Source organism: Diadema antillarum, unplaced genomic scaffold, assembly GCF_040938485.1.
Source record: "Diadema antillarum isolate AM-2024a unplaced genomic scaffold, OU_Dant_1.0 seq00000233_RagTag, whole genome shotgun sequence".
In the NCBI taxonomy this organism is placed as follows: Eukaryota; Metazoa; Echinodermata; class Echinoidea; order Diadematoida; family Diadematidae; genus Diadema; species Diadema antillarum.
In genome coordinates, this window is record NW_027271282.1 from 1,075,244 (window position 1) to 1,142,759 (window position 67,516).

At 39.4% G+C, this 67,516-nt stretch overlaps 2 protein-coding genes and 1 pseudogene across 4 annotated transcripts in view; 2 read left to right on the plus strand and 1 right to left on the minus strand.

The window, feature by feature from the left end:
• Nucleotides 1-17,721, plus strand: part of LOC139729301 (dnaJ homolog subfamily B member 6-B-like) — a 23,022-nt gene extending 5,301 nt beyond the window's left edge. The window contains exons 3-10 of one of the 3 annotated variants that reach the window (XM_071640229.1): nt 281-390; nt 2,491-2,550; nt 3,124-3,258; nt 5,284-5,362; nt 6,235-6,318; nt 10,076-10,150; nt 11,491-11,604; nt 13,254-17,721. In XM_071640229.1, coding sequence (XP_071496330.1) covers nt 281-390; nt 2,491-2,550; nt 3,124-3,258; nt 5,284-5,362; nt 6,235-6,318; nt 10,076-10,150; nt 11,491-11,604; nt 13,254-13,350 — 754 coding nt within the window. In that variant the 3' untranslated portion in view covers nt 13,351-17,721. The remainder of the gene's footprint in view (nt 1-280; nt 391-2,490; nt 2,551-3,123; nt 3,259-5,283; nt 5,363-6,234; nt 6,319-10,075; nt 10,151-11,490; nt 11,605-13,253) is intronic. The other 2 variants (XM_071640230.1, XM_071640231.1) reach the window with 2 other exon arrangements.
• A 3,103-nt stretch (nt 17,722-20,824) lies between these two features.
• On the minus strand, nt 20,825-57,401 carry LOC139729271 (sterol regulatory element-binding protein cleavage-activating protein-like). The gene is made up of 24 exons (XM_071640199.1): nt 57,266-57,401; nt 52,357-52,684; nt 51,741-51,894; nt 49,276-49,433; nt 47,238-47,431; nt 46,636-46,750; nt 44,654-44,756; nt 43,220-43,298; nt 42,768-42,894; nt 42,172-42,284; nt 41,637-41,731; nt 40,944-41,042; nt 40,047-40,253; nt 39,130-39,575; nt 38,306-38,461; nt 32,780-32,978; nt 31,888-32,003; nt 30,840-31,416; nt 30,258-30,423; nt 28,989-29,137; nt 27,510-27,590; nt 26,692-26,904; nt 22,404-22,466; nt 20,825-21,629 (listed from the first exon to the last, which is right to left on the minus strand). The coding sequence occupies exons 2-24, from the start codon at nt 52,491-52,493 to the stop codon at nt 21,450-21,452; spliced, it is 3,927 nt and encodes a 1,308-aa protein (XP_071496300.1). The 5' UTR covers nt 52,494-52,684; nt 57,266-57,401; the 3' UTR covers nt 20,825-21,449.
• On the plus strand, nt 56,184-56,908 carry LOC139729270 (uncharacterized; annotated as a pseudogene).
• Nucleotides 57,402-67,516: the final 10,115 nt, after the last annotated feature.

Here is a 67,516-nt window from a genome sequence, read left to right on the forward strand (position 1 = left end):
AACATGTATTCAGAATATTTTGGTGATCAATGTACAAAGCAAAAAAGATATTGTGCAAACAAGCAGAGAGAAGTATTATAGAGATATAGGAAATAGACTAGTACAATGTGCGGGTAGGGTAGGTAAAAGGGTAGATTGAAAGGAGAGGAGGGACGGAGAGGGGAGAGAAATATTTCTCTACTGATAGATTTCGCCATTTGATTGAAACATGTTTAGAGTGAAAATCGTGCGTGATGCTCAGAGACAGACTGCTAAAAGGTCATATCTTATTCCCCCTCAGATATCGGAGGCTTGCCCTGAAATGGCATCCGGACAAGAACCCCAACAACAAGTTTGAGGCAGAGAAGAAGTTTAAGGAGATTGCTGAGGCGTATGAGATTCTCTCAGATGGTGAGTCATCCAGTCCTGAGTGCCTTGTTTGGCAAGTTATAACCCTTTCAGTGCTGTGTTTGTCAATCACTTCAGTGGGATCTATTCACTGATTAGTACAACCAATTTTACTTGTTTGAAGATTATGTAATGCCTATCTGTATTGAATCTTAGCAGCCTGTTGTAAGACTGAGCTGTGCATTATTACACCCGAGTGCAAATATCTATTGCATACAGTACAAAGGTAAAGTTTTATGTGCAAGTTTTGGTTTTAATAGTGTATGGACACTTGTTGGTGTGTAATCTGCACATACGATGAATACATCTTGGTATTTACACAATGGTCAAGATACTTCCTCCTTCCTACTTAGTTCTATGGATTCTTGATTTTGTTTCTCTAGACACATGTAATTCAAAGTACAGCAAGGAATGATGTAACAATATGTCATCATCATTGTCACTGAGACTGTTTTTTTTTTTCTCCACCATCACTACAGATATGAAATCTTCCTACAACTGACTGTTGAACTCCTGCTCTGTATGAACAGCAAAAAAAAAAAAAATTGAAAAATGAAAAATTAAACATTAAACAAAACATTATTTGGAAGGTTTTTGTTCTGGCATCCGTATTCCACTTCGTGTAGTCTCATTCATATTGTATCATCTATATCCTTGTCATATCAGCAACAGCCTGTTCTATTCAAAAACAAAGAAACACCCAGACCCCTACAGTACCTTCAGACTAATCAACCTTGCATTCCTAGTACATATTTCTTGTACTGACCTGCAATGTTAATCCACCTGATCAAGAATTTTTTACACCAGCTTGCAAACTGCTATGGACCCTCAAATTTGTTAGTTTTTCTGTAATACTCCCGTTCCACAGAGATTTTTTCTCATCATTCACTAGTCGGAAGCAAAGTTTTCTCATCGTTCACTAGTCGGAAGCAAAGTTTTTTGCTTCTAGCCACCAACCGAAGTGTATCGGATGGCAGTCTCATGAATCCGACTAGTGTTGGTCGACTATCATGTCAGTGTTGGACATGTCGCGCATGATCCAAAGGGGCAAGATTGTCCAAGGAGGATCACATGCAACATGTCTGACACTGACCTGATGGTCGACCAACACAAGTTGGATTCATGAGACTGTGATCCGATACATTTCGGTTGGTGGCTGGAATCAACAAACTTCGCTTCTGATAGAGTGACCGATGAGACAAAATCTCTGTGGAAATGGGGATATATAACCTTTACAGTAGACTAAAACTGTCTAATGATTTCGGTGTTGACTGTGCCTATCTTTAGGTGTTACCGTACTTCATTGTAACATCATTTTAAGATATATTGAGATACCGGTAGCCATTAAACTTATTTGTGGTGGGTCATACTTGACCACATCTAAGTTCCGCCCAAGATTAGAAACTCTGAGGTTATTTCTTGTCTTAAACAGCTTTACTTTACATAATAGTACATACTGTATAACCTGACATGAGTGACATCTAGAGCCACATGATTCTTGTGCAACTTGCACACTAGCTGCTAATGGCACAATCTATATTTCATGTTTGCCACAAATTTGTTGATCTGAGCCCATCGGACCATTTTGTCCCCATACATACATACGTTGAAAATTTCTGATGAGATCTAAATGAGCCACGGTAGGAGTGATACATTCAGTATTTGATTAGTGATTAAACACACCACACACAATTGGTGTAGCATGCACTAAAATGCCCTAATCAGGAATTTCCCGTAACCTTATTCAATTGTACAGAACAGCCCCACATTCATAGAGCTCGTATTCTTCTCACATCTACCCACTAGACATGTGTGTCTGTAATGGTACAATACATACTACACAAAGTGGGCATTTTGAGATTGCATTAGAACAAACCTTTATTGTATCAAAGTGATGCAGTAAATAAAGTACACATAAATTGGACTTCTTTTCTCACCTCTTTTTCCTTTGTCAGTAGTTTACATAGTCATACAATCGAGTAGGTTGTTTTATTGTTGACTGTCTGAAATGCCCAATATTATGCTCAGCAAGAAAACTATTGGAACTTTAATTAATTTTGGCATCTTTTGTTGACATAATGACTTGTTTTTCTTCTTCATTAGAGAAAAAAAGAGAAGTGTATGACAGATATGGACTAGATGGTTTACAAAGACATTCAGCAGGTAGGTACTTAGTTTTACACCAGTACTGTGTTTTTTATCTACCAACTACATCCCTGGCTTCTCTTTCTTTTTACTAAGATTTGGTACGGTCAGACTGGCAAAAGATTGAGAAATTTAAAATCACGATCTTTGTGGTGTAGTAAAGGGCATACCTGTAGAGTGGTACCACATGGAGGTTGTAGCAAGGTCAAACAGATCTTGAGATGCCCTTGTCTTCTAGAGTAATTCACAAAATTTACAAGCTATGCTTTTCTTGTGGATTTCCCTTTTCCATATACAGTTGGAAAAAAAAATATATCGTTTTAATTGCTTACTTGTTCATTTATTGAAATATAACTAGACAAAATTACTTTGATTGTCTTTTGATATGTATTCTTGAAATTTATGTGATTTAAAATTCTTGCAATACTCATGTAAACGTTATGTGTATTACCTTCTATTACTTTATATGGAAATAAAATGATTTGAATTGAATTGAAGCTGAGTAAAGGCCCGTGGTAATGCTGATGTTTAAGTTCTTGTTTCTGTCATTTTCTGTTTGTCCATACATTGTGTATGCTTACTCTCTACTAGGTGGCGGTCATGGTGGCTTCAATGACTTTGGAGACTTCGGGAGGATGGGAGGGTTCCACTTTGAGTTCCGGAGTCCAGATGATATTTTCAGAGAATTCTTTGGAACCAGCGATCCATTTAGTGCCTTTTTTGGAGGTGAGAGACTCATTTTGCCATCATCACCATTATCATCAAGTGCAATCAACTTTACCTGTATTCATTGTCATTTGCCATTCAGTGTTGAAAGCTTTCTCTGACTTTGAAAAAATATTTTTGCTTCAAGTATCATCTATGCTGACAGATAAAATCTGAATAGAATGATAAAGATTTCAAGATACTTCTATCAAACAGGGACACACAGCATGCTCACAAATGATTTCTAGAATGCCCAAGAGTCTGAGGATTAACACTTGGTATTCTTTGCAATCACTTCATATGTTCAGCAACAGAGACTCCAACCCAAAGCACCTTCTGATCTGGAGATTCTCCCGCCTGAAACCCCTAGCAAACGGGAGACTCCAAGTTGATGTGTGCGAAGCGCGAAGTTCCTAGGGTTCTAGATGCTCTCTGATACTATAAGGCTAATTTTTTTTCAACATACATTTTTTTGACTAGCCAGGCGGACTACTTAGAATCAATTTTGACACTGAAGCAATATTTTGGCTAGCCAGACGGACTAGTTACTTCAGAATTTTATGATTTTTAGCTAGTCCGACGTGATTTTGGGTGGCCAATGGCCAGCGGACCATTGCCAATTTCGAACCCTGCAATAGCAATAAGTAAGAAATCCTTTCCAACGGGAGACACAGAGCCAGGGTGGGAGAAATTAAATCTCAAGCGAGAGAACGGGAGATTTTGCAAAAATGGGTTTTCGGCGGGAGATCTCCTGTCGAAAATGGGAGAGTTGGAGTCTCTGCAGCAATGGAGTCTCAGGCGCTATACTTCCAATTCATTTTACACAAAGTGGACTGAGAATGTCCACAAGCCGATAGACTTATATCACTTAACATGGATAGCCCTGTACCCGTAGACTGATTCTCTTTATCAAGTTCCTGCAAGCCGAGGTTTGCAAGTTATTAGTAAGAATAGGAATTAATGAAATATCATTGATCATAAGTATGGAAATTGTAGGAAGTTGTTTACAAATTTGCTTGTCTGATAAGTGTTCATGAGGATCACGACAAACAATCCCAGATTATTGGAAGGTTGGCCTTGTGGAAACCTGTCTACAGAATGGTTTGTCTCAGAGCATTACATTCTCAGTTAGATAGATAGAGAATACTTTCCTGTATAATCCTGATCGTGAAGGTCAAAGGTTGTGAGGCATGTACATGTAGCAATACCTCACTGTGTATACAAAACATCCACAAGCCACAAGCCATTTACATGTGGTGTAGATATTTTGGGGGGAATATTCCTTTTACATGCGTTATCTAGCACTATTCATGTTTGCTGAAAAAAGAAACCATTTCAAACCAATTCAATATTATCAAAGGGCCCTCAATGTTACAGTGCTTGGTGCCAGGTACTTAAACACTACTGTGGTTAACTCTTTACGTGCCATGGTGTAAACCCCCTGTGTGCCATGTTATTCTACAACAGCAACGTAGTCCTGCTTTGGGAAAACATTCTCTTTTTCAAATCTATATAACTTCTGTAGATTTTTGCTACCTGCGACATGTAATGAGCTAAGTTGTAGAGAAAATCCTAGCTTTGCTTCGATGTATTTAAATCGTATAACAAATCTATGATTATTTTTCTTTCAAAAGACCAGTAGCTACATTATTGTAGAGGCATGATGTTTGCACACAAAACATTGACAGAAGCTAGGAATTTCACTTGCAAATCCAGTGAGGAACGCCGGCTGATATTCAATCACCACATAAAGTGCAAGCATCGTGTGACAAGAATTGAACCGCGAGAAATGCTTTCATAATACTGTGGCATTTGGTGATTTATTGATCGGTTTGAGCAGGTTTGTGCATTTGAGCAAAATATGCGAAGTTGGCATACCATTGACTGCGTCAATCGTGCAAATGTGGCACATAAAGAGTTAAATAAAACTATGAATGAATGGAGGTATACATGTGTCAAATGATAAAAGTAAATGAGAGTAATGATGTCTCAATTTAATCAACTAATAACAGAGTTTTTGTCTACAAATATGTTCTTTCATTACAGAATCTCGGAGGAGGACCCCAGAAAGTCATGATTCCTTGTTCCAAGATTCTTTTTTCAACTCTGGCTTTCCTTCTTTTGGGTAAGAAATGCTGTCCAGTCAGATCTGCATTCACTGCTTCGTATGACAAGATTACATGATATCTTTTTCAGAATTTTTATCTGTACAATATCAGGGCACCATCTCAATGAAAGTTGTCAGCCCTGACAAGTTGTCAGTCTCTGACAATTACCATAGCAACAGATTTTTGATATATAAAAAAAAAATGAACCCAGTAAAAGCAGCCATCATGGATATGGATTATATATGGATACTAGATTTAGCAAAGATGAAATGAATAGCTTAGACTATCAGAATGTAATTATACTTGTCTGTACATAATTGTAAGCAAGTTGTCAAGGCATGACTTTATGGTCCAGAAGTCATATAAACAGCCATTAATTCATGTCTTTTTTATTTTGAATTAAAAAAACAACACTTTGGAACATTTATTTATTTATTTTTATGGTTTCCATGACCACCAAGGATACTAGGGTTTCAAATCAGTAGTGTGTGTCTTACATTTCAAGGACTCATACAGATTAATTGTTTTCATTTTTCTCATGTTTATTAGCAAATTTTACATTTTTGTTCCATGTAAGATTGTAGTGCTCAGTAATTTTCACTGGCCATTAATCAACACAGGATTTGAGGGATGTGTGACAGAGTTTTACTTGTTTGTTGTTTGGTTGTTGTTGTTTTTTGAGTGCAAGAAACCAGTCAGATTGATATCATACTATGAAAACATCTATTAAACGCTGTCTTGACATCCATTAAGGTGGGAATATGATTTCTCTTTTGATTTTTATATGTCATAAGTCAGAGATTTCTGTAATCCACAGAACGTATTGCCATCAATGGCTAATGTTGAGTCCTTCCTATTGTATCCATACACCTCGAAACCTCCTCCCCAGCCTGCCCCATGCCCCCAGCAGGCTACGCTCAGGGTTCCTCTTTGATCCCTATGGTGATCTCTGGAGTATCTTCCCTCGGTCGGGGTAAGGGTTGCTGGATGTGAGGTTGGCGTGTATAGTCCCCTTGCTTGCTAAGCTAACCCATTCCTTGTAGTTTTCATTATTTCATGAGTTGCTGTGTTCGTCTGTCAGAGGGGCAGGATGTCTGTTTATTTATTTTTTAAAAGTGTAAAATGCATCCAGTACTGTGGTGTGATGGCCTGCTGACTGCATCCATTCTTTCATACTTATTGGCTGGACATGATAAATCTAGTCACATGGATACTTCTTATCATACATGTAGTCTTATCATAATGATACAAAACCTTGCTGTAGCATCTGGCTCTTTTCTTGTAGTAAAGCACATAGTTGTTGGACTATGTTTGGACTACTTCAAAAAGGATCACCCAATTCACACTGTAGGACTCTCCCCCTTGATATATGCATGACTTTATTGTAAACTTCTTTAAATATTGAATCTGAAAATTAATTTCAATGTTGTGGATTGTTTGTGTAAATGGTATGAAATGTCATTTGAGTGTTTGCATGGTCTCATAGTTGTTCTCTTTTGTAAATCAGAAAAAAAAATGGAATATGTCCATGACTTGTTTGAGTGATGACAGACTTGCCTGCACTCCCAGCTTGGTTGATTAATGTTAATATACCTTCTGAAGTAAAATTTTGTTGGATCTTGATTTGTTTGTTGTTTATCTAAATGCAAATGAGCACATTGAGCAGCTATCGATCAGCTAATAAAAAAATTTTGAAAAAAAATTCTGCAGGTCCCATAATACACATCAAGGTACATTTATGTTTGAAACTAAATTGTTTCCCATTTGATCTTGGAAGGCAGCTGAAAAGAAATGAATTTGGAGGGTACTATAGTTTGTTATGGATCTGAATTTTGGTAACAACTATGGCTGAATCTTCCAGAGTTTTATTAGTCGTTGTTTGTATTTCATACCATGACAGAGAAACCTGTGCTTGTACTAGACTTTTGGAGATGATGACACAAAAACAATGACTGTGCTCACATAAAATGTATGCAACTTTGTTTGTTTCCATATGCCATTTGGGTAGTCCTTTCATAATACATGTAGCTGTTTATTTATAGAGGTGCTTTTCAGACATTGTATCAGACAAACCATATTATTATGAAATACCTGGTTTAGACTTAAACTCATAAGAGTTTAATGGAAGCAATTAAGAGTTTAATGGAAGAGTTTAATGGAAGCAAGGGAAATTCATGAGAGTTTTAATGGAAGCAATTAATTTGATGATATGCCACGTAACACACAGTGTATCTATACACAATGAGGTTTGACCCAGCAAACAGACCAGCAGCAAGATGGCAACCTTTCATTCATCATCGTGTAATGAGAGACTGGTGCAACATACCATCTCTGACATTCAACTCCCATCCAAGTGTTGCAGTGTATAGCTAAATCCTGTGCATAGTCTATACTGCATGGTTGCCCACTTAGTTTCACATTATCCCTACTGGGCTGTACATAGACTCAACCTGTAGCTGCACAAATACTAAGGCACTGAAGTGGTGCACTTGAAGTTGCCATGCAAGCTAAATCTAAAGTATGTGTGTGTGTCAAGTGCGATAGAAGATGACACTATGTACAATGCATGAACTGCCAATTCTCTCTGATTCTATAGGATTTATCGTGAAAAGTTGAATATCTTTCCACATCGTGACAGACGAATATAAGTATGCCTCCCTGATTTCAGAAGTCATTGTACAAATTGAGGTGCATGTAACACACAAGTATCTCCCTTAAAGCTTTCTGGAATCTCCATGATTTTGATGTAGGAATTTTAGGCAGCCCTGTAATGCTGCTTTATAAACACATCATAGAGCGTACTGCCTAAACTCAGTTTTTCAGACCCCATTGTCAGTGGTGTTTATAATGTTGCACTTCATGGTGATGCAAAGCTTATATTACATGGCATTAACCCATTGAAATGGGCTGATTTTGCTACAACACGCATTTCCCATAGACCCCTGTCCGAATATACTCGAGATCCGTCCTCAACGGGTTAAATGATTTGAATACACTGTACAATACCCAGTATCTCCAAGGCAGTGCATGCTAAAATGTTACTACCCAGTACCAGTAGTGAATGACATTTCAAGGGTTTATGAGGTGTCATGCTAGTCTGGTTTTGATATTGAAGTCTCCTACAAATATGTATGACTAACTCAGAGAACTATTGTAGTTATTGTGGATTCATCGTCGCCATCATCCTGAATCATGAGTCTACGCTGCCCTCGTATGATCCTATATTTGTACCCCCACCCCCCTCCATCAGTACACGTCATTCATCTCTATACATTTATGTCAGTCCTGTGTGTGTCAAATGACTGTGAGTAACCTGAACATGCAGGGCATCAGCAGTTCATTGTTTCTTTGTCTGGTATTGAGTTGCAGTTTGTCACAACAGCCAGTGCATGTCATGCAAGTGCCTGTTGTGTGTATTACTTTTGGGGTTGTTTTATTTCTATATTACTGAGAAAAGTGGGCATGTACAGGTATGAACAAGTTGTGCCTCCAACCCTCACTATGAGATTATGACAATTTTCCACAAGCAGCTGTCAGACTGTTTTAATGTTACACTGAATCATCACTATGTACAACTTTCGCGCATGTGAAGTTTTTACTTGTTTACTATACTGTGTGAGTCATAGCAATCCAGGGTCTATGACCTTTGAACCCTAAAGGAAATAGTAATTATTGAGGAGGCTACCCTTGATAGAATAAAACCTACATAGGTCTTTATGTACCGTATGTACTGGTACATAAATAAATATTTGTCAATTTTTTGTCAGTTTGTCACTTGGATAGACAGTAATAAGCTTGTAAACTCTGGGATGTCTTCTTGAAACGTTTGTTTCAATGAAATTGAAATAATAGAATCAGTATGACCTGATGATACCCTTTAAAGCTGCTGGAACCATATGAGGTGACAATTTAGTTAGTTTCCTTTTCCTCTCATGATTGTATTGAAATCAGATATAATTTGTCGCAGTTAATGAGAGATGCACTATTCATGACTATGAGGCTCCATGGAACAAGCTTGAACAAGCTTGAAATGTCTGTATTTACAATTGTACTGTACACCAACATGTTGCCTTCCCTCATACTGTCATGATCTACAATTATGTGTATGTACTGGACATCCTTTTTGCTGGAACTAAAAAGGGTTGCCTTAAGTGTAATGTGCATGCTTATAAGTTGGTGGAATCCACTTTTACATATATTGGAAAGGACAGTACAGTGCACAATTTCTTTGTGAATCATGCTCATAAATGAAACATTATACCATTAGTCCTGCAGGGTACATGGTGCTGTGCATGCTTAGAACCTGGTACTATTGTACAGACCATTGTCAGCTGCTGGAGTGATGCAATCATTTAACCCTTTTGATACAGAAATCTCAACATTAAATGATGCCTGTTCATGCACTTGTGCTGACATTTGTCTTGTAGTCTTGTAGTCAGGCAGTATATGATCAAATGTGATGCTGCTACCAGAACTGACTGATCCTAGTGGGTTGATACTTTGATAGTCAGTATTTATGCCATGAATATGAAGGATGTCATGCATGTTGTTTGTACATTGTAGCAGTGCTTCAGTAGAGATACATTGTATTGTTGAAGTAACTAAAGCCTCAATGTGTAGATGTCCTAGCTGGTTTGCAAACCCTCACGTCACATAATTACTATGTATTTCTTGTTCTTCCCCGCATGATGCCTACTGTGCATGATGTACCGTATGTTTGCCCTACACAGACATAGTATGTTCCCCCCGGGTCATGGCTCTGGGTTTAGCTCGTTTCAAAGTGGGTTCGGAGACTTTGACAGCGGGTGAGTTCTGACATTATTGGTAGCTGGCAGTTAGCATGCAATGTACGTGTCATAGACTGAATCTTTCACCTTGTCACACTATAGAATGTCTTGTGCTTGTCAAGTGCCAGGGTTGTCTGTGTTGTACACTTCTCTCATACAAACTCATTTCTATCAGATAGTAAATACACTGTATTTACACTTGTAGAGAGGAAATAGAGTTTGTTGAAGGGAAAGTAACAAGAATTATCTGATAGAGTAGGTTATATATGCATGTGATGTGTTTCTCCAAATTCATAGGAAACTATTAAACAACCATGGTAGGTTTGAGAGGCCAGACAAGATTTTCAGAAATTGATTTGTTGAAGTTCGCACAGCAAATACACTGTACTTTGCCTGATGAAATTGATGATTGATAACCTAATGAAAGAAATTGTTTTGATGGCAATCTTGGAAACTGGTATGTGCAATTTCTGTATATATAGAGCAAATATATGTACTTTTTTAACCCTAATCAGGCTGGGGGGGGGGGGGGGTGGAATCCGCCCCCCCCCTCGACGTTTCGCGCAATATCTTCGCAACGCGATATTTCATGACTTTTTTCTTTCAAGTATCGCGCAACTTTTGAGACCCAAATTGTTGCGCCCGCGCGTACCGTTTTGACGCGACACCCGTTCGAAAAAAATTTGTCAACCCCAAAATTGCTCCAAAACGTGATTTTGTGTACAAATCCAATGCAAATTAATTCATTTTAGCATAATAATGCTTCGAAAAATGTCTGTGACAAATTTTAGCCAAAAAACAAACAAAAACAAAAGGTCAAAAAACAAAGAAATACATAAGAAATTCAAAAAAACAATAAAATACATAAGAAATTAATCTCGATACAGATTTTTTCATCCTGTCTCATGATGATACATTTTTGATGTGCAGAGGTTGGCAGCCTAGTAATGACCAAGATGTTCTGTTTTAGTAATAGTGGGCTGCCTTCCGTATCAGGGCTGTTATTGATGGTATTGTGATAAAGATTTATTCAGCCTTGATATTACCTGTGTGTCAAACTAAGCACAGATATTCCAAATGTGCTCTTCTAACTATGATACTGTGTAATGAAAGGCTTACAGTAATTTCACCTTGTGAGTTTCTTAAGTTTCTTTATTTTTTTTTTTTTTGAAAGTGTCTGTTTACATCACAATGCTAGCTACAGACAAATATGATGAATGCCCTGGCTGTAGGTGTAGAATTAATGGAAACAGATTATGGTCAAACACAATTAAGAGCAGTGTGAATGTACAACTTGTACTAACTGAATCATGAACATGAAGTCTGACATTTCCATGCATGATTTGATTTTGATCAAGGTTCACATCATTTTCAACATCATCATCGTTTGGTTCACCACGATCTGGAAGTGCAGCAAGGCGAACCACATCAACAACAAGGTTCATCAATGGCAAGAAGATCAAGACAACAAAGTAAGATTCACACTTGTGCCAAAACAGTATTCCTAAATCATTTCATCTGTTCAACTGCATCACATTTTAAAGGAGACCTCCAGATGATTTTCAGACTTTTACATTTGAACAACTATAAATTAGATATACCGAGTACAGAGTTTCAGAAGTTATAGTGATTTGGGTAAGGAATAAGAATGTTTTCAAAACTTAAAACAAATTGCAATGAACAAGGATGAGGACATGGCAGCCTCACGATAAGAATGCACAAGTTGGGGCTTAAGGAAGCAAAACAAAAGAGGGTATGCATGGATTTCAGACAGGTGAACATGTTAAGCAAGCGGTATTGTAATGGAATTACACTGCTAGATTTCTGAAATATGTGAGGCTCCTACTGTATGTCATCAACACTGTTCAGTGTAATTTGTTTAAGATTTTCAGAGTATTGGTTTCTCTGCTCTAGGACCCCGTTTACAGTGCGGGGCTGGGCCGAGCCGTGGCCGAGCCCAGCCTCAATTGCGGGGCCGGGCCCCGCAATTTTGTCCGTTTACACTGCCGGGCTTGGCCGCGCTTTTGATTCAAACCTTTCAATATTTTGTCGTAGAGGCGCTCTGCTTGTAAACAAACGCAATTTGGTATTGTCTGATTTTCAGACCCTTTGCCAAATGAATTCCATGGCAACTTCGGGCAAAGGCCTTTGCGGAAGGAAAAAATCCTTTGCAGGACAAAACCACCTTAAATATACTAGTTTTTGACGTTGAGGGGGTTGATATCCTGAACAGTGAAATAGTACAGGCAGAGGGTTTGGAAGCCAGACTAAAATTGGCCGCGCATTTGGCCCAGTTTGCGTTTACACTGAGAAAAGGCCGGGCTCGGCCGCGGCTGACGAGACCACCTCCAGAGCGTGGCCAAATGCGCGGCCAATTTTGGCCTCACATTTGGCCTTTTTCGCGTTTACACTGAAATGAAGATGGGCTCGGCCGAGCCTCGCACTGTAAACGGGGTCCTCGACTACAATAACTTCCACAAATCTATTTATGGAGATGTTGATTTATGTACTACACGATGTGAAATTATGAAAATCGTCTCGAATGCCCTTTTAAGCTTTGTGCCCATAGCCATGAAGAGGAGAGATTATAGATATACACTGTATTTCACTCTAACTTTGTGCATTTTTCCTTTCACACATTAACCATGTAACATTATGTTGACTTCTTTGGCCATTAATCCTTAAATTGGTCTTCATGGGATATCATAGTGATAATTGACACTGATACTGGAAAGTAGGAGGGAAGTAACCAGATAACATTTAGACTTTTATCTTGCATGAAAACATGAAAAGAAAAACTGGGATCAGTCATGGAGGTGCTGTCAGAGCAAAGGATATTTTGTAGACAAATTTATAAACTTTTATTTTTCAAGATTTCTTTTAGAATTTAAATTTACTGCATATATATAGATGCTTAAAGAAGTGAGTGATTTAAAGACAGAGACAACTGGAAACGTGGAATTGTTGTCTGAGATATTCAGTCTGTATGAATCCATTGTATGTCCATACACAGCACTGACTAAGTACAGCTTTCATTCAAAACAATGAAGTCTGTATAAATCTAGTGTACAGTGATATGTGAAGGTATAGCAGTGACCAATATCTTTTTGTGACTTTGCAGAATCCTTGAGAATGGGCAGGAGACAGAGATTGTGGAGGAGAATGGAAAGATTACATCGAAGCTTGTAAACGGCCAGCAGCAAATGCTAATGTACTGAGAGGACTGAGATGGGTTTATTTACCAGTCTATGTCGAGGTTATTAGTTATTTATTATGTATATGCTACTGTTGTCATGATTGTTCTTGTGGTAAAGAATGATGGGGAAACTTTCTCTTAATCATTTACTCAATCCTATGCCAGTCAAGTGATATGAGGAAAATATAAACATACACTGTATTTTTTTAAATCATTTCTTTGAGCATGGACTGAAATTCAAAGAACTTTATACCCTTGGTATAAATTTATCACACTCAAGTCTGCAAGATTATGGCTTGAAATCATTTTCATCCAAGTTGGGAGAAAATGTATTTATTACTGTATCATTAATTGTCAGTAAATTATCATGAGATATCTCCACATGGCCACCTCAAAATAGCCTCCTGGTTAAGCAGTTGTGAACACACAAGCACTGAAGTTATCTTCATGTGTTGTACACACAAAGACCAAAAATTTAGTATTCTTAATGTGTACATGTATGAAGAGAATGACTTCTGTCACTTCTGTCTGTATACAAACATTATGTCCTTGGTATATATTGGGAAGAGTCTTTGGGTAAAGTATTTCATGTTTGAAATGCTGAATTTGAGCAATATCATGTCCAGTGGCCTATTTTGAGAGGCCCATGTGGTGATTTTGTTCAAACATTCTGTAACTGATGGGCTCGAGTACATATCATGTAGTGTTCCAAGGTCCTTGTCTGCTATGCTCCCCACGTAAAGTTTCACACATGCATATATGTTATAACTTAATACATATTCTCGTATTGTCAACATGCATCGACCACAGTCGAGAGAACTGTCCAAATGAAGTGTTGCAAAATTAAGACTCTATTTCCTTTAAGCTTGGAGTGCACCATGACACTTCCTAGTTTCAACTCATTTATATCCAGAGCCAATTTTGTAGCAACTTTATCTTGTTTCTGTTCTGTTTCATGATAATGTGCACTTGATAACAAGAACATGTGATCAAGCATTATTTACATATTCTACCCCTAAATGAAAAGAAATTTTTACCATCCCTCACAAGTAATCAGCATTTGCTCTTTCACTGAATTGGACCTCCTCTGTGTCATTGTGCATGCACATACTGTGTATGATGAGATGAAATCCTGTACATGGATTGTAGCACAGACCAGTATAGTATAATCCATGCACAGTGTTTGTGTTTGTTCATTCAGTGTGCAACACCAAGACTGCGGCTGAAACATTTCAGATTTTATGTCACAATGGATACTTTCCTTTGCTGAGCGCGGAAATTGCCATTAAACAGTGATGTATACATGGTATGTCGCCGTGCGCTAGATTCCATTGTGGCACTACTTGAGCTTGCATGTCTGTGGTTTGCACTTGTCTACAGCTGCACAGTAGTGGCATGTCTTCTAGTGTTCTCTAAGTGGTCTCTGAGCAAGTTCTGTTGTTCCTTTGCAAGATTTGGAGTTGGATAATAACAATCCTTTTCACAATTATCTTCCCTGCATTTTGGCTACCACGGTACTTATGTCCTGTTGTATAAGTGACTAATTGATACAAAACACTGGATCTCTTTCTACTCAGATATTTTCGAAAGAAGAAAAAAAGATAAATGAGCCTTCCAACGTAGTTATCACAGGGTTTCCCACATGTTAAATCAACCTCCCCAATAGTTTCACTTTGCTTAACAAGACATATAACAGCACTGTTGATTAAGACCTGGATAGTCCACTTCCATTCTGCAGTGTGTTAAACACAGTGTGGACTGCAATATTCTGTTTCCTTTGTCTCAGAAATTGTTCATATTTCATTCACTGTTTTCAATGCTGATGATTGAAATGAGGGAGACTTTCCCCAACATGTTCGTCTTCTGATGAGTGAAGTAAACTTTGTATATAGAATTTGAGCAATGAAAAATTGCTGTATAGTTTGTGAGTGGTGTTGTGAATAGAGAGAAACTATATTTATGGTAGTTAATAACATCTGTGTGCCATTCAGTGTAATTTAATTCATGTATTAAATGTTCATTGATGATGAGAGCAAGAAAATGTGTGTTGTTGCTTAAGGGATGGCTAAAGATAAGTTTGTAAAGATGGATTTTCGTAATGCTTTGTTTGTCAAAAAGGCATGACAAAATGAAATTTTTTTTTTTTGCTATATAATGTTGTCATCATGAATTATTTGACTTTGTTTCTATTTTGATGATAGCGAAAGCTGTAGTAGAATCTTAAGGATTTCATGCAAGGAAATGGTGTATTGTCAAAAATAAAAGGGATTGGTTTATGGTATTGACATGTAGTCAACCTAATCTACGTTGAATGCATACATGTACTATGCAGAGAGAGGATGATATCCTTATAGGTTATTTCAGTTACAGGTCTGTAACACAGTGACTCACAGGACAGTCTTGTATGGCAATTTGACTTTAACATCAGTATTTTAGTGATATGATAGTTATCTAAGTATGCCAAGTTTGCACTAATGGAAACAAAATGTATGTTCTTAATCTACCATGCTCATTTGCAACTTAGGCATTTTATTTTCTCTTTTACTGTCTTTCTGTACTCTCCTGCATTTAAGTGTGTGTATTTGATATGATTTAAATCAAGAGTAAATATGCATGGAAATGTAATTAATGCAATCTTTTCTAATTAAATGAATTTTGGAATAATGTATAAAATGACAAGTTCAAACAAACAACTTCAAACAAACAACTTTAAAAGAAAAAAAAACGCGAGGGAAAAATGTGAAAAAGGTGTCGCAATATAAGGTTAGGAGTTCTGGAATATAGTACATGTACATGTAGATCATGACACATTGTGCGCAGATAAAATGTAGCTTATGTTGTAGAATTTAATCTTATTCCTGACTTGCTTTACTTTAGTTGGATAGAAATTGTTAGACTTGAGTTTTGTGGAACTCATTCAAGGCCTTTTCTCCTTTCCAAGTGCCTACATGTTTTCCTGTTCTTTTTACTAATTTCTACCATCTTTAGAGCCATGTTTCAAAGACAGCATAAACTTCATTCACTATGCCATATATATACTCTGTATCATGTACATTACATCTTGAATCAATATACATTATCAAGAGCACCAAAAACAGCTTCTGCCCCTAAAAGAATTCTTTCATATTTTGTTTCTAAAACTTAAAGTTTTACTCCTATGATACATGCAAAAAGAACTTTGATACCAGTATGTAATAGCAAAGGCAATTGCATGTGTAAAAGCCTTGCCTTCAAAGTCACCACTTTTGAAGATATTGTTTGCTACTGCAGAGAGGTAAACTTCTACGTATAAGCAGTTATTTTCGCGAGGGTTTAATTTTTTGCGAATTACAGTTGGACCTCAAATTTAACAACATGTGAAAATGTCCTTACGCCCTAAGGTAACAGTGTGCTAAAATGAAGGCCTCTCTGTCAATTTGCGAAAATGTCTCGTGAAAATGTCCGTGCCCTCATTCGTGAAAATATCTGTACGCGAAAATAACAACCTATACAGTACATAGTTCTCGCAATAGTTTATCATCAGTTACTGTACCAACCAAATATCTTGCATTCAAAGCTCATACAGAAACCTTTGCCAACAGCACTTACTTTCAACGTGATTTAATGCAATTGGTTTGTCAAATTTTTATTAATCTTGTGCATCTGTTCTAATCTAATATCAAGCTTTTTTACTGGTATTCTCAGCCCCCTTATCAGTTTTTCATTGGGTTCATGTATACTGTATGTACACTGTACTGTACTGTACACATCATACATAGCATGTAGTCCCACCTTGATCAGATCTGATGTTAGCATTGTCCCAAATACATTGAATTTAATGTTGGATAAAATCATAAACAATCTTACCACTGCTTACTGCTTGTCAGGAGAGTACAATGGGTAAGATGTATTGAAAAAGAAGAAGAAAAAAAAAATACAGAGAGAAACCATGAATGGCATTGCATGACACTGCTGTTGCAAGATTGATTTAGAATATCTGAGAAATAATGTAAAGGACAGAGCAAATATTCATGTGCATTCTTTAATGGTAGGGAATTTCCTCTGTGTAAATATTCTCTTGTTAGTACAAGTACATATGTAAATTGTAAATGTATTTTGTCTTGTGGCGTTTCACAAGTTAAATCGGCTACGAACAATTTTTGATTGATAATTTACTGTCCCTTGGTTGAAGTGTCAAAGTGTGAAAGCATCACATACAGTGTATGCTGAGGCTGTGTTTACAGTGAGTTCAAAAACTTCAAGCTTCAGAGGTAACGTTTATGAGGAAAGCTTTAAACACTGTAGAGTGGATTAATGTCATACTCACCTGTGGTGAACTTTAATATGGGTCTCTCGTCTTCATAGGTCTACTTACAACTGTAGGTAGGAAGAGAGATTTGAAATAAACGACTATCTGGCCAAACACTTGTCCTTCATGTATTGCAGAATTCAGTTATCATATCTGTGTGGTATCAAACCATGCACTGCACTACTCAGTGTGAAAAGATAATCTTTCCAGACTGAATAGTGTAGTAAAGGGAAGTGTACTGGTATTACCTGTTGTGTGTGAATGCTGTACAAACTGAACAGTCACATGTCTTTTCACAAATCTTCAGGGTAGCTTCACATCTAAAATGACCACGTGTATGCAGACAGAAAAATAGGGTTGGTGGTAGAAAAACACAATGCTCCTTTATTTACACTGTCATTTGATGATCACTTTTTCCATGTACAAACTTGTAGTAGAATCATTAATCAATAATAAGTCATTTCAATAATACTGTAATAAATCAATAATAATGCAAGTTGCATGATATTTGGCAAAATATAACCGATGAACTAAAATCATGTCGCAGCACATCTGCATAGAACACTGTTATAACTGTTGGCATATCTGTTGCTTTGTCACAAGAGAGAGCAGGCCTCTTGACAGTGGGTGATATATCATATGACAGGAGTGGAGAATACTGCATGATACATTCAGAGCTTCATTCAGAGCTTCACAGGTGTAGATTCTTGTGATTAGTTTTTCTGAGACACCGGTTGACTGTTGTGTGAACGAAGACAGTGAGACTCATTGCACATTGGCCTGCATTAGATATGGAATGTACTCTACATTATTCTGACATGGATCCTATAAATGTGCATTATACACAGAAACACAAACATCAAAATGCCCACACAAGATATTACAGTTTCAAGCACCATTAGTGGTTTTCTTAATGTCTGGTGGATCTTATGTCTTTGTTTATATCAATAATCAACTTTTGTCAATATATCAATGCACTGATCAAAAAAGAAAAAAAGAGGAGAAAAAGAAGGTGTTTTGTACATCTTGATCTGTGTATGCATGGAAGTGGTCCCTCCCATATCCTTGGTGTATGTAGGGAAATTGCATCTTTAGCCATTCAAATGCCAACCCACTAGACATCACTGGATCAGTCTACAGCACTGATAATACATTACTTTGTCACTTGCCAAGAATTACAGACCAGAGAAGGTACACTCATGGCATATTCAGCACATGTCAAGGTGAGCTCACAGTACATTGTGTTTCCATACATGTATGTATGCATGGAAACACATCAGTAACAGCTACTGTGCTAGCAGCAAGGGTACAGTCATCTGAATAGGTTTACACAATTGCAGGATTGAATAGACAGTGAACTGGATGTTACGTTTGCTGGATGTAACACAGCAGAAGGTAGGGGAATAGTGCCTCATATCTAATCAGATTGTTGTACAAATTCCTTTGCCCTAATGCACAGGAAATGTTAGCAACTAGAATCTTGTAACTGAGTTTTAACTGTAGTAATTGCACACGGAACTAAGAGAAAAGTGGGACAAACACAGTCACCTTGTTAAATTGTTTCTTTGTTACAACTCCGATCAGTACACTTTTTACCACAAAAGTCCATCAACAAACTAGTATCGAGGGATTGACTAGCCTCACTAGAATGGTCAGCAGTAATTTCCTTGCATTTAGTGCACTGGATTTGACAGAACTATGCTCTACTCTGGCACATGCACAACTTGAGTTCAAAACTTCATATGCTGTGTACACGAAGATATCAAATGCAAATCCACATTCAATGCAATAAATGGTGAGTAAAAATGCAATGCAATATCCTGTTACGCCCTACCACAATATCAATTTGACACCGTTTCAGTTGTCCAAGTTTACATATTATTCACTCATTCATGTAATTTGTAATGACAGAAATTACAGAGAAATCCATACACCGAAGCCTGAATGATTTTTGCTCAACCACTTTTGGCAAATCATGCGACACATGCAAAGAAAGAAACTGAAAAACTTTGAGCACAGAGAAAGAAATATACCACAGTGTAATAGCCTGCCACAAACTCCTCACATATCCCAATCATAACCCACACCATTAAAGTATAAAACTCATATAAAAACAAACAATTACCTCGCAGTATTCAAATGTCAGCATAAATTCCCTTCATGTTATGGGAGCAAAATATACAGGAAATGCATACATTGTAGTTTCACATTTACATGAATAGAAAAATGATAGAAAAACAGTGTAACAAAAGTATTGCACAGAAGTGAATACACAAGTCTGCTTGTGAACACTGAAAGTGTGAAAACACAGAATTGTGGTAATTCTGTTGAAAGAGCAAACACAATGGGTTCACAAAGCAAAATAATTTAATATCAAAATGCATGCCATCAGATGCATAGTCAACAATTATATTAATGTCACAGTATGTATCTAATCCCAACAGATACTGGGGAAAATAATGATGCTGCACAGTGATTATTACAATAGCAAGTATAACTTCAGGAGGGAAATTATTTTCACTGAAAAAAAAAAATCATTTAACTAGCTCAGTACCTACAAAAGATTTAATAAAAAAGAATGACCATGTATTATGTGAACATTTTTTTAAGAGGTTAGAATATCTCAGATCTATGGTGCCAGGCAAGGTCTTATGTCCTTCACTCCACATCTTACACATCAGTCTCTGGACACTAAAAATGAATTATTTGGACACTTAGAATAAATCATTTATCTAGGCAATCAACTTTGACACCTGAATTTGAAGTACATGAAGAGAGAGATCAGCAAAGGGACATGTCTAAAGCACACACTAGGACATGACATATCTGAAGCATTCTAGAACATGGCATATGGTAGGTATCTCCTGACCTGATCTGACCTGACCTGACCTGACCTGACCTGAAGTACTGTTCATGCCAACTTCATAACTTCACTCAGGAAACACATCATGACATTGTCTCGATATGCACTACACAATTCTAGTACAGCACAAAGCAAACCATTCCAATTGACTGCTGAATGTTCAACTGGAGTATGTACACCGAAATCAAAATTTTCTCAGGGTGTGCTTACCACCACAACTTTCACAAAACATTGCTCTTCTCCTTAATTGAAAGAGATCAAATGATGAACAGTTTGCATTGAAATACTGATAATGAATAATCTCTTTTAATACGGGTAATATTGTTAAAATCCTCTCCACCCAAAAAACAAAACAAAACAAAACAAAAAAAACGTAAAAGTTCATAAGTGCAGAGTCAAATACGATTACAGTATTTAGAAAAGCCATGAAGCATTTTGTCCTTGGTTGTTAGACATTTCGTAAACAGCATTTAGTCTTCATGAGTGTTTGGAAATGACTGGCAAAAAGAATACCCACTAATCAAAAACTTCCACACACCATTGTCCCATATCATGAGAGGTTATTCTAATGTCCATTTTGCAATCATTACAATTTCCTTTATTGCAATTTAACATCTGTAAGAAACAGGTCCCATACCAGACTATGGTAACAAACAACAAGACATAAACACACACACACACACACACACATACACTCAAAGACATAACAAGAAAAATAGCAAGGGTTGGTAAATCAGAAAAATCAGATACTGCATATGGACCCATTTCAAGATGATAATAATTTACCTGGGTACATATGTTTTCATTTTGAAATAAACATTCAGCATCTTTGCATATTTTGGTTCAATGTTGTCTCCCCCATTAACTCCTGCCAGAAATCTGCTATACACCATGTCCCTCTAGAGCTCTCACCTCCCTCAAGTCATCTTCCTCAACCTTTGATGTACCTCAAGGTTTCCTCAAGGTTTCCTCATTCATTTTTCTCCAGGCTCGGTGGGAATTGGATGAGTCTTAGTTCACTTCCAAAGTCACATACAATGGTTGGTGAGCTCTCCACAGAAAGAATGTTTTTCACTGATACATGCTTGTCTCCAAGGTTTAATTCTCTGATTGGTTCTCCACTCACAATGTCCCACACAATCAGGTAACCCTAGAATCAAGAGAATCACAATTGGTCCGTTATTCTCAGATGACTGGATGCAGGTAAGACATGAAGGCAAGCTATACTAATATTGCAGCCAGGTAAAGGAGTGAAATAGATCTCTCAGTATCCTCGGTACTGAAAGAAACATATTCTACTGCACTGCACTGGAGCCAATTTGTAGCTTTTTGCACTGTTGACAAGTAAGGTCACTAAACAAGGCATACATGGACATTTTCATATATGTTGTCAAAGAGTGATGACTAAAAATAACATGACTGTTGTAACAACTATAAATCACTTCTATCCATCTATAGGAATAAAATATTGTATTGGTAAACCATGGCTAAAAAATGCAACATAAACAACAACAAAAACAACCTGCACTTCAATACAAGTTAAAAGCCTGCATTTGAAAATATTATTATCTTTACATGATCTTACCAATGATAAAGTAAATTCAAAAGCAGTCAGAAAGTATGTTTACCCTCATATCTACCCCTTCCTTTATTGTTCTTTTGCAAAGAACTGTATGGACATAACTGCTCCCATAAATTCTGATATATTCAGACATGATTGCTGTTAACAGCCATGATTAAACGAGAGAGAGCGCCATCTCTCAAATATGCCATCAATCCAGCTGCAAGTCTGTGGCTTGGTAAGACACAGAACAAGTGATTTGATACTGATACTGAATATAACTGGATTCAATTCGATCTGTAAACTGCAGAGAAATCAGACAGGCTTTGACCAGTCTATCAAAGAGAATGGACCAAAACTCACCTGAGCACCAGTGATCATCAGTTTGTCATTCAGAGTGGCCACACTCGTGCTACATCCCTGGTCCTACACAAACACGGCACAAACAGAGACATGTGAATACTACACATATACTTCATTTTGATTGGTCCATGCAGACGATGAATTCTCTTTATATTTTCTTTATATTATTTTCCATACATGCATCATCAGCGATGTCTGCACCAGAACTTAGTTACATAACTCTTAAACAGACTGTCTGATTTCCCTCACACTTTTCAATTTAGATGTTCTGCTAATGTTGCTGCATTTCCTCAATTCACAAGTACTGTAAAAGTGGATATTTTTCGCGCAACAAATTTTTCGTGCTTGGCCGGGTAAGAAAAGTTTTGCATGTTTTTTATTCCCCGTGTAGGTATTATGGTACGGGCCTATGATGTAATACCTAACAATTACTCACCGAGTGGCTAACGGGACGACAGGGCTGAAGTAAGGTACCACCAGCAGGAATGGTAGCCGACCGTATGACAGTAGTGTATGGACTGTAGAAAACACCAGGGCACCAGTAGAGGTGAACAGTGTCCTTGAAATGGGTATTGCACTTCCCGAAATGATATTAAATGATATGGACTAACTCCGAATGCACTTTGGGTGTCCGAAGACGACAGTGTCCCATATAAATATGTACAAATGATCCAGCGACAGCGTGGAGTAGCCTCCGGGTGCCGCGGCTAGCACAAGCGAGGGTAGAATCCACCGCTGGAGCGCTGGGTCGAAGAACTGCGAGGTCCCTGATAGAGTCTGCACACCACCGACAGCACGCTAGCAGGACCGATGCAGCGATGTAACGACGCGAATCGCGTTGAATGCAGCTACGTAGAAAATCCCCAGGTTGGAGTGTAGAGCATGAAGAAAGGGCGAGTCGCGATATAAAAAGGAGCGAATGTCGCGAGGTATGAAATCCAAGAAAGTGTAATATTCCGTATGAAATGTAATAATCCGTAAGAAATGACAGTCCACGGCGCGAGGTATCGTGCGCGAGAAGACGTGGGAAGTACAGTATGCGGACGTGAGTGACTTCAACGATTAGGACGTGCTCTCAGGATGAAAGCTAATCGTGAAGTGAGGAAGCGTGGAAAATGAAACAGCGTGATCGGAGAAAACGTGTCACGGACAGGAGCTTTGAGAGTGGTAATTGGCTGATGAAGGTGTACAGCTCGCCACTAATTGGTAGCTTGTTTCCGTGACAGCAAAACAAGAGGTGTGTTTATGAAAATCCGACTACTGTTGGAATGTGAAATACGCGTACCTCGGCTCGGTAACAAAGGCGAAGAATGTAGTGCGCACCTGTCGTGTGCCGGCGCACAAAGAAAGTTCGCGTGGATGTTGACAAAATGCTGCTGTCAGACAGCATAATTGACGGCAGCCAGACAGTAAAAAAAATACAGAAATATTGGAAACCGCTACATTTAGCCCCCTTCCAGATCGCTAGTGGAGGAGTCAATGGAGTGAAGACTAAAGATGAGCGATCGATTGTGAGAAATGTGAAGGAAGTAGGGGTTGAAAATTTCACGTGTCGAAGTATCTGTATTGTGCGTAATGGGCTGGCCAGTGTACGTGCTTACCGCCAGTGCGTGCCGTTCGTGTTGGCAGCTCGTGCTGCGGTTGTGCACGTGTTGGCGGCTGGAGTGGTGTAGGCTGCCACAGTGTCGTCTGCTGCGGTGGTGTGGTGAGCGGGACGCTCGGTATATCCGCCGGAGTCCTGGCAGGGGCAGGCATGGGCTGCTGCCGCGGTGTGGTGAGCTGGACGCTCGGTGTGCTCGCCGGGCTCCTGGCAGGGACAGGCGTAGGCTGCTGCCGCGGTGTGGTGAGCGGTGTGCTCGTGGCTGTCTCGCTCCTGGCGTTGATCTCCAGAGTGAGATGCTTGGGATCACGCGTGGAGTTGTGTGGACGAGCGGGAGCGTGGGATGTGGTGTTCCGTTTGCGTCGGGGATTGCGACGCGGGCCAAAGTCTAGTGTGAACGAGCGCTCTCCGAGAATGGTGACGGGGGGCTTCATCGCCTGTGAGTGCGGTGCAGGCGGGGGCTTCGTCTTGTTGGGGGGTGAAGGAGGGAGGGCGCTGACTTCGGCTCCGGTGACGGTCGAGGAGTGTGTGCCGTGTTCGACAGCCCGGTGTTGTCGATCCGAAGTGGGAGATCGGCGACCAGTTGTGTCGCTGCCGGAGGGGCTCGTCGCCGCTGATCTCTGGCTGGGGCTGCGTCGTTTTCCTGGTGCGGTGGGAGTGGTCGGGGTTTTTCGCCTCGAGCAGGGTGAGCAGCACTGCCGGGCGTCGTCGCCAAACTTCCAGTGGAAGTAGCACTCACTGCCAGCGTGTCGGATTTGGGAAGGGGTTCGCTTCCGCGGCGCACTGCGCGGCCCGCCTCCATGGCCGCGGTTGCCGCCTCTGGACCGCTGACGAGGACGAGGACGGTATTTCCGTTGCGAACGTCGTGACGTTCGCTGCGACCGTCGTTCGTCCATGCGTGCTACCAGTATGAACAGCTGCTCTGTTAGCAGCAGAACCTGCGCCGTGAGGTTCGCTATTACGTCCGCCGGGGGGCTGGTGGTAGCCATTGTATCCGTTGTAGTGAAGGGTGAGAATGTAGAATGGGACGTGAAGTTGGCCCTATACGATCACGTCGGGGTCACCAATGTAGGTATCGTCAGCGCCAGAAGACGTGATCGTATAGGGCCAACTTCACGTCCCATTCTACATTCTACATTCTGACACCATCAGAAGGTTGCGTGTTCGAATCACGTCGGGGTCACCAATGTAGGTATTATGGTACGGGCCTATGATGTAATACCTAACAATTACTCACCGAGTGGCTAACGGGACGACAGGGCTGAAGTAAGGTACCACCAGCAGGAATGGTAGCCGACCGTATGACAGTAGTGTATGGACTGTAGAAAACACCAGGGCACCAGTAGAGGTGAACAGTGTCCTTGAAATGGGTATTGCACTTCCCGAAATGATATTAAATGATATGGACTAACTCCGAATGCACTTTGGGTGTCCGAAGACGACAGTGTCCCATATAAATATGTACAAATGATCCAGCGACAGCGTGGAGTAGCCTCCGGGTGCCGCGGCTAGCACAAGCGAGGGTAGAATCCACCGCTGGAGCGCTGGGTCGAAGAACTGCGAGGTCCCTGATAGAGTCTGCACACCACCGACAGCACGCTAGCAGGACCGATGCAGCGATGTAACGACGCGAATCGCGTTGAATGCAGCTACGTAGAAAATCCCCAGGTTGGAGTGTAGAGCATGAAGAAAGGGCGAGTCGCGATATAAAAAGGAGCGAATGTCGCGAGGTATGAAATCCAAGAAAGTGTAATATTCCGTATGAAATGTAATAATCCGTAAGAAATGACAGTCCACGGCGCGAGGTATCGTGCGCGAGAAGACGTGGGAAGTACAGTATGCGGACGTGAGTGACTTCAACGATTAGGACGTGCTCTCAGGATGAAAGCTAATCGTGAAGTGAGGAAGCGTGGAAAATGAAACAGCGTGATCGGAGAAAACGTGTCACGGACAGGAGCTTTGAGAGTGGTAATTGGCTGATGAAGGTGTACAGCTCGCCACTAATTGGTAGCTTGTTTCCGTGACAGCAAAACAAGAGGTGTGTTTATGAAAATCCGACTACTGTTGGAATGTGAAATACGCGTACCTCGGCTCGGTAACAAAGGCGAAGAATGTAGTGCGCACCTGTCGTGTGCCGGCGCACAAAGAAAGTTCGCGTGGATGTTGACAAAATGCTGCTGTCAGACAGCATAATAGACGGCAGCCAGACAGTAAAAAAAATACAGAAATATTGGAAACCGCTACACCCGGAATTAAGACATCATGTACAGGCACATATGGCAAGCAAAAATATTCGTGTGCTTTTATTTTCGCGCTAGTTTCTGGTTCCGCAAAATGCGCAAAAATTTCCACTCTACAGTAGTGTATATTGGATTTAATTCTCTTTTAATGAGTACAGTAGCATGCGGACAAGAATTATCTTTGATTTAATTCAAACTTAAACCCTCCTACTGAAGGGTAGTCAACATTCAAGTTATGAATGAAGAGCAAAAGATCAATGCCACTGAACCTTCAACAAAACATCCACAGGGATATGACCATTGCACTGACGGAGAGTTGTCTCTCAGTGTAATAAAGTGCATCATTTGTGACTAGTAATAGTCGGCAAACAGTATCAACCAGGCACATTGTGCCATACGCTTGAATGAATGAATGACTTTGAATGAACGCATATTTTGGAAGGCTTACCAGCTGAATGACATGTAGCATCCATCCCTGCAGTCTGGTCCACACACACAGCTTACTGTCCATACTGACACACAAGACATGCTGAGGGGTACAAGTGATCCCTAACACCGTCCCACCTGCACCCTTCAGAGCCTTCACCATGTCTCCTCTCATAGTGTCCCACAGGCGCACTAAACCATCACTGGAGCCACTGGCTATCATGTGGTAGGGATCCTGGAAGGTGGCAAGAAAAAAAGACATTTACTCTCTCTTTGAAAACTCCTTTTTTAATACATACAAGTTTTGTTTCAGGTAAGTACATATTGTAAGTGTACAGATAATGCCTCCACATTATTCCACCTGTCATGCAGAATAACAATTTCCATGGCAAGAGAAACAATGCTTACTACTAATTGGCTGTAGCAAGATATTGTTTTTATAGCTGCTAGCAATGAGAGAGACATATGAGTCTTGGACAAAATCAAATCAAAACAAAACAAAACAAACAAACAAACAAACAAACAAATAAACACAACCTTGACTACACCAAACCAAAACTGAAGTTGAAAATTGTCAAACAGCATATAATTAAGAAGTGGTTTGGTTTGAAAGAAAAATCTGATACATTGTATCACAATGAAGAGTCATCACCTCTCATTATTACTATGTTCTATTTTAAGAAGTTCAATTTTGATGGTCCCCATACATGCATATTTCCCTTCTTGAAACATGCTGAACAAATGACACTCAGCAAAGCCTTCTCTCTCCCTCGTCAGTGCTCTATGGTAGTGTATTTCTTACAATGTACACCCTACACTTCCAATGAATAGTTTTCTTACCTTGTCTACATGGAGTGCTGTCACACTGCCAGCATGCCCCCTCAAGGTGAATCTGCAACTAAGGTCATCTAATGTAAATACCTAAAACAAAAAGAAAAACAAAAGAAAAATACACAAGTCAGAAGTGTTTTAAACATCAGCTATGTGACATAAGCTATGTGTATTAAACACATCACATTTGAAGGAATGTCTCTGAAGGTTGCTTCATTTACAGTTACAAGCTGCGCATTAATCTTTACTCAATGCCAATGGAGTGCCACAATGACAGTATACTCACAAACAGTATACAGTCGGAGTGTATTCTTATTGATCTTGGCAGATTTTATTACATTCATTGTTCACATAAATCCCCAGTATCTCTTGATCTCTTGTTTGGAAGATGAACATCTTAGTACCGCTTTAAAGGTTGGCGGGCATTTTGAGAATTCAGTGTGCTGTGAAGGTTAGGCTCAGAGAATACACTTCAATTGTTACAGCTCTTTTGTAGTTTTCTTGTCCAGCGTCAATCAGTTAAGGAAAAAAAAGAAGAAAATAATGCCTCAGTGACACTTCATGGTGGAGGCATACAAAAAGGAAAGAAAAAAAAAATATGCCTCTCTTCTGCAACAGAGGCACAATACTGTCACTGAAATCACTGCTACCAGAAACATCCATTCTTTGTCTGATAGCCCAAGAATATGAGTCTCATACACCATAATCCATGAATGGAATTTTGCATTTACATACTATTATGTATGATGTTTTACAATGGCAAAGTCACTTAAATGATAAGGTTCCTCTCCTACAGATAACATGTGCAAATTGGCGATGACACTATTCACTACCTTTGCACCAGGTACATATTCTCTAGAAGGAGATCTCATTTATAACTAGAGATGCAGTCTGAGAGTGCAGACCTCCACCAAGCAGTTCATTTACACAACTGATCTTGTTCTTCCATAGAAATCAGTGATTTCCACCCATACTTATGCATGCTGAAAGTTGCCCAATTTACCAATGTAGAAGCCTTTTGTTACGTCATCAACTTCCACCTGCGCTGTGCCTCGCCTTAGCAGAAACTAGAGCATGCACTTTAGTGCGCGTATGAAAACCTCAAAAATGTGCAAGTTCATTGACCCTAACCTGCCAAAATATAGAAAATCCTTCATAAAATCCACAAAAATTGACGGATCACTATCAAAATTTAATCATCTGTTACTTGTGTCATTCTCAACCTTTCCTGTAAGTTTCATCCAAATCGGTTCGCAACTATGTTGCACACGGACAAACAAACCAACAAACCCCGAAGAAAACATAACCTCCCCCCTTGGCGGAGGTAACAATACAATTCCTTGATGACAACATTGCTGCTATTTTGCCTTATCTCCGATGCAAAAAAAAAAAAAAAATCCATCCACTCTAAGCTGGAATGACTCATTCAGTAATGGCAACACTGACCTCATGATCAATGCCAACGTCTTAGCTTACATATGATCTTACTTTTAATGTATAGTCTTGGCTGGCTGTGATGAGTTGTGCATTGTTAGCTTGGATGGTGTTGATAGGCTGCTGGTGGGCCTGTACTGTCTTCAAGAGGTTGAGGTGCACCACTGGGGGGTACTGGTAGTAGCTGTCATAACTGACTGTAACTGAATCATAACATTCAATGCATATTAAACTCGGCTGCAAGACTTGTTACTCGAACTCACACATATGAATCTATTTCTTCAACATTACACACGTTGCACTGGTTGCCAGTCAAAGATAGATTAGTTTACAAACTACTTATAATTGCATACAAATGTCAACATCAGTTAGCTCCTCATTATTTGCAACAGCTCCTCCAGGAATATCAACCTTCCAGACAACTTCAATTAAGCACCAAACCATTAATTGTAAACACCGTATAATGTAGTAACTAAGTCATACGGTCAACGATCATTTCAATATTCAATACCTCAACTTTGGAATCAGCTCCCCAATGATATCAGAGAATGTTCATCATTAGATCAGTTCAAGTCTTTATTGAAGTCTCATTTGTTTGTAAAGTAACTTTCATTGTTTTGTAAATTGTTTAATGATGTGTTTTAAGTTGATATACTGTATAATGAATAATTTTCTTCTTTTGTTTTTGTGTGTTCTCACACATGTATTTGTCTTTTCTCCTTTCTAAAAAAGCGCTTAGAGACTCAAATGTAATTTGCGCTCAATAAAAATGGTTTATTATTATTATTATTATTATTATTATTATTATTATTAAAATATCAATTACTGGAGTCAAGTCAATAACATTTAAGACAACCTATTTTCTTCACTTTCACTTCTTAAATATAAGATTAGCAACTGTTATATTTATTGCTAATGAAAAGTTATCCTGTTTGAAAGAGTATAGCAATGTGGTTGGGATGTCTTGGTGTACATTGTATGTCCACAGAAGTGCACTGCTTTGACAAGACAAGGGTTGCTTATTCCTTGAAGTGATTCTGTACTTATTCAAACACACAATAAACAGTTTCCCCACATTATTTCACAGTGGCTGAACACAAACAATGACACAACTCAATGCATGTCTTGTTTCAATGTCAATACACAGGGGTTTTGGTTGTTGTTTTTTTTAGTTTACTTCTTCTTTGTAAGACACCAATCAACATGAAACATCTACTAGAAACTTGCGGTACTAACACATTGAATCCAGGTAACTGACAACCTAGCTTCCAGGACCTGGAGAACCTGCAATCCACAGGACATTAGAATCTGGTAACAACCTACCTCCCAGGCCCTGAAAGCCTGCAATCTGCATGAAGTCAATGTTGCCATCTAATCTGGCAATCAAGAGGAGGTTCCTAGCGAAGCAGATCCCCGTCACTCCAGCCTGAGTCTGTTCCTTGCTGCTGGGTGACATGGCAATGGGTTGCCCATTCTCACTACTCCATAGCTGCACAGCAACAAATACAATGTAGCAGGACAATAATGAATACTTGCATGCAAATAGGCAGGAAGCATAAATGATAGCACAAATATTCCTTGCACTTGATTTTGCAGCTATGGATACATTAATATTTTTGCCTCAAGAGACAGCATTAAAATGCAAGTACTGTCTTTCAATCTTCAACTGTTCCTCTAGCATTCTTCCCTTTGAGTCCAGCTAGATATCTTGTGTCTTGCTGAAGAGATTCTTTTCCACTGTGAAAAGGAAAACCTTGTTTTAACAGCAAACAGCATCATTTCATTGCTTCTTTCATCATTATTGCATTTTGTTTTTTCAAGTTAATGCTAAGATTACAGAAAGAGTAACACAGATTCAGTGATAAAGCTTCATCAAGGAGAGGAGAGATGACTTATTACACTTACCTCCACACTTCCGTCACTGCAGCCAGCTGCAATTACGTCTTCTTGACAAGCCAGGCACCATACTGCTGGAGCAACCTCCTCCCCATCCCTAGCCCTGTCTCCGCCCCCATCCCTACCCAGGGGGGCATACAGTCCTTCTCCTCCCAACACCTCCTCCTCCTTCTCCAATGGAGAGAAATCTCCTGAGAGTCTACTCTGAGTCCTCTGTTTATTAAATGGAGGCTGTTTAAGTTCATCATTAACACTCGCAACTCCAGAGCTCCAGCTGGATGACTGTGAGGGGGGCCTGGTTGAAAAGTATCCCTGGTCTTCGGTCCCACTCTGCCCCTCAATGTGGGATGGCGTATACATGTCAGCAAAACTTCCAGTGTGAGGAATGGTTCCGTCGGGGTGGTATCGCCCCGCCATGTCTGAAGAGCTGCCTGGTCTCGGGAGGCCAGTTGGGTGTGACGAGGCCTGACAGTCTGGCTCCAGCGGGCTGAAAGGGCTGGCTGGGATGGTGCCGGGACTTGAGAGAGGCTGTGTTGGAGAGATGGGAGGACCCTGGCTGCTCCTACGCACTCTTTGCCTGCAGTGTCTGCCACAATCATACACACACATAGAACAAGTAGAAATGGTAGAAGTCTTGGCATACATGAACAGTGTCATTTCCCTTACAAAGACTCACAGCAGAGCTGTGTTGGCCAGCCTTTTTAGAGCATTATTTCTTCATAAAGTAACTAAAAACAACAACAACAATAGAAAGAATATGCATGGTATACCGGTATATGAAACTTATATTTGCATTGCAATGCCACATAATTAATTTGCAAAGTTTTGTTCAAATTTTAACTTCTTGTTTTTCTTTTAACTGAACTTCTAGCTTTCTCTCCATAACCCAACATACCACATTAACTTTCACGAACAAAAATGTGATCTTGACAATGACATAATCTAAAATGCATAACAATGGATACATTGATGGTGGTGATGATCATGAAAGTAATGATAATAATAATTATATCAATGATAAGAAGGAAGTGATGACTAATGACTTCTGGTAAAGTACCTTGACCTTTGGATGACATGTTCACACCTTCCCTCCAGAGAATGCCACACCCGAATATCACCTTGGATGCAAGCACTCACTATCCAACGTCCATTGGCCACAAAGCTCTCCACCTCCTGGTAAGAAACATGCATTCAGTTAACAACATATTAATTACATAAACTAGCAGAATGTTTTCAGTTACTCTGTACATTTTTTTTCCTGTTGAGGAACACGCAGTCATTTCAATCTGTTTGTGGGTTCAGCCTCTGTTTCTATTAACGTTATAGCATACATATGCATCACCAGGTGTTTCACATATACACACATAAGGTATAATTCCTGGTGTAACAAATACAAGAGGTTTAATAGGTCTCACAAAGAGAGGTCTTTATAAATAAGGAATTAGACTAAATATTTGTGAGACAGCCTGTGTGCCGTCATCCAGGAACTTTCAATTCAGCATTTTCATGAGCAGTTGTATGCAAGTATTGAACAAAACTGAATGCCAACATACATGATTACACACTTATCTTATGAGTTAAATTCATGAATTCTGAATTCAGTGCAACACAAGGCCTCACATAAGGTATCATGAAATATCAATTTAAAGAAATTAAATTCTTTCATCTTCATCTATATGAGAGAAATGTTTTTACTTCTCACTGCTCAACATTAATTCAGCACATTTAAACTCATGGCACTTGGGTGCCTAGTAATATCATTCTCCATCATCCACATCACTGAAATACTTATGTACCTCAATGTCCAATTCCCCAATCATTGTTGTTTCTGCTCTTCCAGAGGACTCAGCTCCTATTTCAAAGAGGTAAGTGGCAATACCAGTACAAAGTAAATGGCAGGTTATCATGTGAGGAAATAAAAAAGAGAAAAAGAATGGCAGGTCACCTACCTGCTCATGGCCAGTGAGGTGAAGTGGGACAGCCTCACATGGTCCCTGGACCCGTTTGATGATGTCAACACGACGGCCAGGCTTATAGCGAGCTTGACGACTCCTCACCAGAGTGGCACATTTACACAGCAGCATCACAAGGATAACAGATGAAGCTCCACTGATGATACCAAGCATCATGGTCACATAGTAGTCCCACCTATTAGCAACAATGTTGGTAGAACAATGTCAGTCATGAGACATGACTAGATCACACCATTCCATGGAAAACTGATATTATTTCTCTTTCTTTGTAAAAGAATATCTTTAACAGGCAACTATAAGTGCTAAGACTTCTTGCAACTTATTGTTTCTTTTTATTCCAGGCATACAAATCCCTGGAATACAGAGACAGTTCTTCAATTACACACTTCATACATATAATGGCAGTATTCCATACTCTCACTTCACATTTTTTAATGAAACAGAACATAGTATGAGGAGGCTGCTGTAATTCAATTTGTATCTCAAGAAACAGCACTGGAATTTGGGAGAACACAAACACCAAGTAAGCAACTATATCCCACATGACTCACCTCCATATCAATGGGTCTATCAAGGTGATCTATGTGCAGCTGTCTGGTACACTAAAACTCCATTATTCATCTTGTTGATTGTCACATGCCTCAGTCTATATGAATTACTTATTTCTGGCTTTCATATGTATCAAGTATGGACTTTGATTAAGAAGAATGAAGCCTCATCTTCTTGTAAAGGTACAAGTAATGATGATACACCATGGTTATCAACACACAGTGTAATTGGAAGCTTAGACCTTATACAGGACTAACCCATAACTCTAAGTTAAATGTCCATGTCAAGGTGAGTGTTCTTACAGCATCCAGAAAGATGACAATACTTCCTTGACAAAGCTCAATATGGTCTTAAAATACAGCAGTTCACTAAAACTCTTTGATTACTTGGATGAAGGGCAGCTTTGAAAATTTTGGAGTACTAGAGTTCTTTCAAAGTATAAAAACAACTCCCAAAGACTCCAACTCTCCCGTTTTCGACGGGAGATCTCCCGCCGAAATCCCATTTTTGCAAAATCTCCCGTTCTCCCGCTTGAAATTTAATTTCTCCCGCCCTGGGTCTGTGTATCCTGCTTGAAATGATTTCTTACTTAATATCATTGTATGTTAGTGGAGCGGCATAGCCGAAAAATTGTGCATTTTGTGATAAAAGCACCAAATTTCGTACACAGGTTGACAATCACGTTCAGATCAAATTTAGATATTGGGCCATCGTAAATAGCGCCCTCAACGTCCGTGGCAGCCATTTTTCAAAATGGCTGCCATAAATGCCATGTTTTCGTAAATTTTACTAATTTTAGGAGAGAAAAGTCAATAAGATTTTGGTTACAAATGGGAAATTACATTCAAAATAAATCTAGGTATCGGGCCATCGGAAATAGCGCCCTCAACGGCAATGGCAGCCATTTTTCAAAATGGCCACCATAAATGCCATTTCTTCAAAATATTTGCTAACTTCAGAAGGGAAAACCAGTAAGATTTTGCAAACAAGTGGGAAATTACATTCAAAATGAATCTAAATATTTGGTCATTGTGAATTGCGCCCTCAACGTCCATGACAGCCATTTTTCAAAATGGCTGTCTAATCTGCCACTTCTTTGATGATTTTGCAAATTTCAGAAGGGAAAAGTTAATAAAATTTTTCCCATAAATGTTAATTTCATTCAAAATGAATCTAGATATTAGGCCATCAAAAATTGCGCCCTCAACGGCCATGGTAGCCTTTTTTTTTTAAATGGCTGCCACAAATGCGATTTTTTGTTAAAAAATGCAAATTTCAGAAGGGAAAGCCAATGGTCTTTTTTTTTGTAAACAAGCTGGAAATTACATCCAAAATAAATCCAGATATTGGGCAATTGAAAATTGCGCTCTCAATGGCTATGGCAGCCATTTTTTTTTTCAAATGGGCACCATAAGTGCCATTTTTTCATTAAAAAAATGCTAATTTCAAAAGGAAAAGTCAACGAAATTTTTGTTATAAATGGGAAATGAGATTTAAAATAAATATCGATATTGGGCCATCGGAAATTGTGCCCTCAACGGTCATGACAGCCATTTTTCAAAATGGCCGCCATAAATGCTATATTTTCGAAAAGGTTTACTAAAATCAGAAGGGAAAGCCAATGAGATTTTGCAAACAGGTGGGAAAGTACATTCAAAAGTAACCTTATTGGGCCATTGCAAATTGCCCCCTCAATGGCCATTCCAGCCATTTTTCAAAATGGCCACCATGAATGTCTTTTTTTTTCCACAAAGGTGGAAAATTACATTCAAACTGAATTTGATAATAGGCCATTCAAAAGTGCACCCTCAACAGCCATAGCAGCCAAGTTTTAAAACAGCTGCCATGGATGCCCCCCTTGTTTTGCTTTGTTTTTTGCAAAAATTTGCTGATGTCAGAAGGAAAAGTCAATAAGACTTTGCAAACAAGTTGAAAATTATGCTCAAGAAATAAACTTAAGTGTAAAGTCTTGTTAGAAGGCGCCCTCAAGGGCCATGCTGACCGCCATGGATGTCTGCTTCTTTCTTTTTTCTTTTCTTTTCTGGAAAGATTTGCTAATTTCAGAGAGAAAACCAATGAAATTTGTACATACCTTTATGTTTAAAATCATATTCAAAAGAAAATAATATATGAGTTCATTACAAATGGCACCATCAACGTCCATGGCAGCCATTTTCTAAATGGCCACTATAGATGCTATTTATTTCTTGAAAATATGATAATGCCACAAGAAGACAATACAATTTCTTGTGCAAATTGACAAAAGACATTCAAATAAATTCAAGTTTGAATTTGAATTTAAATTTGAAATGAAGATATTGAGCTACCATTTAAACATCGTCCCAACGGCTATGGCAGCTCTTTGGCAAAATGGCTTCCACACACTCCCTATTCTTATTTGCTTATTCCAGAAGGAGAAAGCAATAGAATACTGCTGAACAGCCATTATATCTAATGCAATCTGGTGTTCAAAGAAATTTAAATTTTAAAAAAGGTTTCAATGATGGGTTAGTTCTAAATTCATGTTTTCAGTTTAGTCCTAATTGCAGTATTTCGTGTGTGACGGCTAACAGTATGGATATCAAAGGTATGTGTTTTATGGAAACATAGTAAGTAGATTAACTTTTTTCGTAAAATGAAAGGCCATTTTTTCGTACCTGTTTTAAGAATATTTAGGAAGTTACATTTTAGAATAGATACACGTCATATATCCCATATATTCAATGATATGGTGTTACTGTCAAAGTTAACACATGGCGCCATTATCCCTGGATATTCATATTACTCTTTTTCGGAAATCTTTTATGTTTGCCACCTAAAATATGCATTCATCATTGGTGAGATATAATTGCTAAGCATTTGCCTTGTTTATTTCAAATGTTCCTCAAATGATTTCCGTAACACCATATTTCAGATTATAAATGTCTCTGTGAGTATTCTACTGTCCTCTCCTTCTGAAGTTAAAGCAAATTTTCAAGACAAAAAAAGAAGAAGTGTGTATTGTAGCCATTTTGACAAATAGCTGAAATAGCCGTTGAGAACACAGTTTATGATGGTCAAAATGTCTAAACTTCTTTATATGTATTGTCAACTTGCGCCGAAAAAAAAAATGTTTACTGTCTTCTTCCGGCATTAGGACATCTTCATTAAAGGAAAATGGCATCTATGACAGCCATTTTGGAAAATTGCTGCAATTACCGTTATAAGCAATTTTTTTCGCCTTGAAAATTTGCGAAGGAACAATTTCTAGAGTTAATGCAATCTAGATATATTGTTTGATTTGAAACATGATTTTAAATTTATGTACACATTTGCTGACTTTTCTTTCTGAAATTACCATTTTTTAAAACAAAATGATTATGACAATGGCAGCCATTTTGGCATATGGCGGCCATGGCCGTTGAGGGCAGTATTATAACAATCTAATACAAATATTTATTTCAAACATAATTTCAAATTGTGTGCAAAATCTTATTGACTTTTCCTTTTGTGAAATCAGGAAATAAAAGAAAATGGAATCCATGGTGGCCATTTTGAAAATGGCTGCAATGGCCATTGAGGGCGCTATATACAAGAATGTAATACATCGCGAAAGATATATTTCAAACGAAATTTTCAAATTGAGTACAAGATCTCACCGTCTTTTCCTTCTGGAATTAGTAAATTCGGAGAAAAAGGTGGTATTTATGGCAGCCAATTTTAAACATGGCTGCCATTGGCGCTGAGGGCGCAATTTGCGATGGCCCAACATCTAAATATATTTTGAATTTTATTTTCAACTCGTTTGCAAAATCTTGTTGATTTTCCCTTCTGAAATTTTTACTTTTTTGCGAAAAATTGCGTTTATGGCGACCATTTATGAAAAAATGGCTGCCATTACCGTTAGGGGGCGCAATTTGCGATGGCCCAATATCTAAATTTATTTCAAATGTTATATCCCACTCGTTTGCAAAATCTTATTGATTTTCCCTTCTGAAATGTGTAAAATTCATGAAAACTGGCATTTATGGCGGCCTTTTTGAAAAATCCCTGCCATGGCCGTTGAGGGCGCAATTTGCGATGGCCCAATATCTGAACTTTTTTTTAATGCTATGTGCGACACGTTTGCAAAATCTTATTGATTTTCCCTTCTAAAATTTGTAAATTTTTACTAAAAAATGGCATTTATGGCGGCCATTTTGAAAAATGGCTACTATGGCCGTTGAGGGCGCTATTTTCGATGGCCCAATATCTTAATTTATTTTAAATGTTATTTTCCACTTGTTTGCAAAATCTTACTGATTTTCTCTTCTGAACTTTGTAATTTTTTGCGAAAAATGGCATTTATGGCGGCCATTTTGAAAAATGGCTGTCATGACCGTTGAGGGCGTAATTTACGGTGGCCCAATATCTAAATTTATTTTGAATGTTATTTCCCACTCGTTTGCAAAATCTTATTGATTTTCCCTTCTGAAATTTGTAAATTTTTACGAAAAATGGTGTTTATGGCGGCCATTTTGAAAAAATGGCTGCCATGGCCGTTGAGGGCGCTATTTTCGATGGCCCAATATCTGAATTTATTTCTAATGTAATTGTCAACATGTGTGCGAAATTTGGTGCTTTTATCATAAAATGCACAATTCCTCTAATTTTTCAAGCTATGCCGCTCCACTATGTTGAAAAAATAAGCCTTAGATAGCACGAGAGAGCATCTACAACCCTAGAGCAAGAAACTTCGCACATATCAAATTGGAGTCTCCCGTTTGCTAGGGGTTTCAGGCGGGAGAATCTCCCGATCACAAGGTGCTTAGGGTTGGAGTCTCTGAAATCCTTGATCAGACTCAGAACTTATCAATTAGTATGTGTACATACAATGTACATATTGAGTTTGGATCGCAATTCACTGGACTCAAACGCAGCACATTTGGTACCTTAAATCTTACGGGTAGGACTTAAATTACAAGCAATGTCTACCTGTCTTCTTCATAGAGACTCTGGTAATTGCCTATCACGGGGGAGAAGCCTGGTGTAGGACCAAAGCGCCGTGTCTCATGGTCCTTCCTCAGGGCCAGGGCCTTCTCTGGACCAATGATGATGTTCAGCTTGATTGGCGGCAGGATACTCACATACCTGAGAAGTACCACATTGAGTTACAGTTAATCTTTTCTTTTTTTTTCCATCATAATATTACTTACATAAAAAGACAGAGTGGGATTACTGGACTAGACACAAGACTACACACAATTGAACTACCATACTTTCAAGCTTTCTGAACTCTATCTCAGGAACTAGTTCTCAGCCCCTATTTATGGCTAATATTCAAGCTACCAATGACAGCTCTAACAATCATCTTTAAAATGAAGCATGGTATTTAGTACTTCAGAATTAAAAATAAATATTTCCTTTACCTACTTTACTTCACAACCCCCTTCCTCTTCTGCACCAGTGTATTTGATAAGTTTGTGAATAAAGAATAGGTTTCACATGTTAGATTCATAACATTGAAGATGCATGTGAAAAAACAATAGAACTACAAAGACCTATTAAGACCTCCTTCAGCAATGATGGATGAAATAGCTATGACTTCCAATTGGAATATTTTCCCTCTTCATGTTACTCTTCTAGCATCCCTTCATAAAGTAGTCACATAGATTTCTAGCCTGAAGGACACAGATCTAAATAAACCTTTACAAAATTGTCCTTGGTTTTTGTCTTGGTTACTCTTCAACATAATGAGTGCTGACATTCTGTATCTTGATAGTAAACCAAGAAGGGAAAAGAAGGAGGCTAGTTTTCACCTGTCAGCCAAGCTGATGTTGTACTTGTTAAAGAGAGCCGGCCAATGCCAGGCTGACAGCTTCCACATTCCTCTCTGATGCAGCCACAAAGACAGCTTGTCACTGCAGTCACTCCCATGGCAGGGTTGTAACCCGGAAGCACTCTCCGTAGTGTCACCCCGTCTACCTTTTTCGCTTCCTGGATCAGCCTTGATGTGAAGTTCTGATGAGGAAGGGCCACTCCTCCCACTTTGTGTTGGTTTGGAGGCACTGCCAGGGCTGAGAATTGGAAGGAGATTGGCGGGCAAGGGGGGCAGTTTGGGGTCGGTGGGATTGGAGTCGGCAGTGTTGGGGGATGCAGAGGGTTCAAGGGGACTGCCGTAGCTGTTGCTGACGAGAAAGAAGTTGATAATGCCAGCCTTGTAGATGAAGAGACATGTCACCACGATCCAAAGAGCCAAAGTGAACTGCAAATAAGATTGAAGAAAGAAACCACATGATATACTACATTCTATTACTTTGTAATATTGCACAAGGATTGAAATGAAACCTGACAAACAGAGAGGTTCATCAACACTGCTGGCAGCAAGCAGTGGCATTATTCATTGAATGAATACTGGTACTAGCAAATAGCAAGCTTGTCTCGAGCATCCGTAATTGGCTATTGAAATTACATTTTAAACTCTATAGAGGCATTGAAAAACAAAGATAATAACAGTATGGCACTATTTAACCAAATCAGCGCAAAAAACAAAACAAAAACAAAACAAAGATGTGCTGATATACAGCTGTAACTGTATAAACAGGACAAGCGATCTTCCCTGACTGTTATAAGACATAAAGTCCTTGCTTGCCAGGAAGAATTCATGGTGTGCTAATGTCCTTCCCACAAGGTCTGATAAACTTTACTTGACCACAAAACTCTCACGTTCTCTTACCTTGATGATTTTCTGAATAATTCTGACACTTGCAAAGAAGTTGAAGACTTTGAGCCTACGGGGGATGGTTGGCCCTGGGGTGGGGTCCTTGAGGGGCTGGCCCCAGAATGGAGAGAGGAAAGATCGATGGGCAGATCGTGGGACTGGAGAGCTCTCAGAGGAGCCCTGTAGGGTCTTCATCATCCCTGACTTGTAGAGGTCTGAGATCTGAGGTGGAACAAATGAATGTTGATGAGAAAGAATTGCATCGGATAATCAGAGTATGTCATCACCTTTGACCTTTACCATGAGATCGATATCAAAAAGCACGATATTAACAGAAAAAAAGGAAGTAAAGAAAGCATACAAATAGTCATGAATGTACACATAATGCTTGAATCATTAGATACACTTATATTTTCCTTTTCAACCATTTTATATTGCTAGGTAATGATTCCTTTAACTGTCCCTTCAGGCAGAAATATGCCTGAACGATAAACTATCTGAATAAGTCTCGTTGACTCATAGATAAAGAGTGATTAAATTCTTCTAACTAGCCAAAACAGATTGATGTTATTACACAAACAAAGTGGTTCATTAACCCCTACAGGGTTAAGACTCCTTTCTCTATAATATGTGTATATGTTTCCTGTCAATTTCATATAACACTGTGGGCACAGACAATGACATAGTTACAAACTGAAAAATAATCAATGACATTAAAAATACACATTGTTATATTCTCCTTCATAAATCAATCCATACATGTGACAAATTTGTTACGCCCAGAGCCAACTGTCCGTTCCAAAATTCATTATTTCAAATCAGGGTTACAAATCTTCTCAGAGACTTTTTCATATAACATATCCTGATCACTGATTGACATAACAATGGCAGGTAAAAGAATGCTGAGAGTACCTCAAGTCTTCTGAAGTCCAGAGCTAAGATGGACACAAAGAACATCATTTGAAGAAAGAAATCTGACAACATGGCTACCAGGGCTAGCAGACAAAATTCCTGTAGGACAGAGAGAGAGAGAGAGAGAGAGAGAGAGAGAGAGAGAAGAGCAATGTAAGAAACAAACCTTTCAAACTCTGAAAGACATCCAGTTTACACCAGATATGTTTTACACTACTCCTAGGTAAAGTCAGCAGTTGCTGACTGTATATGAAGCTTTGTGTAGAACCAAACTACCATACAATTCAAAAGGAATCAACAAATGCAGAAACAAGTCCAGAAAAATATCTAATACACAACTACATCAAAGCCACTGTAACCTCAACAAATCGCAAAAAAATTACCACCCCACTATGACTGCAATTGTCTCATAAGATAATTTGCTTGATTTTCTAAAGGTAGAGATCAATTTCACACAGCTGCTGTGTAATGAAATAGCCAGCCAATTAAAAGGCAGCCACATACTGATTGCAAGAATGAATATCTCTCAACTATCAATGAAAAAGGGAGAAAATGTGAGCAAAAAGAAAAGTTTGTAAGCTAGAAAGCCTGGCTTAAGTCCATGTACAACCTGATGAAAAGTAATGAACATTATAGTTATGTACAGAGAAGATTAAAGTAATAACAGCGAAAGATCACAGCCAAACCATTCACCTGAACAGCTGAGACGAATGTGAAGAGACCTATGACGACAATGAGAATCTCAGTCCACATGTTCTTGGAGATGGACCAACCTTCCTTGCTCAGACCTAGGGTGTGGTTAGAGATTGATAACAAATTTTGTCATGTCACAAAGAGCACGGCAGTTGACTTTTGTATGCTTTCATTCTTTCTACATCATTTCCTTTTCTTTTCCAAGAAATGACTGGTCAGACATCAAAATCTGACTTCATCACCACTATAAACACAGAGATGTAGAGGAAGAGGACACTTGAGGAATTCACGAGATATCTGTAAGCCACGTGAACTCATAGGTTACGCATTTATTTGGACAATACCCACGATACGATTGTGTAAATCAATCTAATAAGAACATATACTACCTATTAAATAGTAAAACGTCAAACAAAACTGCTGAGAATTCACTGAATATGACAAAACCAACATTAGAAGCCACGATCCCACCACAAAAAGAAACATTTATTATACACAACAATCAACAGAGGTGAGAAGAAAAGTTGATAGTCACCTTGGGCAATCCTGATTTCAACAGGAAGATCCATGGGAGTTGATGTAACAGACTTTATGAGCACCAAGATATTTTCTAGTCCTATTAGAATGATGATGTATGGAAACACCTCCCTGTAAAGAGATTGAAGCAGTAACACAGATTGTAAAATTCATACCTGGTAACTAATTCTATACAAAGACAGTATTACAAGAGAAAACACAGTTGTACAGTTTCAGAGTAACAAATATCTAAGAAGCATGCAATTACACATATATGCTCGTCAAGAAACACCTAAATATGGGACAAAATGTTAGAAAAGAACATAGCAGTCTCTGCATAGCGGGATATCGCTTCACAGGGTACTCCGCTTGATTAACCAACAAGCAAAACAAACAGTTTCAATGCATTTTATACTTACCTGCTAGTCACACAGGCATTTTTGTTTTTCCAGACAAACCTGAGCTGTTGTTGTTGTTTTTTTCCTCATAGCTTCAATAAAATCCTCAAACTGGATGTAAATATTAATTGTGACAAAACTGTGAGGTGCTGAGAGGTGATAGAACCCTTCAAGTAATATTGGTTCTACTCCATACTGAATACACAGTCTAACTTACCCTTCATTTAGTGTCGGTTCCACTCCATACTGAATACACAGTCCAGCTGACATGGTACAGGAGAGAACTAGCATCACTGTAGCACTAAGGGCCAGCCCCCATTTAGATTTCACCATCTCGATTTTACCTGTTACAGGACACCCAAGCACATCAAATTGTTATATCATTATCACTGTATTTGCACTCCATGTTTGTTCACAATTACCAATGCTTTCATTCGTTATTTTCCTCATTTCAATCCAATACACTTTTGCCAATCAAATTCATATTTCATATCCTCTCAATGAATTACAGAAACATGAAGTATAAATGTACTTTACACTTCAGTTATATTTTGTAAAGCAATGATTTTGTCTGGTAAGCTGGAAATATGTCTTGTCCTAAGCTCTCGGGATGATATACTGGTATGCTTTGTAATGAGAGGTTAAACAGGAATAATGATGTATACTTACGGACAGAAAAATAGATGTAAAACATGAGCAGAGAGTATACAATGGCACCAGGCATCAGATCATGGAAGTTGATTAAACTCTGTAAAGAGAGGGGGAAAAAAATCAGATGAAAAGACAAATACATAAGATAGATGAAGTTACAGCAGAAAATGCCATTTTTAGCCGAAACTCAGTGATACTGTACAACAAAGCTCTGTACACAAGTTTGTAGGAACTGGTTGCAATTTATTCATCAAAGGCATGTCCCAAATATCTAGGATAAATCAACAGTTATCTATCAATATATTTCTCTGAAAACAACAGGAGTTCCAAGTAAACAATACACACCCACTCAAACTGTAATACTCTTAATGATATTTCATAATTTCATACTAGTTTGACTGATCAGATTACCTAAGTTTGAATCATTCATTCAGTTCCTACGTATGTGCAAATGTGTCAAAACTGATTGATTATGAACCACATGGTACAAGTACACCAGGTTATGATAAGCTTTGTCACACATGTTATACACACAGCTTGTGATTCACAAGTCACACCATGACATATGGCTATATCCCACACAATCGGTGAATAGGCCAGTTTGGTAATGTATTCTAATCCAATCATATTTTGCTGTAAAATCCTGTGACGAGCAGTTTAATTTATCCGTTCTAATGTCATTACACAGCAGAGAAATCCAGCTTGCTCCTAATTCATTACTGCTATATCGGAAAAGCTTCAATACGCTGGTTGTCTCAAGCAACTTCTCATAATGGCATTTCGAAATGTGAAAAAATGAAAACCAGTGTAGTTCTTACAGGACAAGTTCACACAAATATATGTGTGGATCCAGTGCTGGCAGCTAACACTACTAGAAAAACGTCAGTGACAGTTTGAGGTAAATCGGACAATTTGTTCAAAGGTTATGAATTCTTAAAGTTTCAGGGTTGCCTTCCCTGGATGAAGAGACTGCAACAGTTTGTGACATCACTGCAGAACAATATAAGTAGAATTCCACCAAATTTGATTTAAAAAAAATGAAAAGTACGCATTCTCTCGACCTGCTACTGACACTATTATTCCTCCTGCTTTCTGAATATGAAAAGTGTAATGCCCTTTCATTTTGCAAGAAATATAATATGTTGAATTCTATTCATATTTTCTTTACATTGGTGTCCTGCAGTGATGCCACAAACTGTTGTAGTCTTTTCATCCAGCGGTGGCACTACAACTTTCAAAGTTCATAACTTTTGAATATATTTTCCGACTTTCATCAAATTTTCACTGATGTGTTCTACTACTTTTGCTGCATTCATTTAATACACACATACATTTGGGTGAACTCTTCCTTTAATTCACTTAACACCAGGCCAATGCAGCACAGACAATATATTTCATGTTATACACTAGGGGGTTCAAATACAGCTATAGAGGATATGAAAGTAATCAAACCTTGTAATAAATGTGCAGAATCAGGAATTCTCCATTGTTCCAGTCAACCGGTGAAGCTGTGTTGTATTTGTCCTCCAAGTGAGACTTCAAATCATCAATGAAACTGGACATGAGAGGACAACAAAAAAAAGACACTGATATTCAGACACACTTCAAACATGACTCAAAGTTCTCTAATATGATAATGTGATCGTGCATCATGAAACTAACATAAAGTCACAGGCCCTGATTTACATGAAGACTCAAAATAGGTGTAATGGGTCAGCCTTGTCAATCTTCTGTCTTTTATATATTCTGAAAGCACAATTCTTCTTCATAATTCTGAAGTTTGGGATCACAAAACGAATGGGACGTCACAAGTGTGTTTCAGCAGTTTTTCTAGAACACTATTTTACAGAATAGTGTGACTACAGTGTAGGTAAGTCAAAGAGGCTCCATTTCATTTCTTAAATACTCTTCACACACTCCTCACTTCAGACTCTGATAACTTCTGAAAGGACTATGTTACTGCATTCAACCTTGGTATCAGTCATGAATAGAACATATATGTGGGTGTGTGCAAAATTTCAACTTAATCTGATAATCTCTTCATTGTGGTGGCTGCAGAGTTTTACATCCAGTTTTTTGTTCCATTTATTGCAAAGCAATGCGCAGCACCATGAGGTAAGGCACTTGAATAGACCCTAAACTGCACAGCCTCTTTTCTCAGTATACACTTTTCCAGAATGTGTACTTTCTTTTCATTATTTATATCTTATGCTAGGGAAGCCCATTTATATTGAGTTACACATCATTTTGAAGCTTAAGAGTCTGCTCTTTGAGAACCTGCCTTTAACTAAAATCAATGTCTGGCAACTTTTTGTTAGATTTGTGATGCAGGGTCACATATATAAGCTCTCTATCCCTTTCATATATATTTCCCCTAATGGTTACGGTACTCCCTGGACACCCACTGATTTTACAGGGACAATTTCTAATGATATCTGCCATAATTTTCTTTACACACACAATCAGACCAAAAGGTAATAAAGCCAGATGAAAACCACAAGAATGCAAATGCAACTACCAAAAGTTGGCACGACTTGTCAACAGAACTGGTGATGCAGAACCCTCAACCTTGCCACTGAACAGGTTAATACATACATGTACATTCATCAGTGTTTCCATGGTGTTTCAATGAGAGAGACAAGAGCTAGACCAGTGTTTCTCCTCAATTCAATATTTTCATAACTGGAAATTACTCTTGGGGTAAGGTGGAGAACTTCTGTTCAAATTTCACCCATATTTGACACATGTTTCACTGGGAATTGAGAAAGTTTCAGGACTTAAGAAATTCTACAGGTGCATGCACTGAAATTTGCCCTGTCAGAATGCGGTGTACGAGAAATAAAAAGCAAAGACATACTGGTATCTCACAAAGCTGGTAAATCACAACCCAACTTTCCACAAATACCCATTTGATAATACTATAGTAATTGTTTGATGAAAAGCATATGGCAAAGTTGGCAAAGTGTAAATTACCATGATCAGTGAACAATGGAGACAGACAAGATCACTTCAAAATGGCTCAAATTTACAATCATGTATTAGGTAGATATAGTCTGGAAATAGTTTCAAAGGGTATTCTCTGTTTAAAAGCAAATGGAGACAATGAAATGCAGACAAAAAATTATTTAAGGGGAATGCTAGGCACAATGGGTTAAGATTTGGATTGGCAAAACCTGCAAACAACTAGAATGAGTGGCAGTTCTGTAAACAGGCCACAGGGTATCTCTGCAGTTGGATATGGCATATCTTTACTTCCATACATCTCACGGCCATGGAAAATAACTTAGTGTCTACATTATCACTTTAAGGAACTGTGAATGAATTTAATTGCACAAGTACTGACTTCTTGTAAGAATTTCCTGCACACATTGTGCAGAATGAACAAATATGTACATCCCTGCTGAATGAAATGCAGAACTAGATCTCTGCCTCACCTGTCATTGTAGGTGTGTAACACCACAGTGACTGCATATGAGATACGCTCAGAGAAGGAGTGGATGTTGTACTTCTGAAGACCTGTGAACTTTGCCTGCACACCAAGCAGCAGATCTGATAAATATAAAAACAACATCAAGTGAAGAAGACTTCCTACAAATGGAAGGGCAAATCAGTTTCATACTGGAAGCCCACAAATATGCACTGATGATCACATAAAATTGACTTGGTTTAACACAATGCATGCAAGCTATCCTGAACAGTACTGAGTACTACAAGGGAAGATACAGTAAGGGGGGGGGGGGGGGGGGGGACAGTTCTCTTGCACATATGTCTCCCAGAAACCAGATCATCACATAGACCATATTCCTATTATACCTTGTAACATTTTGATACATTATGTTAATGCCACATTATATAACAACAACAATTGTGTACTTCATCTCAGTATTTCAGAACAGTCCCAAGAAAGTTTTCAAGAAATGCCATTTCTTAGATAATAGGCAGAATTACCTTTAATCTATGAGCATGGATCATGTTTTGTCACTGATTCAGCAAAAGAAACAAAACCATATGAAAGTGAAGTGTCGTGTACACATACCATGCAAGGCAGGCTTGTTGTAGAACCTGCCTTTAAAGACAGACCTCCCAGGGTAGGGATCTTCCTGAAACTGATCATAGCTGCCCTGCCAGGCATTAGCTGGTGACACAACAAGGCAGCTATGCTCTGGCATGGAACCTTTCACATGATCCACAGCTTCCATCACATACAGGCAGGTTGACCTCATCGATATCCTGAGGAAAAACAGACCAGAGATTAGTGGGGCAAATTAATGTACAGTCAACCTCGCCTACTAAAGTTGAATCTATTTGGACTGAAGAAATAGCTCTAGCTTCAACTTAGAGAAAATTCGACTTATGAGGGATCAAATCAATAGAATATAATTAAAGAGAAAAGGACTTGCAAAGATCTTTGACTTAGGCGATAATTTGACTTATGTGAGGTCGGCTTATGCAAGGTTGACTGTATTCTCGCACTGAGCTGTTTTTATTGTAACTGATTGACGACTGCCCTTTGTCAACATTAATACACACAGATTATTCTGTGTTTTATTTGTTGCTATGACAAAAATCATGGGCATACATATTTTCGTATCCCGTGCGCACTGTATGCCCATGATTTATTATTTATTATCATGGCTGCTACTTAACCCTACTCTAACGGGGGGGGGGGGGGGGGTCAAATTGACCCCCCTCGACATTTCGCGCCACGATTCCGCAACGCGCAAAAATTTTGCCGCATCATTTCATGACTTTTTTCATTGAAGTCACCCGCATATTTTGAGACCAAATTTGCGACGTCCGGGTACACCGTTCTGAAGTTACGCAATGTTTTGCATATGCATGTCAACCCGAAAACAGCTCAAATTCATGATTTCGTGTGCAAATCCAATGCAAATTGTGTTTTTTTGTGTAATTGATATAAATTAGATTATTTCAACTTTTGAACATTGAAATTAATCAATTCTTATGTAGATAAGCTTGAAAAAGTGCCTGCAACAAATTTTGGCAAAAAACAATAGAAAACAAAAGGTCGAAAAAACAATAAAATACATAAGAAATTAACAAAACAATAAAAGACAAAAGAAATTGATTTTGATTGCACTATTTTTTTACAAGAAAATTGTTTGATGTGTCTTGAGGAACTCTGACACAAAAATTAACCAATCCTTCATTCTTTTTGATGGGAGTTATAGGTGAAAATATGATTTCATGTGTAAATTTGCATAATTAATTTATCAAAAAATATAAAATCAACATTTTTCTATTGTACGACCATGTAATCTTTTAGTTGACATCCGGCTCTATGTTCAGGCAAAATTTTGCGGCGATCACGTGATCGGCGGCCCAGATCTGAAGGGGGGGTCAAATTGAACCCCCCCCCCCCCCCAGTAAAAACTTGGTCTCAAATAGCCCAGTTAGAATAGGGTTAAACGAGGAATAACCCACGCTTAGTATGTCAAATGAAGCCCAATATGTCAATCAGTTGCAGTTTGCCTATCATTTGCAATAACACACTTGACTATTCCAGAATCTTGAGTCTTGGACCCCGTTTACAGTGCGAGGCTCGGCCGCGGCTCGGCCGCGGCTTGGCCCAGCCCCTCTTCAGTGTAAACGCGCAAAAGGCCAAATGCGAGGCCAAAATTGGCCTCGCATTTGGCCTTGCTCTGGAGGTGGTCTCGGTCGCGGCTTGGCCGCGGCCGAGCCCGGCCTTTTCTCAGTGTAAACGTAAACTGGGCCAAATGCGCGGCCAATTTTAGTCTGGCTTCCAAACCCTCTGCCTGTACTATTTCGCTGTTCAGGATATTAACCCCCTCAACGTTGAAAACTAGTATAGTTCAAGGTGGTTTTGTCCTGCAAAGGATTTTTTCCTTCGGCAAAGGCCTTTGCCCGAACAGCCCTCTGACTGTGATGGATCCATGAATATAGTATTCCCCATTAGCACTGCTACAGAAAATCTTAAAGAGATCTGACAAACAAACAGATAAGAAACAAACACGGTATGAGTCATACACTTGTCTTACAACACATGTGTTCTTTCTCAGTCTGAAAACACCACTGCTAGTCATACATCTTACCCTGATTTTGAGGCAAAGCTCTTGATGTCCTTATCAAGCTCAAAAGCTTTGGCCAGAGGACCTCTGATGTCATCACCATAGGTTAAACCTTGTTGCCATGGATATACTGATGCATTGACAACAACCTGTAACACATAGCCTACTGGCGGTCTGGAAAACTGAAAATAAAAGACATAAGTTATTTTATTGTTTTTTACATACATGTATATCTTAGTACAAGAATTAATGGCTCATGGTCAATGCAAAAGCAAAGATGAAAACAATTTTTATGAATGTCTAGACTGAAAATGAATGCATTAATCAAGCTATTAAAGTATCACTAATACTCCTTTTATACACACAGTCAGGCACAGGAGCACTCTTGAAACGCTTTGACTTTACTGCCCTTCGATACCCCTTCTACACTGTGCATGACTGTAGCTCTCTTCTGAAGCGAGATAGAGTAACACCAACTTGGGATGAGTTGAGTTACTGCCATTCTTGACGATCCGAGTTGTGTGCAAGACCAGAGTAGTTGTCATGGTAACCTTATCACCCCCTCCCCCCCCCCTCCCCTCCAGCTGTGCTTCCCGCAGGCATGAAAATTATTTATCAATATGTATGCTTAACCTATCGTCATGGGACAATGAATTTAGCCCAAGCTTATGCTGACGTTAGCTTGGGCCTAGAGCGGACCTAAACTACCTCTGAGAGCAGGCTACCTCTAGCTAAAACTGAATATTTTTTTTACCTTTTATACAGAGTTAGCCTGCTCCCAGAGATGATTCCAGGTATACATGGGGTATGAATCTGTTATACAGAGTCACCACATACCGAGACCAAACACAAAGTGGCTGAGAGGGCATTAAGTGACATGCTAACAACCTAACATTTGCACATCCATATGCAGAAACTTTGGACAAAAATTATATGCACACTGCAGCTACAGCTCGCACGTATACTGTTACCATATTTAGTTGGCATGTTTTCCGATTCTTAACCAACACCCCCCCCCCCCCCCCCCCCCCCCCCCCCCCGACAGTTCAGCACACTTGTACTGTGCATGCACTTTAAATCCAACCAGGTGACAGTCACCACTTTCAGAGTGCTCTTCAAAAAGATTGGTGACTGTGACATTGTATACACAGTTTAGAGCACTTCAAATTTTATGCCGCGAAAAAGGCCGTCAGCTCCAAACTGCAAAAATGTAATACCGCGGAAATATTGTTTTACAGTAAATGGATATAAAGTTAGGACCACAGCAGTTAAACTGTATATTTATTTCAAATTATCATTACGAGAAGAACCATTTCATGCTGACCCTTAGATAAACAGATCTATACATACACAGCCAACACATGATTGTAAAATGCATCACGGTTTTCTCTGCTGTAATATTCAATTTTAAGCAGTGTGCTATACAGACGGAAAAGACTTGCAGATAAGTTTCAGAAAGTAGAACAAGCTGAGATACTCAGAATACTAGTATTCAAGCGGTACAGGTTAAAGATCAAGTGACACTCTAAATGTCTGTGTACAAACATGTACAAACCTTGAGTAAACATCACTTGATGAATACTGACTTTAAATGAGCCATGTAAGACTCATAAAGTGGTATTTGAATGAATGCCAAGTTGAACTCAAAAGGTAAGCTGACCCACAAATTGTTAAAAGCAACAAAATGAGTTCAAGAAAATTATAAATGTACAAATGTAAGTCTAACATTGCCTCTTTCTACTGAAATTTGACAGCACTGAAAAAACACTATCAAGATGTCAGTAGATAGTCGAAACGATGGCGATATCAGAAGTTATATGACAAGCAAGTAAACTTGACTTACAAATGTGAAAACAACATTGTTTAGTCCCCAAATTGTGCTTTTTCTTGCCAGTATTTCATTTCCTTTTCTTCTAAACGTGTCATTGAAATATCACCATACATGTAGATCTGCTCCTGCTGAGCAACACTTCCAGAAAGCCTCAAACATATTCTTAGAATTTCAGAAGCAAAAGCCCCACAAAACCAGATTGGAATATGTACTCTGCATATTTCTGGCAGTTATAAAAAAGTCGAAGCGATGGCGATATCAGAAGTTATATGACAAGCAAGTAAACTTGACTTACAAATGTGAAAACAACATTGTTTAGTCCCCAAATTGTGCTTTTTCTTGCCAGTATTTCATTTCCTTTTCTTCTAAACGTGTCATTGAAATATCACCATACATGTAGATCTGCTCCTGCTGAGCAACACTTCCAGAAAGCCTCAAACATATTCTTAGAATTTCAGAAGCAAAAGCCACACAAAACCAGATTGGAATATGTACTCTGCATATTTCTGGCGGTTATAAAAAAAAAGAAAAGAAAAAGTAAAATCTTAAGATGAATTTCTGGCTCATCAAGACTTAAGAATACATCTCTTTGTTTCTGTGTGGCAGCATACCACGTGATAAAGAAGAATTGTCTGATGTATTGCAGAAAGTGACTCACCCACTGAGGTCGCTTGCTGAAATCAATGGTCGTCTGGTTGTCTGGATGTTTCTGAGTGTAGAAATTTCTTGCTGTGTCAGGAAAGCCTTTTAGTGGTGTGGTGTATTGGTATGGGGTAGTCAATGTCAGTGGAACGGCAAAGAAGCAGGGGAGGCTGAAAAGAACACATCATTGCTGGAAAATGTAATAATTGTGCATCAAAAAATGCCTAAAAAAATATTCATCATTCATCATCACAAATCAAGAAATGCACTTAAATTATGAACAATTACACTTGTACTTTTTTCACAGTTTTCCTTGTGCTGCTGATAACTTACTGTCTTTCTGTATTTCGATACCAGACAAAGTTCAATAGATACTCAAATTCACAATGACAGTTTAGAGCTAGTCCATGGAGTGCATGAATTTCGATGGTGTATTCAATATGCACACAACACGTTGCATATATGGCATCAAACATTAATGCATTCTGACACATACATGTACAAGGTACATCTACATTTTAATTCATGGATTGAAAATTCAAACCATGGATTTCACTTCAACTACAAGTTGTACCTACTTTTATGAATATGACGTATAAAGTCTAAACATGTTGGTTTACACTCCAACTCACCTGCACAACACGGCAATTATAGATGAGAAGACGATAAGAGCCAAGGGATAATTGGAGCAGAAGATGCCATAGTTATAAAACATCCTGGCAACCACCTCCTGCATCCTGGCAACCACATAGTACGGAGATTCCCCCATAGCTGTTGCTATTATCCTGATGATCCTTTGTCTTAGTGAAGCGAGCAGTTAAGAGAGACTTCCCCTTTGGCCACTAGTGGCAAACAGTGAGAGGAAAGTCTACCACTGCTTGGTGTTGGTGATGGGATACAGGGGACATCTGTCACTTTCTATGCCTCCCCCATCAATCAGTCATCCGTGTACAGTTTTGTCTGCACAGAAAGGAAGCAATCAAAGAAAATTATTTCACTCAAAGTCCAAGTCTACATATCTTTATTAATATAGATTTAGACACACAGTCTCATTATGGGCAAAACTGTCGTTTTCTGTTCAGGCTCTGAATTCATTATAAAATTTGAACAAGCAGAATTTGAACAAGAATGATGCCACCAAGAACTCTGGTATGAGACCTATACTACCACTGTAGGCCCACTTCATCCACTAATTTATGAAAGAAGGAAGTGATTTCCATTACCCCTAGATCATGTGTCCCTCGGAGACCCAAAAGTGTGGAATGGTTTTCATTTGTAAATGTCTGTGACTCTTGTGATAATTCTTGCTAGTTAGGTGAAAATTTGATTACGTGTTTTCAAGCAAAAGATAAAAACATGGAAACTGCCCCTCCCACCCCTCACCCATACCAAATCTACTATAGTATGAACAAACTTGAAACTACAGTCACCAATAAGTGAGTTGAATTTTCTCATGAATACAGTCTAACTTTACCCTTCTCACTTCTAGTTCCAGAGAAGATTTGTTGATTTGTATTAAAGATTCCTTGATTTCAGAACTCCCCCTCCCCCACTTCCTCCTCCCTTGGGACATTGCACCACACCCCTGGGGGCCATTTTCAAAAGTGGGGAATGGTGTCCATTAGTAAAGGTTCCCATTTACCCTAGAGCTAATACCTGCCATTGCTGCCAATGTCAATGTGTTTTCAAGATAAAAATGAAAATGTGAAATTTGGACCATAACTTGGGACCCTAATTTGCCTCCCTGTCATCAATGTTTTGGCTGTTTCACATGCTGCTCAACTTCTAATTGGTTGTTCCATTTTAGCAATGTCATCAAAGTTTTAGTCAGCAATGTCATATCAATCTATAATGTTTACAAAAAAAGTTTTTGAGATGTCTTTACAAGTCCGAAGCATATATATTCCAAACTATTGAAATTATCTAATTCTTGCATTGTTTGAAATTTTTGAAACAAAGTGTGCAGGATTCAGCCAAAGGTTCATCAATTTTGCTAGGAATAAGCTCTCTCAAAGAACTTCTCATCAACTGATGCAAATGTAGATAAAACTGCAGTCATTTACATTACAATATATCTCCATCACTTTTTTTTTCAATAAAGTCAAATAACTACAAGAATAAGAAAGAGAAAACATTCTTACAAAAATTTGTAATGTACAACTACATGTACAAATAAATAAACTGATGAACAGGCATTGCGCAACAACATCAAACATGAAGCTAGCCAGCAGGGCCAGGGCCAGGGGTCATGCACGATGCACGGAACATGGGGGGTCTTACAGTTGTACATATTTCCATGTTACCGTGAAGATAAACTAAAGACAATGTGTGATTGCAGGGGAACATTGCCTACAAATTTATGCCCAGCTGCGCCCTAAAAAACCCAGGCGCTAGGCAGGCCTCGAGAGGTGTTGCTGCAACCAGTAACTAGACAAACATGTAGGGGTAGCCAGTGTGATTAGCCCAGCCCCATCCCCCACCAGCTTTTAGGGAAATGTGCATTCCAATGTCTTTTGTTAATCATCCATCTTAATGAGACTCTAAATTTTATTTTAGTTTAGTTTAATAAGCAATGCCAGTGATTGACATTCAGATGATGTCATAGACAGAAAGATTGGTCTGTCCAGAGGAGTCTTTCATTCTTTTTGACGTTATCACTCTAGAAGCCAGACGCAGTCTTTGTGGAACATATATTATGCATCCCCAATGACCAGATACAGACTGATCTTTCGGTCAAATTACGTCGCTGGACATGCCGGTAGCTGGTGGCACTGGATGATTCATTGGTAGGAAGATTATTGCTTTGGAAGGTTTTGTTTGTTTGTGGGCATAACAATCAATAAGCATTTAATCTGAAGAAAATTATGAAAAATATTGAAATAGGTAGGGTTGGGGGTACCACCTATCGTCACCCTAAGGATCTGTAGCTTGTGTATTCTAAAAATATAACACAAATCCGCCTAATTCTTACCTCAAATATGCCATAAATACTGCAGTTTTGAATGTCGTGACCGTCTTGTTGATTATGAATCTCCGTTTTAAAATAGCGCAATTTTAGTGCGTGCGTTCCGTTTTCTTCGCGCAGCTAAAAAGGGTACCTTGCGATCGGCACCCCCTCCCCTCCACAGGTAATACACGTGAATTTCACAGGCCATAGGTAATACACGTGAATTTCACAGCCATGCGTCGTTACTGAGCGGATGTGTAATTTTTAGCTTGGTTTGTTTGAGTTTGATTTTTGTTTCTTCCTTTTTATTGTCTTTATAGCTAATGACACATAATCCCGCACGTACCTTTTCGTTCTATACGCAAACAGCCATGATACGCAGGGTGCCGATGGGAAGGTGCCCTGCCGATAGGTGGTGCCCCAGCCATACCTATATATAGACGTCTATGGCATTGGTTCTAACATTAGACAGTTTATATTGCCTTCGTCTCGAGTCCACATGCACATTTGAGCTGCATTAGATGCATATCAATTCGACCTTAATGTCAGAATGTCAAATTAGATTTACTAGAAAAATTCTACTAACGTTTGTTAGACGATGACTGTGATGACGCTTGTTTTTAGTGCAGTCATCATGGTACCGTTGACAATCCAGTTCCATGCGATCTGCTTCCCCCAAACTCGCCATATGAAACCATGCCTGACATCAACATCACAACGGCAGGTGTCAAGAAGTTACTTGACAAACTCAATCCAAAGAAGGCAAGTGGTCCTGATGGGATTACTCCACGAGTACTGAAGGAGCTGTCGAATACCATTGCACCTTGCCTGTGTAACATTTTCAGGAAGTCCTACAACTCAGGAGAAATCCCAGATGATTGGAGACATGCAAACATAGTGCCAGTCTTCAAGAAAGGAGATAGAGCTGACCCAAGCAACTACAGGCCCATCTCCCTTACATGCATCTCCTGTAAGCTGATGGAGCACATCCTAGCAAGCAACATCATGGCGCATGGAAATCACCAAGACATCCTGTACCCACTCCAACATGGTTTCAGACAGCAAAGATCATGTGAGCTCCAGTTGTTGGGGTTGGTGAGTGACCTGATGAAAAGCCTACAAGAAGGAAAACAAACAGACATCCTGGTGCTGGACTTCAGCAAGGCTTTTGACAAGGTCGACCATCAGCGCCTCCTTCAGAAGCTTGACTACTATGGAGTTAGAGGACTCAGCCATCGTTGGATTACCAGCTTTCTGAAGAACCGAAAACAGCAGGTACTTCTCGATGGCTGTAGATCATCACATGTTGACGTAGACTCTGGAGTGCCACAGGGGTCCGTACTAGGTCCGTGTCTCTTCCTGTACTTCATAAATGACCTGCCTGACCAACTTAGATCAAAGGTCCGAATGTTTGCTGATGATGCCATTGTCTACCTCACAATCCACTCGGATGCTGACACCAAACAGCTGCAACAAGATCTTGACATGCTCGGTGAATGGACAGACAAATGGATGATGGAGCTGAACACCAGTAAGTGTGAAGTGATATCAGTCTCTAGGAAGAGGAAACGGATAGTACATCAGTACAAACTCAACAACTCAATCCTGACCCCTGTGGAAGCCACAAAGTACCTCAGCGTCACAATAACATCAGACTTAAACTGGAATAAGCATGTTGACAATGTCTGCAAAAAAAGTTAATAACACCCTGGCCTTCCTGAGAAGAAATCTGCACCGAAACTCACCGAAACTCAAAACCACAGCGTACAGAACACTGGTCAGACCTCTAGTTGAATATGCCTCCTCCGTGTGGGATCCATCAACTGCAAGGAATATCAGCAAGATTGAGATGATCCAGCGGAGGGCAGCCAGATACACTCTAAACCGATATCTGAATACATCAAGTGTATCATCGATGCTGCAGGAGCTGGGATGGACATCACTACAACAGAGACGTGAACATCTGCGTCTTGTGATGTTCTACAAGATCCACACCCAGCTTGTACCATTCAACTGTGAGGCTTTCATCACCAAATCCACCAGACCATCCAGAGGTGTGAACACCCAAGGCTACCTCATCCCTCAATCCCGGACACAACAGCACCAAAACTCGTTCTTTCCTAGCAAAAGTTAGAACTGTTAGATCCTGGAATGCCCTCCCTGATGATGTTGTGACGGCCTCTTCAGTTAACGCCTTTTGTTCTTGTCTCCTGCTGATGGAAGGCAGCAACAGCTAGATTCGAGGCAGTTTTTACTTGCACCCTGTAAATTATTGGCACATGCACCTTACCCCTTATTAGACAGAGAGATCCATCTGTCCGGAGGACTCGTTTATATTTTGCCATTAACGCTGTCCTCCGTAGACGGAGGGGAACTGTGAAGCCAGACGTAGTCTCCGCGGAACATTCCCCGACGGACAGATACAGACCGATCTTTCGGTCAACTTACCCCTATGACACACACTATCATCAAGTTCTGCAAGAATCTTAAGTTCAAGGTTGAAGGAAGCAGACTACTGACAAGAAGAAGAAGAATCACAGATCTAGAACCTAATTTTAGATCTTTAAATGTATAATAGTATGATTTATACTCACGTCATTTAATACTCGCATAGCTGCTGAGTGCTGTTTGCTGTCATCCGCGGTACATTTGGCCAGAACATCGTATCTTATAGCGCTGTTGTTCTGAGGTAAATTTCACAATTCTTGTAATGTACGGGGCTACAGTGCATCCACAATGCAGTAGAACACTACAGTAATACGCAGCACAGGGTCTGCATGCAGGGAGTGCTAGTGTTGCAGCAGTCGCCAGCAGTGAGCCAAAATTCGTGCACTGAGCGTGTTTATCACGAAAAGCTTACCCAATTTTCCGTGTGGTTGTTACGTTTTTGATAAGTTGGGCTGTTTTTGCTGTGCCAATCTGTCGCCAAATTCCATTAAGAACCCGCCCAATGAAGTCTTACGAGCGACCTCAACGACACGTAGGTAGCACGCTGCAACTGATCATGATGTCATCTTCAAAAGTGTTTCTCTTTTTGCAAGTTAATACACTGTACATAATAATATACTTATAAAGAGTTGAATATATAGTAACATTTTACAGTAGGACAAACCGGCAACAATGCTACGAATAGATCTAGATACACGTACCAGTAAAGGGCATTGCTCTTTCTCTTTGAGATGCTATGAGTCTATGAATGCCGGTATTCCTGAGTGGAAAGTGATGGAAGTGATGCAAATTGAAGGAATATATAAAAGTAGATCACCTATCAGAACATCAGCGAAGTGTGAGAAAATGTGACAATCTGTTCTAAATTTATGAATTTTTAAAAATTAAGGTACAGTCATCGCCGAATGAAAACTTTGCACTTTTTGTGTGACGTCATGACAACATACATGACAACATACATGAAAAAAGACATTTAAAGAAAATTCAACATAAATTATGTCTTAACTTTTCTTGCATAATAAAAAAGCGTTTGACTTTACCTCTTTCAGAAAGTTGTTGAAATAAATCTAAACAAAAATGGGTTCTTGAAAAATAAAATGAAATCTCGTGAAGTTCTCTTTGTATTTTCTTAATATCGTTGCAGCTAACATTATCGTAATTACGGCTTGGAAATATATGACATCTTTAACCAAGGACATCTTCAACAACATTCATCCTACGCAAAATTGTTATTCACATTTACTACCGTCCTTTTTTTACCAAACTATAAACATGTGTAGGGCCTATTGGCCCTGGACATTCCTAACTAAAGTAACTGCTACGTTTGATCTTCACATTTGTTTCCATTCCATTTCTATTTTTCTTACTGAATGATGTCACTACTAGATATCATTAGCTGAGAAGTTTTGAATGGAAGAGAGAGAGAGAGAGGGAGAGAGAGAAACTTATTACGTGGGGTGAAGATAAAAGACCAAAAAAAAGATAGAAGAAGACTATAACAAGACGAGAGAGAATCATTGTGAGAAGGTAGAAAAGGTCACTCATACAGTTTGTTTTTATACATGACGTTCTCTCTGGCGAACGTTGTAATTGTCACGAGAATTGAAGAAATGGTCAATGTAGTTTTGTTTTATTTTTTTTCTTGCAAGAGCAGTAAGAACAATATTGATTTGGACGCTAGCGAAGAATAAGTCCAGTGCAGACTCTCACGAAGCTTCTTCAAAATGTCTTATAGAAATAACTTCATTCCATCAATAAGCTTTTCCGTATATTTTTTTTCTATAGACGCTAATGGACTTTACAAATGAAGCCATAAATGCTGAACATATTTACTTATTATATAATCCAACCTATTTTTTTTCTCTTTGTTGTATTCTTATGCTCCAGAGGATGACTGAGGCATACCATTTCAGGGTTTGCAGATAATTAGATGTTGATAAACGCGAATTTTCTTGATACATTGCACTACATAATATATTACAAAATGATGCAAACTTGCTGACAACATTTTGGGCAAATTCACTTGAGGTCAATGATCTCCAACTTCAACGAAACTTTCTCTCTCCCTCTCCCTCTCTCTTTCTCTCTCCCTCACACACACACACGCACACACACATACACACACATACACACACACACACACACACACACACACACACACACACACACACACACACACACAAACACAAACACACACACTCTCTCTCTCCCTCTCTTTCTTTCATCTCTCTTCCGGCATGACAGCGACTTAGTGTAGGGATTTGTTCAGGGTTTTTGTTTCGGATTATATGTTAGTTAGGTCTTTTTGTCTTAGTTTCTTTGTTTCATCCACTTTTTATGTATATCAGTCAATCGATCATAATACTGTAAATATGATTTCGTGTATTTCCTGTGGGGGGGGGGGGAATGCACCCTCCAAGCCCAGCTTTTTAGCATTCCTCCCATTTCCAACATTTCCGTATACTAACGATTCTTTTTGTAAACTTATCCTTTATTTTGTAGTATAACATGATGAAATCTATGTATTCAATTTCTGTAATATATCTATATGTTTCTGTTGCATGGAAATGAAAAAAATAAATGAGTGTATGAATGAATGATTCTCTTTTCCTCCGGGCCTCTTTCATTACTTTGTCTTCAAGGGGAAGAAAAACAGATGAGAAAACTAGATGGTATAACTTTCCGTGGCTTGCATGTTCAGTGTGGCCATGCATGCAGTCTTTTTAGACCCCCTTACGTTTTGCAATGAACTTGCCTGGACTATACACGTTCAGTACTTAGCATGGAATCTGTTCACATGATGACATTATGACACTTCCTGTCTTGAACTTTTCGACAATAGCGGTGGCAAGCTGCCACATTGACATGACTAAATAGTCCACGCAAAGCAAACTGTAGATTGAGTTATTTGCGCTAGCGTACACTGCAAAAACATCGGTGTTAGATTTAACACCACGGGTGTTAAATCTAACACCGATCAAGCTTCAATAGAGGACCACACCCACAGGTGTAGAAAATGTATTGTGATGGTGTTAAAAAGTGTTCACCTGGCACTTCGTGGTGTTAATTTGACACTGTGGCTGGTGATATTTTTAACACTGGGCTATAGAGTTAATTCAATAATGACACCGCATGGTGTTGATTTGATATAATGGTGGTGTTAATTTCAATGGTATAGCACCCGTCCAGCTTCATAGGAGACCACACCAACTGGTGTTACTGTGGTGTAAATGTGTTTACACATTTTTTCGAAAATCAAGTGCTTTATCGGAAAATTCTTTATCGTCTTGTTGAAGTTCAAAATTAACAAGAAGTGCAGTAACTAAGAAACTATAAATTTATATATATATAAATATATATTTTGAAATGACACCCGGAGGTGTTAATCTAACACCATGAATGAGCACCGGAAATTTAACACCAGCTCGGTGTTTCATATTTAACACAGGACTTTTTCAAAGTGTGTAAGATTTTGAGGCATCTATGTAGTCTGATCATTGTCAATAGCCGATCAAAAAGAAAAAAAAAGATCGCGGCAAGAAATCGAACGGAATACCAGTTACTATAGTACTCCAACAAACGTATACACTCTTTAATCTTATTTTGCGCGTCACTGCGCTGATGTTACGCTGGTGCTAATTGAATGCAAGCTCGAAACTCCAGTGTTTCATCACTCTCACGCATGGGCAAAAGTACAGTGGATAGCTATGGCAACATAAATGGTGCCTGCCTATAGATACGATGATCACAGTTGTTACCTATTTTAGGTCGTATATACCTGAGCTCTTGACGCTTGACTATTGTCACACGTTGATTTTGAGATATTTTGTTTATCTTTCATCGAATCGACGGTTAATATTTTACCAATCAACCATGAGTGATGAACGTAAGTTTTCCTTTATGATTGTTTAGAGCATTGTTATTTTTCTTTAATGGTATATGCAAATATACACCTTGATAAGAATGATTCTATCTTGCGCTGGTTCCCTGATGCCAGTGTCATTACTCTGTCACTGTAGTGTATTTCATGTACACACTTTTCACATTTCTACTTCAACTTCTGTAGTCAAATTCCCCCTTTTTTTTGCCATTAAACCATTCCATTTTCTTTCTTTGCTTACCGTTTTAATCGTCTTTAAAATCTTTAAGTTTCATTTCATATAGGCCTTCACTCCGTGCCATCTTTATTTACTGTCACCAGAGAGTAACAAAGCGGGGTTTTTTCACTCATTAAAGCCCATTCCAAATTATGTATGTGATTATACGGATATTGCCTTGGTAGATTTATACAAACATGACATTCCCGCGGTTGTTATCCCAAGAGATTATTCCCCGAAGTGTACACCGCTATTATTGTCCGGGGGAGGGGGGGGGAGGGGAATATAACTTTCAAGGGGCTGTCAAGTGCTATATAACAATAGACAAAGCTGTTACTTTAAGGTCTACAAAAATATATATCATTTTCATTTCATGGCAAAGTCGGCCGACAATCTAATTCCTTAAGTATACAATGTATTATACTAACGTGACCTCACTGCTCGCAATATTGCCTACACGATTTCGATTCTCTCTAAATTAGTTGTAGGACCTATTATGATTAATCACCGACAAGTATTTATGTAGACCATTTACTATAATATATCATTTTATTCCATCCCCAGCCACTCGGGTGATTCCCGCTTTCAAGGAATATTTGAAGGCGATGAACGAATTCATCGAATTCGTCTTTGTGAGAGATATCCCGGACACCATGCTGGATGATTACACCGGCAACACCAGCGAAGTCGTGAGATCCTGCGAGGCGACGGAGGCAAAGTGGAAGGTGCAGAGACAGACATCCGAGGATCAAGAGATTGCAGAAAGGGAAGGACTAGCTGACATCTCAGAGAAAGCTTACGACGAGACAGAAGGGGGAAATGTGTTTATAGAGAGAGAACACACGGAAGAGAAGCCAAAAACAGCGTCAGTGGAGGACATCACGGTTCAGAAGGGAAAGGAGTACGCTGAAGAGGCGGAAGAAACGGATGAGGACAGTGAAGAGAAAATCGTTGAAGAGAATGTGGGAGAGACGGACGATGGAGGTCGGAAGGAGAAGAAGGAATGGCCGGTAAGGGTGACGTGACTGTTAACACGGTTAAGATCTAACAACACGGAAACACTGGAAATGAGGCATCAGACAGCATTGAACCGGTTGCGAAATATCATCAGGAGTCTACGCATACTGTGGGCATGGTGGGAGAGGAGGAGGAAGAGGAAAGGAACGTCGGGAGCAGGAAGAGACGATGCAGATGGAGGAAGACGAGGACTGCTGGCTACAGGAGAATGAGCAGCTTGGGGAGGACACAGATGAGGCTAGGCTCGTGAAGGAGAAAAAGGAGATGGAGAAGGGAACAGAGAATCAGGAGCAGGAGGAGACGAAGATGAAAGCTGTTGAGGAAAAGGATTGCTGGAAAGAGGAGAATGACCATATTGAAGAGGAGGAGGAGGTGGAGGCGGAGGAGGAGGAAGAAGAAGCGTTCAGCATGATGAAGAACATGGAGACTGAGGCGGAAGCAGAGTACAGGCTCGAGGAGATCAAGAAGCAGAATCTGGTCGAGATTGAGAAGGAGGAGGAGGAGGAGAAGGAGGGGCAACAACAGAATATTTGTTCGAAAACTGAACATGGTGAGGAGGGGCAGAAGGGCAGGGCAAGGGAGGAAAACGAGGAGGGCTGGAAAGAGGAGGATGTACAGATTATGAAGGAGAAGGGTGAGGATAGGCTTGTGGAGGAAAACAAGGAAAGGGTGATAGGAACAGAGAGTCGGGAGCAGGAGGAGATGAATCAAGTATAGCGGGCGAGGAAGAGGAGAAGGAGAGACAACAACAGGAACTTGGTGTTGAAACCGAACAGGATAAGGAGGAGCTGGATACGAGGGAGGAAAATATGCAAGAACGGGAACAGGCTCCAGAAAAGTTGGAGTCACAGTCGGAAGAACAATGAGAAATATGAGGTGTGCGGACAAAGTCAAATGGGTGAGGAGCAGCAAAAGCAAGAAGTTGGAAATTATGAAGTAGAGGAGCACAATGAAGTAGTAGACCAGGATGAAGAGGGAGAACTCGTAATATTACAGAAGTGGAAAATGTCACAGACAGAAGATGAGGAGAAGAGGCAACAGGTGTTGTTCGAGATAAATCAGGAAGAGAAACAAGAAAAAGAGAACACGAAAGAGATTGGGAAGGCTCAGACAGGAATTGATTGTGGCGTCGATCCGAAGGAGCCAATAATATTGTGGTAGAATCAGTGACTATTCATTCGAAAGAGAGTGTATTTGTTGATATGTGTAAGGACGCGACAGCATCTGAGGATGAAAGTGCGTTGAAAGACGCATTGAGGAACGCTGAGACCTCGGACCAAGGTGAGGAGAAGGACATAATATTTATATAGAAAGATCACTGGTGAAAGACAAGTAGCAATTAATAGGGAAGGACAAAATCTGGATGAGGAGAGCATTATAGCAGATGTTGAAGGAAATGATATGGAAGAGTTGACCCAGGAAGTCTCATCACAAAAAGTCACAATTAAATACGCGCCTTCCAAAGGAAGAAAGAGGGCGAAGAAAACAACTCCGCGACGGTGGCGGAGAGTCTTCAACTGCTGTGTCAGTAGGACTAGGACTAGCGATGAAGATTAAGCTGTAGGGAGGGAGACTCTGGGGTGCATCGGTAGGAGGAGGCACAGCGTTTTAAAAAATGGGGAGGGATGCTCTGGGATGGGTCACTATAAAAGTGAGGAGGCACAGCAATAAAGACTAAAAAATGGGGAAGGAGACTTGGGGTGGGTCGGTAGGAGGAGGCACAGCGATAAAGTTTAAAAATCAGGAAAGGGGCTTTAGAGCTGGGTTGGGTCGGTATGTGGAGGCACAGCGATGAGGACTAAAAAATGGGGAGAGAGGCTCTGGGATGGGTCCCTATAAAAGTGAGGAGGCACAGCAATAAAGACTAAAAATGGGGAAGGAGGCTCGGGGTGCGTCGGTAGTAGGAGGCACAGCGTTTAAAAAAAATGGGGAGAGAGGCTCTGGGATGGATCACTATAAAAGTGAGGAGGCACAGCAATAAAGACAAAATGGGGAAGGAGGCTCGGGGGTGGGTCGGTAGGAGGAGGCACAGCGTTTAAAAAAAATGGGGAGAGAGGCTCTGGGATGGATCACTGTAAAAGTGAGGAGGCACAGCAATTAAGACTAAAAAATGGGGAAGGAGGCTCGGGGTGCGTCGGTAGGAGGAGGCACAGCGTTTAAAAAAATGGGGAGAGAGGCTCTGGGATGGATCACTATAAAAGTGAGGAGGCACAGCAATAAAGACTAAAAAAATGGGGAAGGAGGCACAGCGTTGAAAAAAAATGGGGAGGGATGCTTTGGGATGGGTCACTATAAAGGGGAGGATGCACAGCCATTATGACAGCAATAAAGACTAAAAAATGGAGAAGGAGGCTCGGGATGGGTCGGTAGGAGGAGGCGCAGAGATAAAGTTTAAAAATCAGGAAAGGGGCTTTATAGAGCTGGGATGGGTCGGTATGTGGAGGCACAGCGATGAGGACTAAAAAATGGGGAGAGAGGCTCTGGGGTTGGTCATTATATGGGAGGAGTCACAGCAACAAAGGCTCAAAATGGGGAAGGAGGCATGACATGCATAGGGTGGGTCGGTATGAGGAGGCACAGCAATGAAGACTAAAAAATGGGGAAGAAGGCTCGGGGTGGGTCGGTAGGAGGAGGTACAGCGAAGGAGACTATAATAAAATGGAGAAGGAGGCCCTTTGGGTAGGGTGGTCGGGATAGGAGTTGGCTGACAGCCGGGAGAGAAAGAACGTTTTATGTACTATAGTTTGGGGAAATAAATGGAAGAATTGCCTGGAGATAAATAATTTCTTTTACTTTTGTTTTCCTAATTTAAAAAGTACTTCTTAAGAATATTATTTTTTATTCTAAAAAAGGTCTCATAAAGATTCATAATGAATGAAAATGTGAACATTACAAGGCTAAAGTATAATAGGCTTATTCACGATGATGACCGGGCTGGATACAAGTCGTGGAAATTTAGTGACTTAGAAATTTATGGAGAGCCTAATTATGCTAATGTATACTATCTCTTAATTAGCTAAAAGTGTGATTCCCCGAGTAATAAGAATGTATTGAAAAAAAAAATGTTTCTAAACTGAACCGGCACAAATAGGGATAAAGCGGAGGCTAAAGGGCCTAAGCACCAGAGAGGAGAGTGTAATTAAATTGAGAAACCCAAGCCAGTGAGCATAAAATATGGGGATTAATAAAAACATTCATTCATTCATTCATTCATCGCTAAATACGACGCTAGTTCAATTCTTTAATGGATGTTAGGCTTTTCCGTTTTGATTATGTAGACGAACACTATATAGCCTACCTTCGCGCAACTTACTCTGCACTTACACCACCACTATAGCAACAACAACAACAGCAACAATATATTTATATATAATACATGTGTGTGTGTGTGTGTGTGTCCACATGTCAAAAAAAAGAAGGATGTTTTCCATAATCATTGTTGGATGCTTTCGACAGTGTCTTGCACCTGTAACAGTCATGTTAATTACCCGTGTCCAGTTGGGAAGTCAAGTGTCACACGGTAACTCTATTATCTATAGCTCATATTCTTCACTTTCCAGAGAATCTAAATACGTTGATGTACATGATGACTTGATTGTTCTACTAGTATGGTTGGGTTTTCATAATACCGGACACCTAACGTTTTTCTATCAATAGAAACGTGAAAAATCTCACAATTTGCCTGAAATTTTACTCACGTGTGGAGAAAATACTCCGGATTCACAAGCGCGCACTGAAAATGCGATCTGAGGTACGCGCTCTTAGATGGCGGCTTCGAACGCGTGGGGTGTCATTTTTTCCGCACTCAGTTGCCCTGCTCATTTCAACCGACCACCCTGACAATACGTATAAAGGGCACTTAAATGCGTTTTTTCGACAGGCCACTGTTTTTTTTCTAGCCATCATTTTTTCCCCAATAATATTTGAATATATTTTGAATCCTTCGATATTACTTTTGAAGGACTGTTTGATGAATTTGACTCGATTTTCATTAGAAAACTTTTCATCGTAATTGAAATAAATTACTAGTAGATGAGTCGGTTTGTTTTTTCACATTCATTTCTCGTTTCTGCATCAACTCGTACGGTCGAAGCGGGCGACAAAATGTTTATGTCATGTGTATGTGTAACATGTGTATGTGTAACGTGTGTGCACGATCGTACAAGCGGCGGTGACAATTTTGCGGTCAAAATCGTCAAATTTATTACGGAAGGATACTCTACATCTAACAACGAGTCAGCAAAGGTAGGCCTAGTTGGTAGTTACACGATAAACCTTATTCGATTTTGCTAAATTTCGGAAGAGGGAATACTTGGTTGTTTTCGCCTCATTTTACTCGGTAGCGTAGCCCAGTGAAGAATCGAACACCGTTGCGCGTAGTCCCATGCGTACATTTTCTTTCTGTACGCGCAATGCCATTATAATGCGCGGTCGGTCGTTATGCACCCGGTCGGTGGGTTGCACACCTACCATACTTTATAAATGGGAGAAAGAAGACTGAGATGCACACCGTCCAGTTGACAAGCATCTTGGGCATTCGCCTACTATAGCCTATAGCCTACGCCACCCCCTCTCGGGCTCAGCACTCCTTTGCGGGAAAAACTGAACCATTTTGTATCCCTCATCCATCAGCAAAAACTGGTTATATATGATTATCTCCCCAAAGTCATGAATAAGTTTTTAGTTAATATGCCCAAGAATAAGGGTCACACGTACCATAATGAAGAACACTTGTATCACCTACATATATTAAGAGTGATGCAGGAGAAGTTTGATAAAAATATTCCATAGTAACGGCATAAAAATCATCTTAAATTCATCCTTTGAGCCCCACGCCAAACTAATACTCCCTTCATCACACCATCGGGCCACCACTCCAATGTCATTATCAACGAGACATAATCATTCACCTCTTAGAGCATCGGAATGTCATGTGGGATAGGTAGGTTTGTGGTAGGCCTATCTGCGTTAAAATATTGTTGCAAATTACTTCCACGAAAGGGTGTTGCTTTGATGGATGTCTGAATCCAGTGCAAGTGTGAGTTTGAGGCCTTTCTCCGTCATGAAACTGGGTCACCGTAGTATATTCTGGGTGTGGGAAAAGAGCGCGCGTGCAGCATGCCTAAAAACGCCATGAGTAAAAGAGATTGCGCATACACCTGCGCGCCCTTAGCAACTTTGCGCGCATTTGTTTTTATGCGCTCTGAAAAACGGATAAGAGATGTATTTCTAGGTCTGTGGTGACTTTCTTTGATCTTGTTGGACGAGTGCTGATGTCCTAAT

Coding starts and splice junctions, on each gene's coding strand:
- LOC139729271 (XM_071640199.1), bottom strand. CDS start 52,493: ATGGGGGAATCTCCGTACTATGTGGTTGCCAGGATGCAGGAGGTGGTT. Junction 46,751..47,237: donor CAACAAGCCTGCCTTGCATG/GTATGTGTACAC, acceptor TATATTTATCAG/ATCTGCTGCTTGGTGTGCAG. Junction 21,630..22,403: donor TGATGATCACTGGTGCTCAG/GTGAGTTTTGGT, acceptor TCTTGATTCTAG/GGTTACCTGATTGTGTGGGA.